The 72,089-nt window shown below is 41.0% G+C and overlaps 1 protein-coding gene across 1 annotated transcript; it reads right to left on the bottom strand.

Annotated features, from left to right (window-relative positions):
• Window positions 1-20,555: 20,555 nt before the first annotated feature.
• On the bottom strand, window positions 20,556-51,888 carry Trim36 (tripartite motif containing 36). The gene is made up of 10 exons (XM_027400854.2): window positions 51,595-51,888; window positions 48,949-49,183; window positions 42,911-43,236; window positions 40,668-40,814; window positions 32,794-32,889; window positions 29,938-30,191; window positions 29,655-29,779; window positions 26,718-27,008; window positions 23,997-24,294; window positions 20,556-22,866 (listed from the first exon to the last, which is right to left on the bottom strand). Exons 1-10 carry the CDS (start codon window positions 51,619-51,621, stop codon window positions 22,512-22,514), a joined length of 2,154 nt encoding a protein of 717 aa, XP_027256655.1. The 5' UTR covers window positions 51,622-51,888; the 3' UTR covers window positions 20,556-22,511.
• Between the last annotated feature and the right edge of the window lie 20,201 nt (window positions 51,889-72,089).

Genomic DNA, 72,089 nt, shown 5'->3' with positions numbered 1-72,089 from the left:
ATTGGGGATGTAATCCAGGAGTAAGGGAGTGAGGACTAGAGGGGGTTAAAGAAGAAAATAAAAGGCAAAGGAGAAATGGTTAGGAAACGGTTATCAGAATGGACCATGCCAACGCTATGAGTCCTTGGCTAGCACACCTTCCTTGAAGCAAATATTTGAGTTGAGACTTAGAAAATGGAACAAAGCATTCAAATAAACCAGTAACTCTATACTCACCCCAAAACCGGCTTCCCTTACACTCTGATCTTGTGTACATAAAAGAAAGGGTAGTTAACCAAAGACTGTGCTTTAATCACCCACGGCACAGGCCTTTACATTTGTCACCACTGTCACCGGAATTGGTATCTAGTTTGTTTGCTTATATTTTATTGAAATCTTTCCGACATGCCCGGTAACATCAGATATTAAATCCAAGAATATTTGATTTATGTTGCTTTTCTCAGCAACAGGCACCTATAGGTACCCGTGCCTCAGCTGGTTCAGTGAGAAGTGGTGGGGAGAGGTTTCATTACCAGAATACCCAAGAGATGCAAACAGATTCTTCAAAATGGATGAGCTTTTAATATTGAGCAATTGAGAGTTTATTGACTTTCAGGTCCAAATTTACCCTTTGTTAGACTCACAAAGAACTTTTGTTTTTCTTTTGCTCACTAGCACTATGATACACTTAGTTTTTAGGGTGCATTGGATGGACACTAGAAGAGAAAGAGGAAAGGGTTTCTTCTGGTGCACTCCTCTTCCAAATCTCCTGACTACTCAATCTCCACGACTTGTGACTTACCCCATGTGGCAGACAGCAGTGGGCAACCTGCAGTAGCTCCCTATGGGTGCTTTTCTGCCCTGAAGGCAGAACACCTCAATCTTCAGTTTCCACTGTATGGCCTCTGCACTTCCTGCATCTCTGAGTGGGCTAGGGCTGGGCACTCTCCGGGAGGTTTGAATCTCAGTGAAGAGACCCCACAGGGATTGGGACGTGTGTTGTTGTGTGTTTCTTGGAAAGTCTCTTCTTCCTTGCTCATTCTTTACAAATGCTATTGCTTATAGTTGTCTTTACCTCTTCATTTGCAGGTCCCATCTACTTCCAAATAATAGTTAATGCTTTAACTTGAACTTTCCAACTGACTGCTCTTTACTTCCTGGTTGGACCAACAACACCCCAGAGAAGCAAACTGAATACAGTTTCTTTGCCTGATAACAAAACCTTAAAGTCCTTGGATTGTCATGAAGAACAGATTCATAAATTTGCTGAATTTAAAAGCCAAGCCCAATTATTCTGACACTGTATACAGAATTTAATACTGGTGACATTTAAGATAAGAGAAATACAAAAGTATATGAAGGTTGTGGCCCAGGAAAGACAATAGGATCTACCTCCTCATGGCAGGATCCACACAGATAAAATAAGCAGCCACTTACTCCCTGAAACATCTGTGGGAAGTAGCCAGCCCCTCCCCCCGCCAAGTCACAGTCTCGAGTTCAAAGGGTGAATAGTTATTGGTAGCCATGAGTTTATCTAACATTAATAATACGGTTAGTTCTTTTCAGAACCCATAAGTCAGTCAGGGAAGTAAGCGGGGTCTCCAGGACCAATGTCAGAAAGAAACTCCATTTTACTGTTTTGACTTTGGGGTGCTCCCAGCTAGGCCACTTTTCAGCACTAGGGGGCAATAGCCTCATTCAGAACTTACTCTCCACTGACATACACAAATATTTGATCTTACATCCTTCCCAATTAGAAGATTAATCCAAGTAAAAGGAAGAAATTAAATGCCATCCGTAGAGGATTTCTCTCTGCTAATTTTCATTCTTATTTCTACCTGAGATGCTAGAGCTTTGAAGTTCCAATGAGACTGGCTCTTTAAAGAGAGCCCGTATTTCCCAGTAGTCTCTGATGTCGTTCACCTATCAAGTAGTCATCAGAAAGAAAACAAAAACTCCACTTTTTTTTTTCAAGAGCAGGTTTCAGGGTTTATGGGTACAGTGGTTGTGGATTCAATTCCCAGTACAGAAAAGGGAAATAAGAAAAAGAGGGTGGATTTTATCCCCACATTGTGAATTTCAAATCGAGGAGCCCTGTCCCTGGCATTTCTGTACATGGCTGATCCTGTTCTATAGTAAGGAGGAAGGTTGCCCTAGTTTGCCTTCCACTGCTGTGATAGTATCTTTGAAACAAAAGCCACTTAAAAGAGGAAAGGGTTTGCCTGGCTTGCAGCTTACAGTCTACCATGAAGAGAAAAGTCGGAGCAGGAACTTAAGGCAGAGCAGAAGCAAAGACCATGGAGGAAGCCTTCTTTTTCTTCTTCTTCTTCTTCTTCTTCTTATTATTATTATTATTATTATTATTATTATTATTATTATTATTATTAATTCAAGTTAGGGAACAGGCTTGTTTCACATGTAATTCCCCTCTCCCTCTCCCTCCCCTCACCCCCATTCCTTCTCCCCCACCTCCAACCTACCCCCCACCCCATCCACCCACCACTCCCCAGGCAGGGTAGGGCCCCCAACAGGGGCTCCACAAAGTCCACCAAATCTTCCTGTGCTGGGCCTAGGCCCCTCCCAGTGTGTCCAGAGACAGAGTGCATCCCTTCAAGTGGGATGGGCTCACAAAGTCCCCCACATACACCAGGGCAAAATGCTAGTCCACCTCCGGAGGCTCCCCAGAGTGCAGGGGCCTGGAGGAAGCCTTCTTAATGGCTTGCTTCATTTCATATACAGCCCAGGCCCAGCAGCCTAGGGACGGTATCACCCACAGTAGACCAGGCACATTAATTAACAATAAACCGTACCACTGACATGTCAATCTGATGCAGACAATTCTTCACTTGAGACTCCCTCAAGTTAACAACCAAGATTAGGTATCACAAAGAAAGACAGGGCTTGGTTAATTAAGCTTCGACGGGAAACAAAGTCCTGGTTTGCCAATTTTAGGTGACACATAATCTCATTTTTATCACAATGATCAGGTCAATCCAGGTCAGAGCACGTTATGTTCTTAGTTGGAAAGATCAAAGGAGTCCTCAGCTCACCCATCAGAATACCCTGCCCCATCACATCTTGTTCTGCTAATCCTGAAACATACATGCTTCACCAGGCAAGATACGTGAACCAAAGACACAGTGACAGTCCTGTTTTGAAGAAGAGGAAACTGACCTTGGAAAGGAACTGCTCAGATCCAGCTCAAAGGCCAGAAATGAAGATTCACAACTCACTGATTTAACCAATGAAGCTGTAATAAAAGCTTAATAAAAATATGAAAAGTTAGACCCCTCCAAGCAGAATGAATTGAGGCTCTATTTCCACAGGAATCCTACGCTGATTCCCAGCGTATATCCTGTCTTCTGAGTGACAGAGAATTGGGTTCTATATCATGGCAATGACATTACCCATTTGTCACTTGCCAACAGAGAAGCTGCAGAATGGCTCTGCCTAGCACTTACCACACGGCAGTCAGCTCTGTACAGTGAGGTGGAGTCCAAACCTTCTTAACCCAGAAGAGGTGGAGTCATCCTCTCCTGGTGCTGTTTAGCTGTCCAACCAGTCTCTGGCAGGAGACTTACAGTTAACACAAAAGCACCGAAGGTGAGCTCTGGCAGCAAAAATGTCATTTGTCTTACTTAGTCACTGCATCTATCTGAGGGGAGTCCTACAAGTCTCCTTCCACAGTTCTGTTTCCTGTGTTATACATATTGTAAGTGGAAAAGGAGGAAACCGTACCCACAGCTCTGTTCAGGGACACAACCAGGAGATCCTGGTACAAAGGAGCTACAACTCTGTGGTCAGTTTCCTGTTATTGTGACAAAATGTTCTGACAAAAAACAAACAAACAAACAAGGGAGAAGGGGTTTGTTTGGCTCACAATTCCAAATCACAGCCCACTAACTAGGAAGTCATGGTGGGAGGCCATCAAGAGAACCAGACACATTACATCCACAGTCAAGAGCAGAAAGCAATGAATTAATGCATTCTACTATTTTATTTTATTTATTTATTTTATTCTAGCATTTTATACAGCCCAGCAGCTCCATCCAGGGAATGGCCCCAACCACAATTAAGGTTGGCACATCAAGAATATAATAAAGGCAATCCCTCACAGACAATCTCAGATGCTAACCTCAGATAATCCCACACAGGGGTGGGTTACAGACACTTGCCTCCTGGGTGCTGATAACAACACCTACCACCTACTACCACCAGTGTCACAAAGAAGAGTTGCTGCCATGTGACTTTTCCAAAGTCCCCATGTATGCCTTTCTCTCCCTGTACTCTAAAGGAAGTGTATAAAAGGAGAGAAAAAAATTAGAAATCTGCTACATTAGCTGTTTATTATATAAAACACCACCAACATAAAATAGGTATATTGTAAAGGATAAAGTGAAGACTCTTATGAAAGACCCCTGCCCCTTAGCCCTTTCTTTCTCAAGTTTGTCTCCTCTTCCTCCTGTCGGCGGCTTCCCCGATCCCCACCCCCCGGCGGCTTCCACTTCCCCCGCCACCTGCCGCACACCCAGCCCGAGAACGAGCACCAGGTGGGCTGGCCCGAGAACGAGCACCAGGTGGGCTGGCCCGAGAACGAGCACCAGGTGGGCCGGCACGAGAACAAACACCAAGTGAGCCGGCCTGGAGCCCTGCCCCTGAGCCCCCGCCCGATGAGAAACACTCCGTCCCAAGGTCTCCGCCCCCAAGGTCAGCCATCTGGACGCGGAGGGAGGGGGAATTGAGTCTGTTGTACCAGACACCAGACCTTGAGAATATGCTGATCTGGAATGGCTCTGTGTCTCATTTGAACCATCCAATGGAAATGATTCTGTATTTCGCCTCATTTGAAAGACTCTATGTTTCACCTCATTTGAATAACTCTGTACTTTGCCTCATTTGAATAACCCTGTATAGCGCCTCATATACATTGACCAATGGGAATAGCTCTGTACAATGCCTCATTAGAATTATCCAATAGAATCCCTGCTCCTAGCTTGCGCCTTTTTCCCTATATAAGGACCCCTTTCCCTTGGCTCGGGGCGCTTGGCCTCACAGAAGCTAAGTCGCCCGGGTACCCGTATCTCCAATAAAGCCTCTTGCGGTTTTGCATCCAAGCTCGTGGTCTCGCTGATTCCTGGGTGCGGGTCTCCTTCTACGAAAGTACCTCTTCGGGGGGTCTTTCACTTATAGTCCCTACCTTGATCATGAGATTACCTGTAGGCCAGCCACAGCTTCCCCACTCCTCCAGAAGTAACCCTATTCTGACTTTCATGCTAATGGTGTTTAATAATATTTCTATTCCCACATAGATAGCCTTAAACAGTATAGTTATGGTCATTCAATTAATATTTCTTGAGCATCTAGTAAGTTCTAATAAAATGACAATCGTGAGATTCACGTTCTAGCAAGTTTTAATTTTGTCCTTTTCTTGGACCTGATTAATTAGCATAAAGACATTTAGCACTTTACTTCTTCCATTCACCATAGTGAGATTTGCATGTGTTGTTGCATGTAGTTGCAGCTCATTGCTCTCTATAAATAGCTGTTTTTCTATTCCTGATGGAGTCTCTGTTATTTCTCAGTTGAGACTATGAGCTTTCTCATGCAAGTGTTCAAAAGCATGTGAACATGACCTTTCTGACATGCACACCTATGAGTAGAATTACTAGGTCATCATTAGGTATGCATGTTACAGACTATTTTCCCAAAATGGTTGTAGTAGTCCTCAGTGCCATTAGCAAATATGAGTTTCCAGTGATCTGTGTCCTTGCAAATTCTTACAAGGTCAGAACTCAAAGTTGTCAGTGTTATTTCTTTTATCTCTCTCTAAACTTGTGTTGGTCTTTGGGGTTTTCTTTTGTGATATACCTATTCATGTCTTTTGCTCCTACTCTATAGGGCATCTTAGGTTTACAGCTTTGATACAAGCTAAACAAAATGTCTGTACCAGCCAGAAAAAACAACGCCATCTCATCAGTGACATGGCTCTTGACTGACATATTTAATATATAATTTTGTGGCATAATTACCCCACATTTTGGGTCTCATTGATGAGTTGGATGACAAGAGGCGAAGTCATTCAAGCTTAATGATACCTTGTTAAGAGACTGTTCAGTAAAATTTATTTAGAAAAAAAATGGTCCCACTATTTCTAAGCAATCAATGCTTGGGTTTTCACACACACACACACACACACACACACACACACACACACACACACACATAGTAACTGAGAAGGAAGAAGTCCATGAATCCTGGCCACTTTTGCTTGTACATCTACACTGTACAAGCATCTACACTGTAGCATCTACACTGAAGGAATGAGACTTCTTACCATTCTATTTATGGAATAATAGTTAATAATAAGAAGAAGATAAGATTATGAGGCAGCTTATTCTTGTATTTATGGTTTTAGAGATGTTTGAAACTTACCAGATAATATGAGCTTCAATCAGAAAACAGAGTATTCCAAAAACATTGATGCGTTTAAGCTCTATGTAGTCTTTAACTGTAGCTTATTTACTGCAAAGACACTCACAAAGATGTGTGAGTGTCAATTGGTTTTCAATCCAAAGAAACTCATTTTAAATCTCCTAAAACCTTTTAGGGAGGCAGATGACTAGACAGTTTAATGAGTCACCCTTTTTATAACCTGACACTGATAACTGGGTTTAGTCTTCTACTCATCCACCTAAATGTACTGGCAGAGGTCAAACCTGAAGACCAAGTGCCAGTGTGAGAAGTGGTTCTCTGGAGCTCCTCCAAGGATGTGCTGAAATGTACTGAACTGTTATGTGTTGAATTGTGTTTCCCAAAATAATGGCATCCTAACCTCCAGAGATGTGACATGCTTGGGAGGTCAAGACAAAAGGCCATTAGGGTAGGTCCTAATCACTGACTGTTGTCCCTATAAAAGAGGGTACTATGAGCACAGGGTCACACAGGGAACACAATGCACACACCTGAAGAAAATGGCCATGCTGCCACAACTACAGAACACCTGGGGCTGCCAGGGAGTGGAGGGACCAAAGAAGGGTTTTTTCTCTATAGATTTCAGAGCACGAGGACCTGCTGATGCTCTGATTTCAACAAATTTCCGTTCTAAGTCACTGAGTTTGTTACTTTATCACAACAGCCCTGGGAAGTTAAGATAGAACTTTGGGAAGATTGAGAAAGGAAGCAAGTTGCTGGCAGAGTTGGGAGGACCTTGGTATGAATACATTTCTACAGTCCCCTTCCCTGGACACAAGAGATGACAATTCTGGAGAGGCAACAAAACATAGCAAAAGTTGGAGAGAGGTACACTCTAGCTTCAGGAGCCTATGCACCACAGTGATGATGCAATCTAGAAGCATTTTTCTGAGAGCCCCCAGGTGGATGAGGAAAGTAGAGGGAGTAAGCAAGCCAGATCAAATGCTTCTGTGACCCCAGTTCAATACACAAGTTATTATAATTTGCTTCTAAATGCTGTGTCACGAAATGATCTAGGCAGGTATTTGCTGAGCACCCATACACATTAGGCAAACTACTGAGAAAATGCACCAAAAAGGCAGCCCCAGGGTCATTGTTACTAAAAGCAAGACAATAATCAAGTGATGGGGGATGTCCTTTTGTATATATGTTTCTCTTACTGGTTGATGAATAAAACATTGATTGGCCAGTAGACAGGCAGACAGTACAGGTGGGGCCACCAGACAAAGAGAATTCTGGGATGAGGACTCAGAGAAGCCACCAAGGAGATGCCATGTAGCCACTGAAGGAGTAACAGGTCTGGGCATTCTCCAGTAAGCCAAGACCACATGCAAATACTTAGATTAATAGAAATAGGTTAATAATTAAGAGAGCTAGCCAATAAGAAGCCTGAGCCATGGGCCAAACAGTTTATAGTTAATATAAGCCTATGCGTGTTTATTTGGGACTAAAGAGTGGAAGAGCCAGCTAGAACAGAAACCTCTGTCTACATCTAAGAGCAACCTTTTCTCATCTAATGTAAGAGAATGGGTATAGCTCTAAAATAACAGTTAAGAGTCAAGGGGTGTAGTTTCACATTACAAGGTGGGTTCAATCTCCTACACGAAAGCAAACATACCAAAATAAACAAATAACCTGTTCAATTACCAAGAAGCCTCCCCACTCTCCTGTTTTTGTTTTTGTTTGTTTGTTTTGCTTCAAGCATATTCTATATTAATAGGACTCAGAAAACAAAAGGGGAAATACTAATCAGAGGACATACTCTTTACAGAAGGGGACCAGGGATAAATTCTATCTGGTGAGAGAAATCAAAACTCCTGTGCTTCTAAAGAAACTGCTGCACTGGTGGTGTAACTCAGCCTATTGAGAAGCCTCAACTTCATCTCTAGCACTGTATAAATGATGTGTGATGACAGGTACCACTTGGGAAGTTGGAGCAAGAGCATTCAAAGGACCTCTTTGACTACACAGCAAGGTTGGAATACTGGAGACTCTGTCCCAAGCTGAGGCCAGGGACACTGGTAACTTTGTGAAATGTCTTCCCAATGTTTGGAGGTGGGAAAAGCTAACATTTGTTGTGTTCTCATAGTCCACTTGTAGGGGAAACTATAGCCACGCCTAGTTAGGGGCTGGCTACAGGTGTGTCTGACCACACCTGCGAGGGCGTGGTCAGGGTGATGTAGAGTGAGAGTTGCAGGTGGCTGGGTTTCACTTTTGGTTTTCCTTTTTGGCTTGCTGTACAGACTGCTGCCACACCAGCTGGCTAGTTCCCTCTGTAAGGCTTTTCCCTATTTAATACCCTGGCTCCGTATTGGTCATTTCCCACTTTAGCCACTCAGTTATTACTTTATATAATCCACAAGAACTCTGCAAGTTAATAGGTATTTTATTTCCCATTTTACAGATTGTTCTGAGGGGATTCAAAGCTTCCAGAGGTTACTTTGTAATAAATAGCAGAGCTGTAGTCTGAGCATAGATGTATCCATACAGTTCTTTCCATATACAGGAACCCACAGACTGTGGATCTCAAAGCATGCCAAATGAGATCCCAGCTGCCACCAAGACAGAATACAAATGACATGAGACCTCACCATAAAGCCATTACTCTGTAAGTCCTATCAGACTTTCAGAAGTGAGATGGCAGACTGTTGACAACTTGCTGGCACAATTCAATGAGCCGCTGAGATAGTAAATGGACCCTCCATCAATATTACCTCTGAAACCATTTATCCTGCTTGTAAGATTTTTAACAGCTCTTCTTTCTAAACAAATTGCCTGGTTAGGAAGATAGTCTGGGACACAGAAGTTTCATTTTAAGTTACTCTTAATTCACCCAAAAGTAGATGACTGTTGTCAGTAGGTTTGGGGCTCAGAAAGGACAATATTGCAGACAATATACTGTGGAACCACCAGTATATTGAATCTTACCAAAGTCATGTGAAAAGAGACCACCTAGGAGGTTAGGGTGGTGTGAGAGTTAGTACTCCAGTGTTGACAGTGTCAGCCAACTAATACCCAGAATGCTCTACACACCCTTCAAAGCAATCCTAGGTGGTCTAAAATGACTCAAACTTCTCTCCTACTATGTCATATGACAAAAAAATATAATAATCTACACTGCCTAGTCTTCCTCATCTGCCTATGAGACTTGATCATTAAATAGTTTCTTTTATTAGCAACCCAAAGTCAAGGTAAAGGACTGATGAGCCAGCTTTACTTCAGGGAATGTAAGAACCTTCACTCTAGTTTGTTGTAATGCTCCCAGCTCTTCTGCTAATGCTAATTAGATTCCTCCGGTGTCTAACCTCAAGTCAACATCAACCAAATGCCAAAGATTCCCTCGTGTCTTTATTTACAAGGAATCCAGATTGGAAAGACAGAAATGTCATTGAGGAAACATATACATAGCAGAGGCAGACAGACAGACAGACAGACAGACAGACAGACAGACAGACAGACAGACAGACAGAGACAGAGAGAATCAAATGAGAAAAAAGTTTCAATTCAACTAATAACCACAATAACTTCTTTCCCGGAATATTAGACACATTCTTCTAAGCTGGTTTCACTGATAATAGTTGATATGCAGCTTGAGAGCTAAAGAAATGATCCCAAAAGGAACTTAAATGAGACAATGCACACATTTGAAAAATTTGAGGGCCCACCACTCAAGCACGTGTTAGACACCCTCAGGCTGGTGGGTCAACAGGCCACTCCTATCATGGTGAGCAAATATGTGGTAGAGAAATGGAAGAGAAGGAGAAGCAGAACAGTTCACATGCTATGGAAAGAGGAACAGAAGAAATGAAGGCCATGAGGAGTAGGGTCAACAGTCACAGTCTGGGTTGATCCCAATGGCTGCTGTTGCCACAGAAGGTTATTTGGATACCCAGGTTTAGGTCCTGAGTCCATGTTGGTGTGTGAGGGCCATGCTGCAACCTGGGTCATACAGATCTGAGTGGCCTGCATTGCTACCCAATGCCATGGTGATATCCTGGCCAGGACTATAGCTGAGAGCCATGTCTAGGTCTGCAGCCAGGGTCTGTGTTGATGTCTATGGTTCCTGTTACCATTGAAGGCCATATGGATGCCGAGGTCTGGAGCCATGTTAGTGTCCAAGGTCCAAACTGCTGATTGGGTGATGCTGACCTGAATGGCCTGCACTGACACCCAGGACAATGGTGACATCCAAATCAGGCTGCTGCCGAAGATCATGCCTGGGTCTGTGCTGAAGTCTGAGGCCCATGTTGCCGCCAAAGGTCACATGGAAGCCAGGGATTGGGGCTACAATCTGTATCTTGTTGGTATCTGGAGGTCATGCTGCTGTCAGAGCCTTCCTAATCTCAGTGGCCAGTGCTTCCACCCAGAGTCAAGATGTCATCCAGGCCTGAATTACTACCGAAAGCCATATCTGGGTCCATGGTGCAACTGCAGCTGGGATGTGTGTTGGTGTCTGTAACCTGGGTCACCTCAGGGGGCCATAGAAACCATGGGTGATAAAAATCAGATAGTATTGCTGAGCCAGGTCCACCCTTTCCTGGCCTTACTTCTCAAGGGACACTTCAGCAAGAGAGCTGGCCCTGACCCTCATGGGAGAGTTGGCCCCTGCACTCGGGAGAGATGGCCCCACCCTTTACCACAGTCAAGGAAGAACTGACCTTGATGGCATGGGCACTGGGGAGCTGGCTCTGCCCCTCGCCTAATGTGGGTGGCCCCAGTGGCCTGCACTAACCAGCTCAGCTACCACCCAGGCCCACAGCCAGGCCTTAATTGGCCTACCCAAATATCTACCCCATTTAGGACCCGATAGAGCTAAAGGAAATGGTCCTGGGGAATGATACCATCAGGATCGCCATGACTCAGGGTTGTTTTGGGATATCACAGAGGAGTTTCAGTGAGGATCCAGTGACAATGGTGTGCCAGAAACCAGAGACTTTGAACCAGACCAATGACTCACTGCAATGAACATTTGCTAGTAAAGCTGACTGGTATACCTGGGCTCCTAATACCACCAGAATTAATGAAGAGGTCTTGGAGAGACGAGGCGGGAAAGATGGAGAAGTGAAGAGGTTTTTGTTTGGGGGTTTGTTTTGTTTTTTCTTGCTTGCTTGCTTGCTTGCTTACTTGGTTTTGTTTTGATTTTTTTAAATTTTCTTTGGGTGGGGTGCTGCAGGGATGAGGGAAGGATATGGAGGTATTAGGAGGTGAGCGGAATTGGGTGCATGAAATTCCCAAAGAACCAATAAAGAAATTATGTTAGAAAAAAAAAGAAAATTTTGAACTGGAGATGTTGCCAAGTTGTAGTGTGTTTGCCTGGCTCACACAAGTTCATGCCTTCAATGCCCAGTGCTATGGAAAAAGGACACCTTTAAGTAATTTATAATTCAGAGTTAAGGAAGACTATAACAGAATAAGCCAACAACAAATACAGCCTGCCCTGGTGACACTGCCAAAGCATATATCCATCTCCAGGAATGACTAGACAGAGTGCTACTGGGAATAATTCTGCACGTTGAAGGCAGTGGAATTCTTTGCTGGAATCTGACAATCCATTCATTTGAGAACTGCTCATCTAAATGAAACACACTGAGTAGCTGTTTTTTGGAAAAGAGAATGATTCCCCTGTAGAGAGATTAAAAAAGGAAAGTTGACAGTGTGTATTAGGCTGCAGTGAAAACTCAGCAAATGCAACTGAAGGGAGAAATATCCTTGAAGTAGACCTTGTAATGTTTACAAGGAAGGTCAAAATTAGCTCTTCAAGAAGTTTTGATTGCCTTGGGCTTTGAGCAAAGATTTGATTCTCCCAATGTATGGAAGAGAGTTGGGACTTTGCAAGTTTGGTGCAGGGATTACAAGGCACCTTGCTATTTAAAACAAAATAAAGACTTGAATGGAAAAATAAAATTAAAAAGAAAGGACATGGCTGCCCCCAGGTATAGTGGAGGAGAAAGTTTCCTGTAGATAAAGGGAGAGCATAGTGAGAGGCAGGGGCGTCTGGGAGAGTCCATAGTGGACACGACCAGGGTGAGCTGGGTCATTTAGGAGAGAGGGAGGGGAAAGAAGAGAGGAGAAAGGGGAGGAGGCACAGCAGCCAGGAGGCCAAAGGTACAAATGGGGTGGGGAAGCAAAATGTCTGGATTATATAGGGAGGAGCCTCTGGGGGAAGGGCAGCCCAGCCCCTGGGCTGGAGAGTTCAGTATAGAGGGTGGGGTATGACAGCCACACCCTGTAACAGGTAGGGACTGAGAAATGAGAACCAGGAGGCCAAGTCAGAGTTAATATGTCAAATAGGCACCTCAGCATTTGTCCTGGGTTTGAAACTTAACATAATTCAGCTCAGATCTTCTACTATGCTTGCTTGGCTCTGACTCATCTCCATGAAATAGAGTGGGCTATTTGCAAAATATATCCACAATTTGCTAAAGAATTTGCTAGGTAGGATTAGGCATGTCAAAGTTTTAATGATTGAGTGCTCATTCCTGGCTTTATGTTAAATGCTTTATGTAGATACTATTTTAACTCTGGTAGCAATCTAAAAGTTGCTTACCAGTTGTCTGTTTTAAAGGACAGGAGATTGAGAGTCATCCATACCGGCTTCCAACAAGCTCTCCAGGTGCCCCGAGTCCACTGGGAAGCACTGCTCTGCAGAACACAATACATCTCATTAACTAGGCTGCTCATGAAACAGTAGGTTTCATGAGCCACTAGACGAACTGGTCATGATCCAAGTTTACTGTAAGTCCTTTCCTTTCACACAACAGGAGCTTCTTTCCACTGTTATGTAATAACAAAGAAATGCATCAGAACCCTACTAACCTGATCTCCCAGAAAACAGATCAGGCTTTTGCTTTTTTAATTTGACAAACTGAATTCACCTCAAATTAATTATTAATGCAACTCTCCAATGGGGGAGTGGATGAGCAAGCATTATGAAAAACCTCAGTCCTCATGCATAAAAACCAGCTAAAGGTTGAGTCAGAAGACAGAGGCAGGCAGATCGTACAAGGTGTGGTTTATTAAACTTTTCAGAAGCATGTCTCAGGTGGTAGCAAGTGAGTCTCTACACACCTGGGTAGGAGGAAGTAATTTATGGTAAACAAGACAAAGGTGAGTGGAGGTTAGCCATATATACTTGGAGTTTCTTTAAAACAAACAAAGTTAAACAACAGTTAAATAGTCTAGAGTCAGCTAGATGGCTCAGAGGGTTAAAGTGTTTGCTGCCAATATAGTGATCTGACTCCCCACAGGTTGTCCTCTGACTTACACACACACACACACACACACACACACACACACACACACACACACACACACACACACACACACACTAAAAAGAAAAGTCTGGGCATCAGTTGTAGGCGAAGTTTTCCATCTAGACCACAGATCAGTTCCATCCTGCCAGCCACTCCCCAAATAACTGACATAGAGCTCTGGCTTATTACTAAATAGCTCTTACAACTTAAATCAACCCATTTCTATTGATCTATGTGCTACCTCAAGGCTCATTTACCTCATCTACAAACTTTTCATGCTGCTTCTTCTGAATTTGGTTCAAGACACCTCTGACTCTGTCCTCTTTCCCAGCATTTTCTCTGCCCCAAAGATCCTTCTTAGCCATTGACCAGCTTTTTATTAACAATGAGAGCAATACATATTTACAGTGTACAAAGATTGTTCCCCAGAAATCTGTGGCCAGTACGATACTGCTTGGCTAAGTTTTTGCCCTCTCTTGTAGAATTTGAGATAAACATCAGAGTCATCAGCAGACAATACGATGACTACAACAAAGACAGCTGCAGTCATATCAAGCTGGATCCTTAAAAATAAAGTTGTAGTTCAATTTGTTACTTAGGACATCCCCAGTATAATTTTCTATTCAAATTTATGTTCATTCTTTGTAAGAACTATCTATCCTAAGGATAAATCTTATTTTTAGAAATTATTTTTATTTAATGCTTTTATTTTTTTTGAGAATTTCATGATTTCTCTATTTAAATGATTTCCACCACCCCCTCTCCTCCCTGTGGCTCTATCAGGTTTTAAGTCCCTTTCAAAACATGACACCTTCTTTGATTACTGTTTTTGATTATTATTGTGAGACACTGGAAGTGGTTTCTCATCTCTATTAAATTCCATGAAAACAGGACACCAGATAGGTTGTCTTGTTCAATTTAGATCTAGTACAATGTCTGAAATATAGCAGGAGTCAGCAACTTTCTGTAAAATAAGTAATTATAACCCAAACTTAACTAAATTTCTAAACTAAGTTTCTTTTATTGAGTGAAAGAACCCCCTTGTCAAGATATTTTTGAAAATAATCAGATAAAATTTCTTTTTAAATGAATGCAAATTTGCTGATACAACATAATGTCTTAAGGCATTGTTGCTGTGACAGTCATCTACTTTTTCTGCATCAGAAAAACAATATATTCCCACATAAGACATGCTCACAGGGTACACCAGATTACTGGCCTGATTTTAAAAAAAGTTTTATTCAAAAAGGAAATAGTTCTAACTCCTACCATTTTCAGAAAGCAACTGTGAATGTGTGAATTATTGAGCTTCAAAGGGAGGTCTTATATCCTTTTCTTTCTTTCTTTCTTTCTTTCTTTCTTTCTTTCTTTTCTTCCTTTTTTTCTGTGGTGGTGTGACTCAAACCTGGGGCCTCTCTGCCACCACAGACATTTTATCTTAAAATTTGGAACAAGGTCTTGTTAAGATACCCAGGATGGAACTCAGTCTGTATAGCCCAGACAAGCTTTGAATTTGAGATTTCCCAGCCTCACCCACCATAGCAGCTAGGTAGGACTACAGGTCTGTACTACCAGACCTACTAAAACTCTTGTTAATTACATTTACATATTAGGACCTATCCACTGATTCTGTTAATTTAAAAAAAAATAGCAAAAAACTCTACAATCCACTCAACTGACCTGTTGTGGAATAATCTTTTTGTGCACTGTGAAGATGTATCACTCTGACTGGTTTAATAAAAAGCTGGACAGCCAATAACTAAGCAGGAGTTCTGGGCAGAGAGAATGCTGGGAAGAAGGCAGAGTCACAAGGAGATGCAGAGGAATCATGACATATGGGAGATGAGGTGACAAGCCATGAGCCATTTGGCAGTGCATAAATTAATAGAAACGGGTTAAATTAAGTTATAGGAGCTAGTTAGAAACAAATCTAGCCATCAGTCAAGCGGTATGTCTCTGAGTCATTACTGGGGAGCCAGCAGTCCTGACAAAAAAAGTCCAACACTGATTCTTCTGTTAATTTTTTAAAAGACTCATTAGCAAAAAAAAAAAAAAAAAAAAAGCTATGATCCAGTATTGATTGCACCAAACAGCATCATAACCCAAAATTATGCACATGAATTAAAGGACCACACAATTTATTAAAATGTAATCTAATCTACTGCAGACTGCAGATGAGAAAAGAAATAAGACAACATAAGCAGACAATTGAAATAAATTAACTTCATTATATTAATCTTTTCTAGTGGTACTACAACAGCAAGACCTGAACATCCCAACACAGATGAAGTAGAAGAAAATAACCTAAAAATAACTTTATAAGGATGATTGAGGCCCTTAAAGGGGAAATGAAAAATTCTCTTAAAGAAATGGAGAAAAAGACAAACAAAAAAATGGGAAAAATATTAACAAATCTCTTAAAGAAGACCAAGAAAAAGAAAAAGCAACCAAACAAGTGAAGGAAACAATTCAAGGCATGAAATCTGAAATAGAGGCAATAGTGAAAACACAAACCAAGGGAATTCTGGAAATGGAAAATCTGGGTAAATGATCAGGAACCACAAATGCAGACATAAAAAACAGAATACAAGAGATGGAAGAGAGAATTTCAGGCATTGAAGATACGATAGAGGAAATAGATTCATGGGTCAAAGAAACTTTTAAATCCAACAAATTTTTAACACAAAACATGCAGGAGCCGGGAGTTGGTGGTGCATGCCTTTAATCCCAGAACTCAGGAGGCAGAAGCAGGCGGATCTCTGTGAGTTCGAGGCCAGGCTGGTCTCCAGAGCGAGTGCCAGGATAGGCTCCAAAGCTACACAGAGAAACCCTGTCTCAAAAAACAAAACAAAAAAATGCATGAAATCTGGGACACCATGAAAAAACCAAACCTAAGAATAATAGGGATAGAAGAAAGAGAAGAAGTCCAACACAAAGGCACAGAAAATATATTAAACAAAATCATAGAAGAAAACTTCACCAACCTAAAGAAGGATATGCCCATGAAAATACAAGAGGCTTACAGAATACCAAATAGACTTGTTCCAAACAAAACAAAAAGTCCCCTCCCCTTGCCACATAATAATCAAAACAATCAACATACAGAATAAAGAAAGAATATTAAGAGCTGCAAAGGAGAAAGGTCAGGTAACATATAAAGGCAGAACTACTAGAATTATACCTGACTTCTCAAAGGACACAATGAAAACCAGAAAGTCCTGGTCAGATATTATGTAAATACTAAGGGACCACGGATGCCAGCACCTACTACTATACCCAGCAAACATTTCAATCACCATAGATGGAGAAAACAAGATATTCCATGATAAAACCAAATTTAAAAAATACATAACCACAAAATACATATCCACAAACCCCGACCTATAGAAAGTACTAGAAGGAAAACACCAACCCAAGGAAATCACCTATGTCCACAAGAACACAGGAAATAGATGAGCTTACAGCAGCAAATCCCAAAGAATGGAACTGAACACACAATGCCATCACCAACAACAAAAACAAAAATAACAGGAATTAGCAATCACTGGTCATTAATATAAATGCTCTCAATTCACCTATGAAAAGACACAGGCTAACAGATTGTATACAAAAAAACAGAATTCATCCTTCTGCTGCATACAAGAAACACACCTCAAACTCACCAACATTACCTTAGAGTAAAGGGTCGAGAAAAAAATTTCCAATCAAATGGACTTATGAAACAAGTTGGTATAGCTATCCTAATATCTAATGAAATAGACTTCAAACTAAAATGAATCAAAAAAGATAAAGAAGGTCAACTTCATATTCATCACAGAAAAATCCATCAAGAGGAAATCTCAATTCTGAACATCAATGCCCCAAACACAAGGGCTCCTGCATTTGTAAAAGAAATATTACTAAAGTTCAAATCACAAATTAAGCCCCACACACAATAGTGGAAGACCAACATCCCCTCTCACCACTGGACAGATCTGCCAGACAGAAGCTTAACAGACAGAGAAATAAGGGAACTAACAGATATTATGACTCATCAAATGAACTTAACAGACATCTATAGAACATTCCACCCAAACACAAAAGAAAATACTTTCTTCTCAGCACCTCATGAAATCTTCTCAAAAAATGGACCACATTCTTGGTAACAAAGCAACTTCAAAAGATTAAAAAAAAAAAAAAAACAATGGAATAACCCCATGTATCTTATGGGATCACCACGGCTTAAAGTTAGAACTCAACAGCAACATTAATTTCAGAAAGCATATAAACACATAGAAATTGAACAATGATCAACTGAATCAATACTTGGTCAAGGAAATAAATAAAATTTAATGGAAATAGCCTCACAACATACCCAAACTTATGGGACACAATGAAAGCAGTGCTAAGAGGAGAGTTCATAGCTTTAAATGCTTACATAAAGAAGCTGGAAATATCCCACTAATGAATTAACAGAACAATTGAAAGCACTAGAACAAAAAGAAGGAAACTCACCAAGAAGGTTAGATGTTAAGAAATAGTCAAATTGAGGGCTGAAATCAATAAAATAGAAACAAACAAAAATACAAAGAATCAATGAGACAGAGAGTTGGTTCTTTAAGGAAATCAACAAAATAGACAAACCTTTATCCAAACTAACCAAAAGATAGAGAGAAAATATCCAAATTAACAAACTCAGAAACAAAAAGGGGGACATACCAGACACTGAGCAAATCCAGAGAATCATCAGGTAATACTTCAAAAACCTATACTCCACAAAATTGGAAAACTAAGGAGACGCACAATTTTCTGGATAAGTACCATATACCAAAATTAAATCAAGAACAAATAAAGAACTTAAATACAGCTATAACCCTAAGGAAATAAAGTTATCAATAGTCTCCCAACCAAAAAAAAAATGGCAATCTTGCCAAAAGCAATCTACAGATTCAATGCAATCCCCATCAAAATCCCAGCACAATTCTTCACAGACCTTGAAAGAACAATACTCAATTTCATATGGAAAAACAAAAGGCCCATGATAGCCAATGTAACCCTGTACAATAAAGGATTATCTGGGAGAATCACCATCCCTGATTTCAGGCTCTACTACAGAGCTATACTAATGAAAACAGGTTGGTATTGGCATAAAAACAAACAGGTGGAACAATGGAATCGAATTGAAGACACTGATATGAATCCACACCCCTATGAACACCTAATTTTTCACAAAGAAACTAAAAATATAAAATGGAAAAAAAGAAAGCATATTCAAAAATGGTGCAGGCATAACTGGCTGTCAACATGAAGAAGAATGCAAATAGATCCAAATCTATAGCCATGCACAAAACTCAAGTCCAAATGGATCAAAGACCTCAAAAAATCCATCCGCACTGAAAATCATAGTAAAGAAAGTAGAAAGTGCCCTTGAACGCATAGGCAGAGGAGACTGCTAGTTCTTAAATAGAACACCAGTAGCACAGACACTGAGAGCAACAATTAATAAATGGACCTCCAGAAACTGAGAAGTTTCTGTAAAGCAAAGGACATGGTCAACAAGACAAAATGTTCCTATAGAATGGGAAAAGATATTCACCAACCCCATATCTGACAGAGGACTGATCTCCAAAATATACGAAGAACTCAAGAACTAGACATCAAACTACCAAATAATCCAATTTAAAAATGGGGTACAGATATAAACAGAGAATTCTCAACAGAACAATCTCAAATGGCAGAAAGACACAAGGAAATGTTCATCAAAACAACTCTGAGATATCATCTTACACCAATCAGAATGGCTAAGATCATTTTAACACTGGTGACAGCTTATGCTGGAGAGGATATGGAGTAAGGGGAACACCCCTCCATTGCCAGTGGGAGTGCAAACTTGTGCAGCAACTTTGGAAAACAGTATGATGGCTTCTCAGAAAATTAGGAATCAACCTACCTCAAGACCCTGCAATACCACTTAAGTGCATATACCCAAAGGAGACACACTTATACCGCAGGGACATTTTTCTCAGCTATGTTCATAGCAACATTATTCATAATAGCCAGAACTTGGAAACAATCTAAATGTCCCTCAACTGAAGAATGGATAAAGAAAATGTGGTACATTTACACAATGGGGGTACTACGCAGCATTAAGTACTGACATCCTAAAATTTGCAGGCAAATGGACAGAACTAGAAAAAAACATCCCAAGTGAGGTAATCCAGATTCAGAAAGACAAATATAGTATTATTCACTCATAAGTGGATACCAGACATAAAGTAAAAGATACCCAGCCTACAATCCACAACCCCAGAGTAGCTAGAACGCTCTTCCAGAATCAGATGTAAGCAAATGCAGAAATCCACACTAATCATTGGGCCAAGCTCCTGGAGTACAATCAAAGTGAGGGAGAAGCAATATGAATCAAGAAGTCAAGACCATGATGGGGAAACCCACAGAACCAGCAGACTCCAAACTAGTGAGAGATCACTGACTTCCAGTCTGACAACTAGGGAACCTGCATAAGACTGAACTAGACTTCCTGAATATAGGTGGCAATGGTGTGGCTGGGGCAATATATGAGGCCACTGGCAGTGGGTCCAAGACTAACTCTAATATACAAACTGACTTAGTGGAGCCCATTCTATATGGAGAGATACCTTGCTCAGCCTAGGCATGGGGTTGAGGGAAGGGCAGGGAGGGCCTTGGTCCTGCCTCATATGATGGGACAGATTTATTAGGCTTCCTAGGGGAGGCCTTACCCTCTCCGAGGAGGAGATGGGAGGTGAGGGAGGAAGTGAAGGGAGGAGGGAGGAGAACTGAGATTGGAATGTAAAAAATAATTAAAAAAAGAAAAATCTTTAAAAATTAAAAAAAAAACCTCACATGGGCCACAAAGAATCTTTTAATAAGTGTTTTGTTTCACTTTTCCAGGAAGCATAGTAAAATCAGGAAGCATAGTAAAAATTCCTGGAGTGCAGATATGAATAACCACACTTGACTTCCTTTTATTTTTTTATTAAATATGAAATTCCACCGAGCAATTTCTATACAATGATACAGTGTTTGAAACAGCTTCCTTTTCTGACTCCTGTTAAAGCTTTATATTTTCAAATGTCTACAGGGCATGTGCTTACATGAGTATTGAGTATCACACGACAACACACATGGGACTTTAGCAGCTTTATTGCACAATAATCCAGGTAACACTGCACATTCTCTTTGCTTCCTGTGTCATAAAGTGCTAGATATATGGGAAAGGAATGACAATCACTAAATGCAAGTTCTCCAGACCTATCCACATGGGGGTGGGGGAGTCAGTGGTGGGTCTGATGCAGTGTGATTAGCCTAGCAGACTTCCATTAAGAACGATAAAAAAAAAAAGTAAGATAAAGAGCTTCCAAAATTTTGGTTACTCCACTAAAATGTTAGCATTCCATAAGCGTAAGTCTTAGTGTCTGGACATTTTACCTTTTTAAAAAGGCTGTTCAAATAAAAATCATCGATTTAAAAGATGATTTTGGTGCCTAGAAGATAATTTTGCAGGAACTAACATCCAATTTAGAAAAGGTGTAATTCTTCAAACTAACTGTACACAATCCTTTTGATTTTAGTTACTATTTCTAAATAATTTTGTGTTTTACTGATTCGCTCTAAAAATGTTTATGATTACATTGAGCCACAGACAATTCGACCCAACTGGACAATAGTAACATGTAATATGTCTGGTCTTTTAATGCCATTAAGACAGACAATGAACTTCTCAAATTTGTAAACGTAAGCCAGAAAAACCTGATGTGTAACATCTGTGCCAAAACCACAAAACTCACAAGACAGTTGTTCACTATCAGTTCATCTTCACTAATATTTCTGAAAAATAATTCTTTGCTATAAATGCAAGTATTTTCTGAAGTAAGAAAATTTGAAGATAAAATTTTCTGGAAAAATTATATTGCAGTGAAAAGTTGCACAGGTTCAAGAACCTGTGTTTCCTATGACAGACCATGCTTGCTACATATGCCAATAAGGAGCCTTACAGCCCAGGCAACTCTTAGAGCTGTCCGTAACAATAAATAAAGTCTGTGGTCTACAAAAAAAAGCAGTATTCATTTGCCACGCAATATACACTCAGTAGTTACACACTTTAAAATACATAATTTTCTACTTAAATATACTACCATTTTATGGCCTTTGTCATTTTACCTATCTGTAACTTTATTTTCCTATTAACAACAAGTTCAAGATGCATGGTTTAGGACTAATTCCTATCAATAGTCATTTAAAATATCTTCTCTTTGGACATGAAAAAAATCAGCACAAAGAACCACAATAAATACTTTGTATTCCACCCTGTCCCCCAAAAATGAAAGGAATGTAAATAATAGCAACATCAGCTGACTTAAATAAATTAGAGTCCTTGTATCCAAAGAGAAGGACCAGCTGTAAAGTTGGCTACCTGGGACTAGTTGTGACAAAAATGCCTTCACTCTCACCATTTGTGAAAGGCAGAACAATGACATGAAATGGACAAGTCTGTGAAGGCCTTTTGAGTGTTAAAGACTCATACACTAGCTGCGTATGGTGGTGCCCACCTATAATCCCAGTACTCTGGAGCCTATAACAGAAGGACAGAGTTTGAGGCCACCCTGGGCTTCATAGCAAGACCCTGTGTGTCAAAGCCAAACAAGATAAAGAATCGAACACTACAAACAGGTGTGGTGACAGAAGACATAAATGATATGTAATTAGTTACGAAGACTAACACCAAGGCATGGCTGTGTTCACGGTTTTCATCCTTCACGGTTTTCATCCTCGCCACATGTGGTATACAAGCTACACATCCTCTTCATATTCCAGATACTTGGCTGTGATGGGTTCTTCAAGCTGAATTCCTCCACTGCCCATTAAGGCAAATGCTGGATACATTGTATGCGAACAGTCCACCTGGCGCTCATACAGGCATTTCATGTTATCAGTATCATAGAAGCTCACTTTGCCTTTATCACAGTCAAGGAAAATCCCTATACTAGTTGGCATGGGAAGAACTCTATTTTCGGGTTCATTAGAAGAAGTAGGTGACTTGGGTATAAAAAATTTCTTCATGCCTATAGTAACTAATGTAAAAGGTTGTGAAGAATCGAAACAGGCATCTTCGCTTCCACTGTCATGCCCACTGTCTTGCTCATATCTACAACACAATAAACACAGGACCTTACTTATCTCCAGCCACAGCCTCCCAGTATCATCAACACATTCTCCAAAAATAACATATTGTTCTAAAGTTAGCATACCCAAAATTGATCTATTAACACACATAAAAAAGCACGGACTTCAAAGTGCCATTTAGAGTTGTAATTATGTGCTTGGTACCAAATCCCCTATAGTGCCATCCATTGTTACATAAATTTATATATATAAATAGAACTTAAAATGCATTTCTACTGAAAAAAAGCAGGGGAGGGTAAAGGGCTTAATTTGAGATTTAATATTTATGGTACACAGTGGTATGTCATAAAATATAAAGACCTATGCCCTCACCCATGGGGTTAATAGATTAAAGGAAATAACTAGCCACTTAACATGAGATAAGAGCATGGCTCATTCTTCTCCTGAGAATCCTATTTCCTGACTGTGATTCCCACATCAAGAAAGAATAATGACATTGTTTTTCCTTCTGTGAAATGTGAAAAGTTAGGGAAAATTCTAGTGCCATGAAAGAGGCAGTTAAAGGCATTTCACTGTATGGGTAGATTTAACACGCCCTTTAGGAACTATGGAAAACTTTCCAACTTTAAGCTCTGAAGCTGAATCATAATGAAGAGGAATTCAAAACAGACAAACTCTCTCATAGCAGCAAAAATTAATTATTATTCTGTGAATAAATACAATACACCCAGAGTCCTTTTCTAAAGCAGCCACATGGCAGAGCCAATCACTGAATCTAAGGAATGTGTGTTCCAAATATAATGAATGAGTCCCAGTCTGTTTTCAGGGTGATCTTGTGTGACACTGATACTTTATTAATTTATTTTTTACATTCCAATCCCAGTTCCCCCTCCCTCCTTTCCTCCTGCTCCCCCCATCACCTCCTCACCCCCACCTCCCATCTGCTCCTTGGAGAGGGTAAGGCCTCCCCTAGGAAGTTTACTAAGTCTGTCCCATCATCTCATTGAGGTAGGACCAAACCTCCCCCAACCCCTGCCAGACTAAGCAAGGTATCTCTCCATATACAATGGGCGTCACTAGGTCAGTTTGTACATTAGCGTTAGATCTTGGACTCAATTTACTTTTAAAGTTGTTAACAAGCAAAGAACCTACCTTGGACTAGCCGTGTCCCGGGGAGACCGCAGCCACTCTTGCAGTTTGTCGCTGGAGGCAACCCCTACTTTGACCAGGTATGAATATGGCTCCACACGGCATGCCCAGAAGTGTTTCCCTTTCGATATTCCCACATCTCCGATGATGTAGTCTAAGCTTGTGTAGTAGCCCACTTGGATGCGTTCCGCAGCCAGGAGAACATTAAACCCAGCTCTGCTCTCCACCCGGTCTCTCTTCAGGTTCAGCAGGAGGTGCTCGTTATTATAGCCACACTTCTCATCAAACAGGAAACTGAAAACTGAGTGGAGGGTAAAGATACTCTTAAGTAACCTGAGTACCATCTACCAGGATTTCTATCATTTAAGGCTGAGTTGATGGTTTTCAAATAGAAATCATTACTGAAGAGATGTGAAGTTGCTGGTCTGTGCCAGATAGCTCCATCAATCAAAATTCCACTGCAGCTATAAATTCCAATATATCCTCTATACCTGATTTCTCCAGAAATATCCAAAAGCAGAAACAAATGTTCTAGATGCTTGCAAACATTGATGAGTTCATGCCTGGGCTCAGCAATGGTAATTACTGAACATAAAATGTACTTAATCACTCATCTTTAAAAAAATTCATTTTATTATGTTCAATTATGCTGGGGGGTACACATGAGTATAGGTTCCCATGGAGGTCAGGTGGTATATATTTATAAACATTCCAAATTTTATAACTGAGAATTTATAAGATCTTCCCCCTTATCAATCAGCCCAGCAGATATGAGAATTGTGGGTTTTAAGTTCAGAGAGGTTTGCATCCTGCTCAAACATTTAACAGAAGACGGATCTAAACTCTAAGCTTCCTCATTTACAGAATGGTGCTAACTCAACTATTGTATACATAGCATTTATTGCTACCCAATGCAGACACAACAAAATCTCCATCAACAAAGCAATGGATAGAGAAAACGTGGTAGATGTACAGTGGAATGTTAGCAAACCTTGAACAATGCGAACACAAAATAAACCAGATGCTAAAAGACAACTACTGCACAGTTCTGCTCTTCTGAGGCACCCAGATAGTCAAACCCTCAGAAAAGGAAGAATAGAGGCTACCAGTGTCTATAGGAAGAAGGGTGAAGAGCTGTGCTTAATAGATACAGATTTTCATGTAGGACTTAATTTTTTTCTAGAGACATGAATGAAGATGGCTGCATGATACTATGAATGTACTTTCTACCACTAAACTGTGTGCTTACAATGGTAAATCTTATCCTATTACATGACATTAAAAGAATGGCTGCCAGCAGGCTAAACCAGGCCCCACATAGATGCAGATCTATTTGGTGATGGCTAATGTCCTCACATAGTTATTCTTTATTCTTTTCCATCTTCCATATCTCCTACTTTGTACAGTAAATCTAAACAGCCCCAATATTTATATAGTTTCTCTTGGAGAGGAAGATAAAACACTTAGCATGCCCTTTCCTCCTCTTAATACAGCTGCTACTAAAAACAGAAGCCTTGTCCAAAATCATTCTTCTACTTTCAGAGACAAGAAATTATAAAGAACATTCAGCATTAAATGTCTACTGAATACTTGAATATTCAACTTATCTATTGTTTTTAATAAAACTCAAGAAAAACAATCTCAGCCAACCATGTATATGTATATTCTAATATTTTTAAAAGTCACAATATGTCTTGAAAGTGCATGCACACACACACACACACACACACACACACACACACACACACACACACGCACTGCTTCTTTACATTGGACAAGAGAAGAAAGGAAAGACAGAATTCAGAAAACATGGATACATAAGACACTAAGATGGGTAGAGTCCGTGGTCTAGAAAACAACTGAGCACATCCAAGTCAGTGGTGGGCCACACAAAATGTTTTCCCACTACAATGTCTGAAAAAACTTTAGTTCTAACTGCCTCTCATCTACGAAGACACTGCAGGAGACACCAACTAACCTGTCTGTCCTTCTATCCAGTAAAGCTCTTCAACATCTCAAAAAATAATATCTGTGTAACCTGGAAAGAGAGGCAGGGTAATAGGGACCAGTGTGGAGGGAAAGCTTGCCATGTGGTCACAACATATGCCTCCCATCTTCATGGGCAAAGGACAGAAACCTTGGGCAAGTGAGACTTAGATTAAAGCACACCAATGAATTTTAAAAATAACTATCAATATCCTGTATTTTAGACACTGTTATTAACTGATCTATGAAAGAGTCCCAGAATCATGCTGTTGTTTTATATTCTGGGTTTTTTGTTTTGTTTTGTTTTGTTTTGTTTGCTTTGAGACAGAGTTTTATGATTATGTCCTTGGCTGGCAGAGTACTCACTATGCAGACCAGGCTGGCCTCAAAGTCAGAGAGCTGCCTGCCCCTAAGTACTAGGATTAAAGGCATGTTCCACTAAGCACATGCAGTTATGAAATTTTAATTGTTTAAATAGCATTCATGCCATTTTTATAACAATTTAGCCCCAATCATTAAAAAGCCTTTTTGTTTGTTTGTTTCAATCTAATACAGCCTCTGAGGTGATATTTGGGAATTCAGGTTGCTTCTAAATCCCAGCCAAGTATGTAATCTACTTGTCTAGATTCTTTCAAAAGCACAAAGCTGGTTTCAATGTAGGTCTACATGAAGACACCACCCAGTTTCCTCTTCCCAGCCTCTCCCACTCTGCTTTTCTGATTCCAGTATCCCCAGTACCTGGAGCTGGAGGAGTATGCAGAACCAGCTCTCTGCTGCAGGGGCTGCAGATCGAACCTCTGTAAGCTCTCACTCGGAAAGCATAATGGCTGTTGCTTTCAAGGTTGGAGACAACTTTACTTGTGCCGTGCACTTCTAGCTCATTCCAGGACATCATTTCTTCATCTCTATTAATCTTCCGGTATTCAAGAACATAGCTGTCAGCTTTGTCCTTTTCTGGTTGGTGCCAGTTTATCAAGGCATTATTATATACTTTACTTTGCTCCTCATTGATCTCAGGAATGTCTACACCTGAGAGAATCAAGACACAGAACATGATGTTAAGATAGTAGTTCCCTCAGCAAAAATGAAGTACTGACCCTTTCTATAGTATCCAAGAAACTCCTAAATTTATAATACTATGCATAAAAAGATGGTAAATATAAATTAAGGTAAAATTGTAATTATAATTGAAATGGGAAAAAAACAAAAAATTAAGCCATGATTACAGTGTTAAGTGGTATCATCTATTCTAAAGCACTGGAAGTACTAAAAACAGACTTTTCCCATAGTGAGCTGTGACTCTGGAGTTGAAATTTTTATCTATATTTACATAAATACTTTCAGTACTTAAAAGGTTAAGTTTTGTGACTTTGGATCAAATTCTATTGAGCATTTCCTTTGATATTTTCTAAGGTAAACTTGCAAAGCCAAACAGGGTAGACATGAAGTGTAAAGCAGCTAATGGGGTGTCTCCAGCACCCACAGGAAAGCTGGATAAATGCAAGCTCTAGGGAGGCGGGCACTGGAGTTCACTGGCCAGCTAGTCTAGCCAAATCAGGGAGCTCCAGGTCAGGTGAGGGACCCTGCCTCAAAAGAATACAGATAACCAAGGAAGTCACATAGTACTAACCTTTGGCCTCTGGCCTACACACACACACACACACACACACACACACACACACACACACACACACCAAAACAAGAAAAATAACTAAGAAAAACAGAAACGACTGGGTGGTTGTGGTGAGGCAGAAATAGGCAGGTCTCTGTGAGTTCAAGGCCAGCCTGGTCTACAGAGTGAGTTCCAAGACAGGCTCCAAAGCTACAGAGAAATCCTGTCTCAAAAAACCAACAAAAAGGAAAAGAAAAGAAGCAACAAAGTAGGGAAACCCCACAAAAATTTAGGCAATTCCAAGGTAATCACTGCCCTGGTTTCATTTCCTGCCATTTTATTCTGTAATATTTCACTGTTATGGATCAATCAAGATTTATTTATTTGAGAGAATTAGGTTTCTAACATTTTGCTAGAGGTACAATGTTTCGAGCCAGTCACAGTAGCTCACAGTTGTAACCTCCTGAAGCAGGAGGATGACTATAAATACAAGGCCAGCCTGGGATCTATGAGCTGCAGATTAAACGAGGCTACAGTTTCTCAACAAAATCAGACCAAGGTCACAGCTAAATCTTTGTGCACACACACAACCTTTTCTCTACACTAAACTTGTAAGCTTGATATACAGTAAAGTCTAATAGTCTATGTATGCTGGACATGACCAACTGCACATCCTATAATCACAGTGCGGCCAGTAGAGTGAGCTCAAGGTCATCCTCTGCTACATACTAGTTTTTTGTTCAGTTTGTATAAATTATATACACGCAAGCATTCACACCCCCACACACCCCATTTACATCAAACCACAGAGGAGGAAATGAAATAAGGGAAGTGCCCCTGCTGCTTTTCACTTATCCTACAGCCTGCCAAGAGGCACATAAGGAAGTCTAAGGGTGCATTAACACACCTGAAGATTATACAGCCATGATAAGATCTGAAAACACATCCAAAGTATACTTTAAAGTTAAAAAGTTCAACAGGGCTGAATCACAGAGTGTCTTCACATGGTTACTATAAGAATGGGCATTGGGGAAAATGAAATACATCCACAGGCAGGAAATGGGGGCTTCCTCTGTTGTCTTGGTCCTTTGCTGTGGACTGAATATAACCTATGACTACCCATAGTCAGCCTTACCCTTCCAGCAGCAATGTTTGGATCCATGGGTAAAAGTTTAAGACTCAAAAGTAAGCTAACATATATCTAAAATGCAACTGATGTACACAGAACCAACAGCCTAGGATGTAAAATTAGCATTTGAAATGATACCTAACACCTATTTGGAAGAAGTCATAGTAAATAACAGATTCAGATCTAAGTTTAAAAAGAAAAGATGCCACAGAAACCCATATAGTTTTTAGCTTTTTGGAAGACAAATTTCCTTTTTTCAAAAAAGATCTTATTTTTTTATAGGTTTTAAAAATCATAGGTTTGGGGGCCAGGTACATGTGCAGATGCCCTCAGAGGCCAGAAGGCATCAGATCTCCTAGAGTTGGCACGACTGGCGGTTGTGGGTGTTGGGAATCAAACTCGGGTCCACAGTGAGAACAGCCGCTGCTCTTAACCAGTGAGCATCTCTCCAGCAGGTAGCCTGTGCTGCTTCAACTTCATAAGAAGAGAAACTTCAGCACAGCGAATGTGGTGAGACTTAAGAAGAAGTACTCCCTGTGTTTCAAGGGCATTTCCTGAAAATTTGTATGTTGAAGTCCTAACCCTGATTGTGACAGCAGTCCTCAGAAGGTTGACTGTATTTGGAGACAGTCTTCAGAAGGGATGGATATCAAAGCTGAGAACCTCACAGTGGGCCCTAATTCAATATAGCTGGAAATGCAGAATATTCCTTAAGCCAGATTTCACATACTAAAAAGTAGCATAAGCTTATAATTAAAAATAAAGTGATGCCATGTATACAACATTTTAAAAGCCAGGGTATAGGTGCAAACATAAAAGCCAGTCTAAAGGTTCCAAGATAGATGATCATGAACAACTTATGTCAAGGGAGAGGGGAATGCACTTCTGCAGCATGCACACAGGCCAGAGAGGAGGCATGGCCTTCATCACTTACCATTAGAGAAAAAGGACAGTTCTCCAAGCACCTCTGTCTGCTTGGATGTGTTAACGACATAGTCTTCAAAAGAAGCCTGCGCCGCAGGTCTAAAGCTCTTCAGAGATTCTGTAGCTTTCTGGATTCTGAGGACAGACACATTTCATGTGAAAGCCATTCTTTACGAAGACAAGTCACTCTAAACACCCACAATGTGTCAGACCGAAGAAACCGACACTGCATTCAGCACCTAGGGTACAGCAGGCCCAGACAGCTTTCAAAAGCTAAGGAGCAAAGCCAGTACCTGTGATGGAGCTGCTTCGCTGTCTGCACAAAGCAAGACTGATCAGTCTCCTTCAATACTTCCTGGGCGTATCCCACAAGCCCATTGTTCTCTAGAAGGCCTTGGTACTCTTCCACTTGCGTGTGGAACTTGTCTAGTCTTAGCTTCTTAGAGGTGTCTATGGCTTTCAGAACAGATGACTTCCTGTCTTCCAGGATTTCAAAGAGCTTTTCAAAATGTGCCAGTGCTTCTTCCTTCGCCCTCTCTCCATTGCACTAGTGTAAGACACATAAGTGTTACCCCATGTAATGAAACCAACCTCTCCACCGCACCAGTGTGGAGTACAAGCATTATCTTGTCCATAAACCCAGTCTCTCTGTCGCACTAGTGTAAAACACACAAACATTACCTCATTCATAAACCCAAAGGTCTTCCCATGATGTCCTCTATAATATCAAACTCAACAAAACAAGGCCAGACATTACAAAGAAAAATTTGGTCTGATCCTAAAATCTTCACAACGGTAGTTTGTAATCAAACACACAAAGTACAACTGTCAGATCACAGTTAGATTTGCTTTATAATTTCAGAACTCTACTTAATTTTGTTCAGTAACAGACAAATTATTCAATTAAATGAGAAACAATTTTCAGAGATAAAATAAAGGGCAGAATTGAACTGATGTAACCACAAATATAGCTAAAGCACAATTCTAGAGGGCTTGCAATTCACTCAAATTCAGGAATATTTCTAAATAAGGAAGCTATTCTAAAGTTAAATTACAGCCATAGAACTTGTAAAAACATTCTCAGCATTCTATACTAAGATATTTACAATTTATTTGCTTTACTCCTTACTCTGCCATGTACTATAGGCTAAGCTGAGGCTAAGCATGAACTCTATGTTCAGTGCCTACCCCTCCCCCTCTTCTACAAAGAGCTCATGGATAATAAATTATTCAAGAGGATTAATAAGGATCATTTGCATAAAAAGAAAACTGCAATGCCGCATGCTCTAAACATTCTTATTGTATAATTATTTTTTTTCTTTTTTCTGTCCTTGATGTGTGTTAAACATATTTGGAGCTTTGTTGTTTGAAACACAGTCTCTCTATATAGCCTAGATCTTTTATATTTAATTATAAATTTTAAAGTGATCAAGAGAAAAAGAAAAAACATAACTCTACTCTATATATTAAAGACTATGAAAGATACTTGAACTGTCAAATAACCCAGTCCTACCCATATTTACTGTATTTCAAAAATGCAATTACTTATTTTTTTAACTTTTACATTGTATTTACCATCTCTCCTCTACCTCTCTCTCTCTCTCTCTCTCTCTCTCTCTCTCTCTCTCTCTCTCTCTGTGTGTGTGTGTGTGTGTGTGTGTGTGTGTGTGTGTGTGTGTGTGTCTGTCTGTCTGTCTGTCTGTCTGTCTGTCTGTGTCTGTGTCTGTGTCTGTGTCTGTGTGTGTAGGTAAGAGGACAACTCAAGAAAGTGGATTCTATCCCTTAACCATGTGGGCTCCAGAAATTACACTCAGGTAAATAAGGATTGGCAGCAAGTATGTTTACCCAATGGGTCACTAGTCTGCCCCACCCCTTTTTAAGACACCCTTATAGAGTCCTTTAATTTTTATGTAGCCAAGACTGGCCTTGAACTTACCATCTTCCTGCTTCCATCTCCCAAGTGCTAGGAATACAGGTATGAATCACCATGTCAGCTTGCTTCCCGTTGTTTTTTTTTTTTTTTTTTTTTAATCGAAGTAAAATTTAGCGCACATGTAACTATAAAAGTGACATCCAACCAGCAGGACATTCAGATTAAGGAACATTACTGGTATACCAGAAGTCACCCTCACAACCTCTACAGCACTGATTCATGTTCCTCAAGGATAGCTTCATGAAATTTTAAAATGTAACAGTGGTTTCACTGTTCAGCCACTTAAAAAAGTATTTAACGTATATGAGTGTTTTTCCCTGCATATATGTCTGTGCACCATGTAGATGCCTAGTAAACATGAAAGTTTAAAAAGGGCATTGAATTCCCTGGAACTGCAGTTACAGATGATTGTAAACCACCATGTGGGCACTGGAAATTGAACCTGAGTCCTCTAGAAGACCAGCCAGTGCTCTCAACCACTGCTAAACCATCTCCCCAGACTGGTCTGGATACTTTCTCTTTTTTTTTTTTTGGTTTTTCGAGACAGGGTTTCTCTGTGTAGCTTTGGAGCCTATCCTGGCACTCACTCTGGAAACCAAGCTGGCCTCGAACTCACAGAGATCTTCCTGCCTCTGCCTCCCGAGTGCTGGGATTAAAGGCGTGTGCCACCAAAGTACCCAGCAGTCTGGATACTTTCTATAAATGTCATTACAACATCACCCCTTCCACAATGTATAGCAGGTATAACATGTAGCTCCAATAGGCTCTATGCTAACTGTACTCCTCTGTTGATGGACATCTGGGTCTGTTGGTGTACTCCTCTGTTGATGGACCTTGTGGATATTACAAACAAGCCAAGCAAAGCAGAATGTGCATTCAGCAGTACCTGGAATTTTAGATAACCCTGGGCCTATCAAAGGCTGTACTTTTCCAAAGACTATCTGCTCATTTGTTCACATGCAGGTCACTGTTGAAAGCCACCCTTTCCTTATGACTTCTAAGCCCTTGTTAGTGTCACAGCTCAATAACACCCGAGGACTGGTCACAAAGGAGTGTGCTGCTTATTTTAGAACTAAATATGCTGCAAGTTCTAGAAAAGCAGAGGGGTGAGGTCACACAATCTCCAGCCCAGGGAATACATTAAGGATGTTATGAACAAATATGCTAATGTCTGGACAGGTGAATGAAAAGCTATGCTGACCACTTTACAACTTACCTCTGTTTCTTTCATTAACAAGTTCAGTTCAGAAATTTGACTCTTCACTTGGCTTTCCTTACTAATAAGGAAATCAATGTCCTTTGAAAGCTTCTCCTGTGGAAACACACAGAATGCAAGTACAAAAACAAATCAACAAAGACTTTATGCAGTTTGCAAATTACACAGTACCCATCCTTCCTGATGAAGAGACAGCAAAATCAGCTATAGTAATTAACTCAAGATAAATATTTACTGGCCTGAAGTGCATAGGTTCGTGGTCATATGAAAGATTAAATGAAGGCTGGGAAAAAAGAGTAAGTGGTACTCAGTCAAAAATTCCAAATGCTCAAGTAGTACATTTTTGTTGTTTAATTATCACTCTCAGAAGCCTTGCTTCTAAGGCTTCTAAGCAAATTGAAGGTTGGCAGGTTATAGCCTTCCATTACATTTCACAATTTAGACACACACACACACAGCAGGAGAAACACCAAGGACAAGTCCAAAATAATCCCAGCTCATCCCAGCCTCGAAATTGATTCACTCACCGTATATGAGTGAAAACATGGATTTTTGAGTAATTTGTTTGTAAATTAGCTATTCTGAACACTATAATTCCCCATAGAAATTACATTGTAGGGTTTGGTAAAATCTCTAGTTTGGTCTAAAAAGCATTCTGCAATAAGTCTGAAGTACATTTTTCAAGCCACTTCGGAGCACTATGGACTACCCAGTCACAATGTATTAAGAGTCTAAATGAAAAAAGAGAACACCCAGGAAACACCTCCCAGGCAGAGGTGAAGGGATGCCCAGGATGAGAGCACTCCAGGATTTTGCTTACTGCTGAACACCTGAAATGCAAAGCATGGGCAGGAAGACAGAACAACAGCTTGGTGTTTGAGGATTCAGGAAGTAAGTCTTCCATCTATTCCATCTTCCTCTTTTTTTTTTTTTTAACCTTATACTACATGAGGCGGAAAGAGGATGTGTGCAGAAATAGACATGATTGGCTCTGCAGAAAAAAAATCTCAGTCTCAGAAGGCCCCTGGGAGGGCTCACTGGGGAAAAAAAAAAAAAAAAAGGAAGTGGCTAACAGGAAAGGAACATGATTTCTGGACGCACAAGACAGACTGGGCTGGATATCTAGCTCAGGGGTAGAGCACTTGCCAGGCATGTATGTACAAGGCCCTGGACTCAATCCCCACCACCTTCATCAATTGATGAATCAGTCCATTAAAAACAAGAGCTGGATGTGGTTATACAAGTCTGGAATCCTAGCACTTGGGAGGTAGAGGTGAGAGGGTCAGGAACAAGGCTCAGACTCCAGTAAATCCTGGAGTAATAAAGGTTAAATGTGAGAGTCAAGGCTCCAGCCTTCAAGGAGTTCACATAACAGGGCAAGAAATTTTTTTAAAAATCAGGCCTTGAGTGCTCTAGAAACTCATCAGACGCCAGCTTCTTAAAGATTCAAAAATTCTGTAGTTCCAAAACAGTGGTGTGCAGACAAATGACCTCCTCCCGGTGAACACCTTATGATAGACATTGGTGATAAGAACTCACCAATCTTGTTGACACCTATGACAGACCCTGCCGAAGATTCTTTAGATGGTTTTCTTGCCTGTTCTCTTCCTCTAAGGCCAAATTGCACCCACTGTTTCTCTAACTGTGCTCTCATTTGGAATTATAGGACTACTAATGGTCTCCCTCTTTACATGTTACAGATACAACTCATACGACAAGCTCCAAAGATACACACCGTCACCAAATGGCTGTCTTATGTACTAGATCATCATCATCTGTTCAGTTTTATCATGGCCCCTTAGATAGACCCTCCTTTGGCATGTCTGATGTCCAACTGATGTCCACCCTTCTATTTTCCACCCTTTGTCAGCTCAAAGAAGCTAGAAGTAGTTTTGCTCCCAAATCCCTAACAGCAGTTAGGGTGACATCTGAGAGGTTGGAGGAAAGACTAGGAATTAGAAAGACTTCCTAGCAGGTGGGCAGACATAGAGAAGGACCATGGCTAATTAATGAAGCTGGCAAATGTCCAAGATGACCAGCCTCTTCCTCAACCTGCTGACTTAAGACAAAAGCTTGGCAGCTTTGCTTCCCACCACTTTCGGACATGCTCAAGGAGTTCAAGACTGGATCAGTCACACACCATAGTTGCTGATCAATCCTATCTGTCTTCAAACTAACCAACCCTAAAGTCAGAAGGTAAACACTTCAGAGGCTTTTATCAAAGCCCAGCCCTTAAGAAAAGTGGACTTCCCAACTTCCCCCTCTCTGCTTTGAAGAAGGGATTTTTCTTTGTGTGCCTGCTGCATGCATGTGTTTGTTTGCTCACAATAATTGCTCTTTTTGTTGTTTGGTTTGGTTTTGGTTTTGAAGACATGGTTTCTCTATGTATGTAGCCCTGGCTGTCCTGGAACTCACTCTGTAGACAAGGCTGGCCTTAAACTTGGAGATTCACCTGCCTCTACCTCCCAAGTACTGGGATTATAAAACAGTGGTATGAATCTGAGTCTCCTAAGGGCTTGCTGGGTAACAAATTCCTCCAAATTTCAACATTCTTTGTCCATCACAAATGGGGACTCCTTAAGGCTCATGAAGTAGACCAATCTCACAAGTCCCAGAAGGTTCCTGAAACTTACAAAATTAACCAGGCCACTCTCCCCAAAGTTACATAAGCCTTAACTCTCCCACCAGCCAAGATGCCTACAATCCCAACAGGGGGTCAGGGATACAGCTGGGCTCTTCAGTGATGCAGCTGCCTGAGAGCCACTTGTGCTTCCATAAGTAACCACAATAATTTCATTAATTTGACAAGTTGGTCTCAGCTAGAACTGTGGCAAGAAGATGCTTGCTCACATCTCCCCAAGAAAAGCCACACAACTAAGTAGGACAAGGCCAGCCTCTGTACCTGTACCAAAGGTCCTGTGAGAGGCAAATACCAAGCCAAGTTTTGAGAACCATTTTCCCTCTAATATCATATCCCCAATAAAAGGTACCAAAGAAACACCAGTAAACAAAACAATGGAAAAGTCATTCAACAACAGTGCCAAAGTATCTTTCATGCAAGCAGTATAGGAGAATAATATATAACTAGCATGGCCCCTGTACTCAGTATGTACAAGTTTAAAGGTGATATCAGCTTTGCTTCTTCTCTTGAGACGTTCAGAATAAGATCTTGGAAGAACAAATATATGATACTTTCTGTGCAAGTGTGCTACTTGAAAAAGAATTCACAATGATACATATTCAAGCTACTGTCTTAATTTATTTTCGACTTGATGTGATAAAATAACAAAAAGACAACACTTAAGAGAAGAAAGATTTATTTTGCTTTAGTTTGAGAGCACACAAGTTTATCTCAGCAGACAAGGGCACAGTAGCCAGAAAAGTCAGATCCTTCAGGGGCTGTGGCAGCAGGAGCCTGACACAGCCATTGTACACTGTGTTGATGGACATTAAGTAAAGAGCTCTGCTAGAACCCACACGGGCTATAACTATTAGGCCCACACTTCCTCTTGCTCAGCCTCATCATCTCCTAAAGGTTCCACAACTTTCTAGACAGGAGAATAAATGTTCAAACACATGAGCCTGGTAGGGACATTTTACAATCAAGCCATAAACACCACCGTGTTGGGAAAGACATACACTGCCAACACTTAAAATAACAACAAGTACTAACCTACATCAGCGTTATGACAACAATGTTCACCACAAAGTACTGCCACAAAGGCATAAGCTGTATCCCCCACTCCCTAAAATACAAATGCTATCCCAAGTACTTCCCTATGCAGTGGGAAAAGCTTACAGTGATGTTTGCTTTTCCTAATTCTCTGAGTTCTCCAATTCAAACAAGACTTCCTTGGAAATCTATGGAGATGATACATGGGAAACTATCAAAAATTCCTCAGGAAACATCCTTCAGTGACATGCTTGCAAACTTCTATAGCCATGTTCGTAGAGAGAACAAGCTAAAAGAGTAAGTCACATCAAAAGCTTAGTAAGAAAACTGTACAGTGAGGCAAGAAGCTGAGAGAGCTCTAGAAAGGACTTGACTTCCCAACAATGGAGAGGCTTGCTGACTGAGGAGACAGGCAGTAAACATGTGTCTTTTCAGGACACATGAGAATCAAAAAGCCTTGTGGGCCAAAATGGTGACAGGAAACAGTGAATAGGACTTCCTGTGGACTCTCTCAGTCTGCATTCTGGAAGACTAGGAGCAGGCAGCTATAGCCTGCTGTGGGGAAGAGGGGCTCTACTTTGAGCTCATGCACATGTCTATGTCAACATTAGTGGAAGACAGCAAGTCACAGGAGGGAAAATATCCTAGCCTCAGCTAACAAAAGTGCTAAGAGTGGATCATCCTCAGAACCAGGTATTATTAACTGGTTAAGCCAGTTTCTTTAAAAGTGCAAGCTGTTTCCGGAATTTAGAACACACCTTTACAAACAACCTGATACACACTATAATGCAGATAAGAAACCTGGTGTTTACCTCAGCAGATTCAGCAAACAGTAGACGAAAGACAAGTGCAAGGTTACCCTTCTATGATGCTCATTTCTCTAATTGCAACACCCAAGTGGCCAAAAATAAGAAATGATAGTGTGTCTTTGCATCGTTGTGGCCAGTCCCCTTCAGCTTAAATCTAAAACCAAGTGTAAAGGAGATGTGTTACTTTTAGCAAATGACAAATCTAGACAATTTGTTTCTTACTAAAAAGTAAGCAAACTGGAAGTATATTATGGAATATCTTCCCAAAAGTCTGAAATATGTAAGAAAGAAATTAATATACAATGTAAAAGATTATAATATATATATATTTCATCCAGTTTCCTGACAATATCTCCCAAAACTCCTTGGTTTCTACAATGATAGGATATATACCTATACATATATATATGCTAATGAGTCAGGAGGCAGCTGGCTTCAGGGTGAGAACTGCTCACCAAGAAAGAAGGCAAAGGCCAACAGCTAAGATTCAGTCCTACCTCACAACCTCCAAGGACGTGAAGCCCCAAAGTGGAAGTGACCATCAACTGTCAATGACTTAATCAACCATGTCTATCTATGAGGCTTCCATAAAAACTCATAGAGGATAGGCTCCAAAGCTACATGGAGAAACCCTGCCTCGAAAAACCAAAAAAAAAAAAAAAAAAAAAAAAAAAAAAAAAAAAAAAAAAAAAAAAAAAACCTCATAGATGAGGGTTCAGAACTTCCATACGGAGTGCACCAGCCAAGGGCGTGGCAGCTCATGCCCTTCTCACATTCCTCACCCTGTGCAGCTCCATCAACACCTGTTGTCATATCTGATATGATAAATTGCCTGAGTTCTGTGAGTGCCTCAAACAAAATAATTAGACCCAAGAAGGGTGAGTTAAACTTTTTACAGTCATGTGATCAAAGGCAAAACAAACCAAACAAAAAACCCACATGGACTTTGCAGCTAGCATACACAGTGGGGCAGAGGCAGGGCAGTCCTGGGGACTGGCCCTTCATCTATAGGGCCTGGCAGCACATCTTACAGTATCGGAACAAAACTGAATTAGAGGATCCCCAGCCAGCATCTACTGCTACAGAATCCACTGCTTGCTTGCTGATGTCATGTGCGGCCATAGATGTCTTCTGCCCAGGTGTGGTGATGCACACCTGTAAAGGATCCCTTGGGAAACAGAGGCAGGAGTATCACGGCAAATTTAAACCCAGCCTGGTTTACATGGCAGGACCCTGTCTCAAACAAACCAACCAACAATTCTGCATTGATTGTTGTGGGTTTTGAGAGCAGAGGAGAAGTATGGATTCATGGATAGTTTTTCCAACACAGTAGTTCTACTCTAGTGTCAAAGAGAGTACAAGTAATAAAAACTGGAACGGATTGCACGAAATTAAACCAATTAGAAATCAAAACTTTTACAAATGTGATATATTATTATTGTGCCATGTGAAGCTGACCGACTGAGTACACAGGCATGATCAAGTGACAAAAACGGATTTGGCTTCCCACTTGAAGCAACGGAACACACCATCTGGAATCTCTCTTGTTATGCATCAGATCTCAAGAGACATTTCCTGGACGATGGGAAACAAGAGAAGCCTGACTATCCTAGCCTGTTGTCTGCAGTTTCTAAGACTGGAGGCAGAGAGCTCAAATGGACCCCAGTGTCTCCCATGGAACAAGTAATGGAGCTAGGAGTTAAGGAAGCCGGGGTTTCTAAAGCCTAAAACCACAGAGACAAGCAGAAAAGGAAAGGCATGCAGAGAGGTGTGCATGAACACCAGCCAACCATGCCTGAGGTCAGCAAAGTTCCATAAAAGGTTAAAGTTCACACAAGCTGGTGTTATGAGCTCCCCACCATCCAGACCGCCACCCCCCAAACCAAAAGCTTCTAAATTATCGGGGATGGAGAAGAATCATCAAAGGTTTTCACCTCTAAAGTCAGCCTGTTTAACCTAAAACAGACAAAGCTGAAAACAGGTCATAACTAATAATACTTGAGAGCCGATCAAAAATTTCCAGCTGGCTAGCTTTCTGTCAACTTGGCACAAGCTAGAGTCACCTAGGAGGAGGGAACCTCAGTTAGGAAAATGCCCACCAGCTTGGACTGTGGGGAAGTGTCTGTGGGGCATTTTCTTGATTAATGATTGATGGGGGGTGGGGCAGCACACTACTGTGGGTGGTGCCCAGCCTTGGGCAGGCGGTCCTGGTGTGCTAAGAAAACAGGCTGAGCAAGTCAGTAAGCAGTGTTCCTCCATGGCCTATGCTCCGGCTCCTGCCTCCAGGTTCCTCAGCTTCTTGAGTTCCTGACCCCTTCAGAGATGGACTGTTGATCTAGAAGTACATGGTGAAACAAACCCTTTCTTCCCCAAGTTGCTTTTGGCCATGGTGTGTTTACCACAGCAATAGAAACCCTAACTAAGACACCAGGCAAGCAAAGAAGCAGAGAAACAGAAGGTACAATGGCCAAGCCTGTCCGTGACACTATTTATGTATGCGGCCACATACATAAGATAATCTTGCACACATACTACCAAAGAAAGGGAACAATTAAAATAAAAGGGAATCGTAAGGTAATTAAGCTGAATTAACTCCTTTAAAACTACTGTTTACAGCAAGAAAGAAATGAAATAAGAAAGCACCACAGCACTGCCTACCTAGCCACTGATTATCAAATCTGAGAATTTTCTGAAGCCTTCTACCTCTGCTCCCAGAGCAATAGTGAACACTAAACTCTCTTGAGGACAATAACAGTCTCTCTCACTCCTTTCCCCCTCACACTTCAAAACTAGCTATGCAAGGCTTTAAACCCAGACTCAGGAAAAAGAGCAATTTTAAGTTAAAAATTCCAAAAATAAATTGTAATTACTTTAAATATAGGTAATTTTATAATTATTATATAATTGTATTTATTTATATAATTCATATATTTTATTATGTAATAATTTACTATGTATAACACATATATTGTATATGATAGTATATTTTATATAATGTATATTTAAATAATTTGTTTTATAAATATATATTTTATATATTTTTTAGTAATTACATATTAAGTTCTACCTCATAATTCCTTTCAGTAAAAGACATTACAAAAACTTAAGAATCATGAAATTACAGGTATCAAAACCTACTTCCAGGGCTAGAGAGATGGCTCAGCAGCTAAGAGCACTGTCTGCTCTTCCAAAAGACCTGGGTTTGATTCCCAGCACCCATAGTGAGGGTGACAAAGCTCTAACTCCAGACCTGGGGATCCAATGCCCTCTCCTGACCCTCTGCAGGCATTACACACACACATTGCACAAACATACTTTCAGGTAAAACATCCATAAATATTAGATAAAATGAAAAACAAATGTAAATCCACTTCTGAAATATTAAGTCCTACCTTTAAGCTTTTGTAGGCACTGCTCATGGTGGTCACCCGGTGATTGGAATGATTCCCACCCAACTTACAGAGGTGGCAGACAGGCCTTCTGCACAGTTCACAGTACATGTTTATTCTCTCTGTCTCATGTTCTGGGCACATTAAAACCTGTTGAATAAAAACATACAGTTAAAAATCTAGGTTTCAAGTAGCCTAGGTCCCCCAACACAAATATTTGCTATATGAAATAAAGAGCTATGTAGGTGAATAAAAGGATAAAAATAAAAATATGTCACATGAAAACTCTAGAATTACCATTTTCAAATCTGAGGGTTCAAACCATTAACACACAGACATTATTTCCCCTAAACTTGGTGAGAAAAATGTTCATTCCTACAGGCCTCAAGTAGAGAGAATGCTTAAACAAGCTAGAGAAACATACCACACACATTAGGCAACTTCTGAGTGCCTCTGTAAGCTATCAGAGAACCTCAGGAGAATCTATGGCCTGACTCTTCATTCAAGCCTGTTGCTAAGAGGGCTCTGGAGGGCTTTGTGATGTAAGTGCCCACCTGGCAGGCCAGCTCCACAAGCCATACATTCACTGCCCAGCAGCATCTCCTGAGGAAACCTCATTTGTGCTTACTCGATGAACTCATAGATGCATTTGAAATTGTACATAAAATACTGTTTCCACTCAGAAGCAAGTGTTCAGATAGTATGTTGATGAGACTGGATACTAGGCAGTGTCAAATGATCTGTCATATTAAGAAAAGAAAGACCAATGTGCAAAGTCCTTCGACCAATATTGTTACAGGGAGGGGCAAAAGTGGAAAAACTTCATTCAATGTTTCAGAATGTTCGAGTTCCTAATTCTCCTAAGAATATTTATCTTTTAAAGGAGGAAAATGTAAGCTTCCAGTAGGAAGATGTACAGTGAGTTCAGCTGCAGGTGAATATTTAGCATCTCTGAAGAGTTACACTATCTTAGCTGACATAAATAGCTTGAAGGGAGCTATTTTTCCTAATATAGCTTATTCATATTCCTTTGGTTTACTTGCCAGTATTTTATAGTTGCAAATAAAAAACTTATGGCTAATTTGCATTCCAAATTCTACAAAATACTTAACTTGTAAAAACCTAGCCCTAGTGTAGCTCATTAGCATGTGGCCTTTCATGATAGAATCATATCAATGCAATCTTCTAAACAAAACACTAAAACTTCTGAAGTCTCTCTTTTTAAAATCAATGCCCTTGAGAATTTAGGGTAACACAATCATCATAACAGGGAATTCAAAGGTTGATAGATCAGTTATGAGACTAATGGTTTTGAGAAAGGGGTCTTTCAGAATGTGGGGACAAAGAAATATCTTTGTTTTAATCTTTCAGACCTGCATTATGGAAGGAATGTTCCATATTTTGTAATGATCTTTTTAAGATTTCAATGATTATTTTAAATTACTTGTATGCCTGTGTTGGTATTAGGTATGTAAACATTAGTGTTCACATTAGGAGGACAGAAGCGAGAATTGGATTCCTTGGACCTGCAACTACAGCTGGCTGGCTATGAGCAACCCCATGTGGGTGGTGAGAACCAAACTCGGGTCATCCGTTAATAGTAGCAGGCAATCTTAACCACTGAGCCATCTCTCCAGCTCCAAAATCGTTTTGAGATTTACATATGAAATTATTACAAATTAAAGGCTTTATGATTGAAATACTATTATATTTTCATATTCATACCAGTTACTACATTATAAAGAACAGCTTTATGCCAGACAGTGGTGGTGCACACCTTTAATCCCAGCTCTTGGGAGGCAGCAGGTGAATCTCTGAGTTTGAAGGCAGCCTAGTCTATAGAGAGAGTTCCAGAACAGCCAAGACTACACAGAGAAACCCTGTCTTGAAAAACTAAAAAAAAAAAGAAAAAAAAAAAAAAGAATGGGTACAATAACAAAAACTTTAAAAGCATCCATGTTGGGAGGTAGTGGTGCAGGAATCGTTGTACTCATCAAGGATCATAGAACATGAACTTCTTGCGGGATTTATTAAACAAATAGCCCAGAACACTTAAGAAATGTAAAGTCCACCTAACAGATTACATAAGCACTCTATCCCAAACTTTAAAGTATTAGGCTGTAATTATTCTTTACTTACCATAAAGATGCAGCTAACTAAAATATCACAATGGGGTTATCCAATCAAATTTTCCTGTCTCTAGATTCCTGGCAATTTCTCCCATGATATTCGGTACCCTAACTTACCTTGGGTCTGAAATTGGTGGTGGGACCCACATACTCATGCTGGGCTTTTACAGTACCCCAAGGATGATAGATTTTGAAGCATTCATTGCAGAAGCTTGCACTACAGTCCATGCAGCTCTTGGTAGATTCCTGGGGTGGTGGTTTACAAAGGTCACACATAATGGCTGTGGCTGCCCTAGCAGCCTGTCGGTATCTCTCAACGATTGTTTCCAAAGTGAAATTTCGAAACAGACCGCTGACTCCTCGCTCTCCAAGATCCACATCATGCTCACAGCCAGGACAAGGAAACATAGTTGGTCTTGGGGTCAGTGAATTACGCTTCCAGCCTGTGTATTTAGCAAGGCTTCATTTAGTTACAGCATAAGTGATAAAAAGGAAGAGACATGTTTTAGAAAATCTCTACAACTATTTCAAGTGCCTCCATCTGCGTTCTGAAAATGCTTTTCTAAACAAATATTTTTACTTGGTGCATGAAAGACAAAGTTCAAATTATTAAAAGTTATCATCAAGAAAAACAAAAATAATCCATAATAAATTGTACATAAAACTTTATTAAGCTAAACACAGACTTGATAGAGTACTTTTACTTTATAGAATATTTTATACAATTATGACTTCTAGTTAATTTTATACATCAGACTCAGAGTCATAAAGTGGATACCATCTTAGCTGACTGGGAAGAAATGGGGTACATGAAAGAGCAAAGGCCCTTAACGAGGGCCTATGACTCAGCATGCTCATTGCAATCCCAATGACTAATTGAAACTGCAAAATTATCCACATGCACACACTTGTGTATTTCTGGTGAGTTTGTACTTTCAACACATACTCAAAGGAATAAGGTGGTCATGAGTTTTAAGAACCATCACAATAGGATCTTTCCCACTGTAGCATTGTTTTATCTGGGAAAGTTCAGTGGGAAAGGCCAGAAGGTAACTGAATGTAATCCAAAGAGTGAAGACCTCATTCATAGACCTAGAATTTAGTAACTTTAAGAGGGACCAACATGGGACCTGAAACAAAGAATCGTTAAAGTTACTTAATTCAGTACCAACATGCATTACATATGATTTTGTAATAAATGACCTTAAACATTAGGTTTTTTTGTTCAGTGTTGTCAAGAAACCAAAATGTGGCAGACCTTACCTTCTGATTCATAGAAATGCAAAGCTGTCTGCTTAACACAGGTGGATGAATACTCACTTAAACTTTTCTTAGGTATGAAATCTCAGTTGCCCACAAAATAGCTTCCATAATACACAAAGGAACTTCTTAATCTCCAGCCTTCTTTCATATTACCATATTCAATGCCAAAAATTTGATGGTTAAGTTCGGTATATTCTATTTAGCAAAGGTCTTCATGTAGCTACATTAATATTGCCCTTGAAATGACTGTCATTTAAAAGGAATACCTTAAAAGATGCTTTGTGTGACATCACATAAGGGAAACTTAACAGGTAGCCCAAAGTATCCTTTATAAACATGGCTTTATGGCATGCAATGTGTCCCTGAACTCCAAAAGCACACAATGTAACAAGCATGCACAGTATCTTTAATATTTCCATGTAATGACATGTTAGCCTTAACATTTTAAAACATGAATCACATAAAAGGAAACTTCCAACAAAGTTGAAAATCCTACTCAATATATTCCTGCTGCAGTAATTTTTAAAACATGCAATACAGTCCAGGGTGTTTCACACCACAGCAGGCATGTAATGAAATAAGCGCAAGGCTAATTAAAAAACAAAACAACAAAACAAAGCACACACATGCCAATGAAAATGTTTTTGGAAAAAAAAAAGCCAAACAATTCTGGAAGGGAAATGATGCAGTGGTCAAGTTTAAAAAAATGGAAATTCACATATAATTACATTCTTCTACATGTTAACTAGATGCCGGACATTTAAATGAATGAATAACCAGTCTCAGTGGTCCATGTGAAAAACAATGACCTATCTATCATAGGCTTTTGTGAAGGTTGTGGCCAATTAAGTAGCAATATGAAATAAAATTAATCATGAAAAAGAAATCATGCTTTAGCATGTATGCTGGTGACACCCAAATTTTGGTGGTTTTCATGTTTAGGAATGTCAAAAAAAAAAAAAAGTCCCCTTTACTGCATTCTTCTGCTATCTTAATTTTATGGTGAAAATAAAATTTTTAGGAAACATCACACTTGAGAATTTGAACTATGGCTATTACAACCAAAACAGTGAAACTTTAATTATCTTAAATTTCAACAGCCATTTGACCTGGTGGCCCTTTATATAGAATAGCTATTGAAAGTTGACTTTATTACATTTTCCTTTTAGTCTAGTGTTGAGCTTTTTTTTCCCATGAGGTTTACATTCCAGGATATATATCCTTAGGTCTGTCATTCTTTGTTTATCTGAATATAATATTTTATTAAAATAAAGCTAAAAGCACATGACAGATAAAATGAAAGTTAGCACTCAAAGATATTTGAGAGACTCATGGGATCAGTTTAAAAAAAAAAAAACAGTCAAGATACCTATTTGAAAAAGTTCCCTGAAAATTACTCAGGTCTTAAATTCAACATTTAATCTCAAGAGAATCAGCTCAAGTACATTCCAAACTGTTGAAATTGTACCCTCTCCCATATTGTGGTTGTAACAATTAAGGTACAATTAAGGCAGGTTCTTATTGCCTGCCCCATTTGTGGGATGCCACTAGTTGGACTTCACAGATAGTGAGGGGAACAAAAAAGGGTTAACATTTCTCTAACCACAGAGTATCACCAGAATTTGACCAAAAAGTAGTCAATTTTACCTAAAATGTCAACTGAAGTGGGAAAAAAAAGGTAGGCTGAAATGTTTCACGCATATTCCAAAAGCCTAAAAAGCTATATGTACATGACCCACAAATGGGTAGGAGCTCCACGTTAAAACACTGACAGGACAAAAACACGGACAACAAAGAAAAGACATTATATGCATAAAACATGCAGAGAATATAACTACAAAAATTGACAACTTTAGACAAAAATTTGAATATTTATTTAACCTTACAAATGTATCGTATTAAGTTACATTACAGTCTACATAAATGTAAAAAGATTTTTTTAGGTACCAGATACTAAAAAACAAAATTGTGTTGTGTATATATACAGGAATAATTTTGACACACATCCCTTAAAAACATCAGAACTTTCATCCTGATGACCTTGAAGTCATGTAAATACAATTTGTTTACTTTCCATATAAATTTGAAGACTTGACCACTGGTGTTAGAGAAACTCTAGATACATAAGAAAAGGTAAATCTAACACCACACTGCCTGCGGCCACAAAAGCAATCAAGCACTTTTTCTACCTCTCCACCCCAAAGATCTCCGTTGTGGTGCTGTGAAGAATGAACAGAAAGCTGGATTTAGAATTCCATTTCAAAGAGAATACTCACAACTTGTTAAGAAAAGATAAAGCACTGACTATGTCCTGCACAGAATGCAGTTATTGAATCAACAGTAAATATGTGGTTTTTCTGACACACAGGGTGTTTACAAAGCAGCAACATAAAACAATAAATCATATGGAATTCAGCTGCACCATTGTTGGCCAGCACTGGGGAGACATATACTTTGTCCTGGATTTCTGTTTTTAAACAACTTCATCTCTGGCCACCATTATAAAAACAAAGTGCATTCAAGTATCCTTTGACTTTTTACTGAAATAAAAAAACTAAGTTATCAAAAGATTATTGAAATTCAGTATCTCTGATAACAGGAAAACACAAATTGGAGGAAAAGAGTACACACATATGACTAGAAATACACAAGACAGCTTTTCTGTTTACACAACTGAATATATAATTGACATATACACAAACACCTTATTCTTTTAAAGTACCCTTTCATTAAAAAATCTATTAAATGTATAAGGCAATATTATCCCAATGAAATAAATGAGCCACAGCACAATGTATTTTTAAATTTTCTAGTAGCTACAGTAAAAGTTGAGAAACAAGTAAAATTAGTAATGATATTAACCCACTATATCTAAAATATCACCTCAAATATAATAAGTATAAAAAGCATTAAATCTAAACCTGTGCTATTCTAGTAAGCATTTCATATTTACAATACATCAATAGGAAAACTCTTATTTCAAGTGTCTATTATACTGGAGAGCCTAGGGTCTAATCCTTTAGTGAAAAACCAAAGGTAAAGAGTAATTTTTAGTGAATCAAATTTTAGTGATGACAAATTTAAGGACCACCTTCTAGATGGTCACTAGTTTTAAACACACAGGTGTCATTGTATTGCAGATATAATGATACCTTTAATTTGTGGGCAAAAATGATAAGACATACTTAAAAAGGAAGTCAGAAACCCTGCTCATAACAATGGATATGGAAGGAAAATGTGCAAACTATCTTCTAAATAGTGACTGGCATTCAAAGAAAAGTGCATAACCCGGTAGTTAAGAGTACTTCTTGTTCTTGCAGAAGACCCAGATTCGATTCCCAGCATCCACATAGCAGTTTAAAACCATCTGTAACTCTAGTCCTAGAGAATGCAACACTCTTTTCAGACCTCTTCTGACACCAGGCACACATGTGCACAGATAACATGTAGGCAAAACACATGTGGTACACATACATAACCTGCAGGAAAAATACTCTTACATATAAAATAAAGAGAGAGTACTCTTACATATATAAGAGAGAGAGAGAGAGAGAGAGAGAGAGAGAGAGAGAGAGAGAGAGAATGTGTGTGTGTGTATAAAACATATAACTCATGAAGTACTCTTATTTACTTCCATTGCATCATAAGTCAGGCCACAAAAAGATAACACTTTTAACTGCAGCTTGGAAAGATGCTTTTCTGAGAAAATCACAAGATTAAAAAGTGACCCCTGTCCTGTCAGTGGGAAAAGCTGAGGAGAATAGACAAAAGGTTTAAAGAGGAAACCTCAATGCCCAAACTGCCTAGAGTGGAAGCTCTGATGCCTGGAACTTCTGGGCACTCATACACACTTCTTAGTATAAAGGCCATTCTTAACACAAGGTTGTGGTCACCACAGATTTTAAAAGAATTTCAGCAGCTTCGGTAATTTAACTTTGATCTACATCATCCCTGCAATAACTGTTCAGAGGCAACACTATCTTGATAAGAAACAAGATAAATGTTGAGCTATGATACAGGTACAAAATACATGCTAGGTGTCATTAGATCTTCCATTCATTACTGCAGAATTCTAGCACTCATGAGAATCAAGACCCTTATATTTTGGGGGGTGGGCAGGCTCCCATGCATCCCAGAGTGTACTTGACACCATAGATCCTCCTCCCTCCAACCCCCATGGGCTGGTATACAGGCATGACCACCATGCCCTACCAAAACATTTATTTTTAAAAAAGAATTTCAAGTGGTTGAAGAAAATAAAATTCACAGGTAGAATAGTATCACATGATTTGATCTGGTCTAAAAGTTCTCTAAGGGCTAGAGAGATGGCTCAGCAGTTAAGAGCACTGACTGTTCTTCCAGAGGACCTGGGTTTGATTCCCAGCACCCACATGATGGTTCCCAACCAACTATAACTCCAGACCCAGGGGATCTGATACCATCTTCTGGCTTCAGCAGATACTGCAGCCACATGGTACACATACATACATTAAATACACACACAAAACAGTAAACTCTCAAAAATAAAAAAAAATTTTAAAAGTAAACATTATGCTGTCCCATTCTTAATTCTGCAGTATCTATTTGCACATTAACTTGATAGATGCTTCCCTAGTAATTCAATAGTTCATTATTCTGTCATTATCAAGGACATCACAGAGTTTGAATATCACCTAAAATAAAGACACAGTAAGCACTTTAGCACAAAGTTAGTATTCAATGGCCATCTAAAGAGCCTATCAAAAAAAAAAAAAAAACCCAAAAGTTCATTTTGACATTTTAAATGGCAGCTACAGTATTAATTTGTCCACTTGGAAAAAAAAAAACAATTTCCCTTCCACAGTTATAATTGAACCCCTATCTATAAGCTCACCCCAGCTTTTCCCACATACCTGGTCTGCTAATTTTGTCAATTTTATCCATGCTAGGGGAGGTGATCCGGAGTCGAGGGCTGCTCTGATTGGAGTTGTCTGATGCCACATCATTGAATGAATCGTCGAGAGACATTAAGAGTTCTTTCACACACTTATGACAGACACTGTGCTGACAGGGGAGAATCAACGGGTGTGTAAACAGCTCCTTGCATGCTGGGCAAATAAGCTCCTTTTCGATATTCTTAATAGTCACCTTAAGATGAAAACCAAAAGCCAGAGTCAAAAACTCTAAGTGGATAAATGTGTCATCATGATCATTCATCTTGTGTGAGTACCTGTGCTTGCTCCAAAGAATTAAGAAACAGACCTTAAAATCTGAACTTCCCTATGGCTTCTGTCTTAGGGTTTCTACTGCTGTGGGAAGAGATGCCATGACCACAGTAACTCTTATAAAGGAAAGGAAAACATTTAATTGGGCTGGCTTACACTCTCAGAGGTTTAGTCCGTTATCTTTATGGCAGTGTGCAGACAGATGTGGTGCTAGAGAAGGAGCTAAGAGTTCTACATCCTGATCAGCAGGCAACAGGAAAGTGAACTGTCACAATGGGCGTGGCCTGAGCATATATGAGACCTCAAAGTCCACTTCCACAGTGACATACTTCCTCCAACAAGGCCACATCTAATAGTGTGCCACTCCTTATGGGCCAAGCGTTCAAACACATGATCATGGGGGTCATATCTATCCAAATCACCACAACTATGAAATTCTATACCACCAGACTCCCTTTAATATACATGGCATGGAATTAAAAACTAATGGTACAAGACAAAAGAATGTAAAATGTAAGAGAAAAGTTAATATAAAAATATTAGAGAACCACATCCTATCAAAAACCACAGGCTGCTCTAATCATCAGGAACAAGTCCCTGATTTAGGACTCCAGTTAAATTCTGAAAGTGATAATTTTCAATTAAAAAAAGGTTTCATTATGACACTGACCATACTTATTTAATGCATTAACTCCAAGATTGCCAAATAGCAAGAGCTGACAAAAAATAAACACCCGGGCTAAGCCAGTGTGTTCAGGAAATCCTAACTAAATTCTATTTACAAGCTGGGTAGCAAAAAATTTCTACATTAAATTTAACTATTTTCTGGTGCTTTAACTGGAATGCTGCTAAAATACTTCAGGCTCTATGTTGCATATCAAAGTAGTTATCATAAAAGTACCTGTTTAAATATTATTAAATTAATAGTAAAAGGGTGGAGAGGACTAAAAGACACCATCCCAAGAGCTTCCTTCAAACCTACAGAAATTCATTATTTCACCATTTTAAGTGAGAAACACTTTGGACTCACAGATAAAAGGTTGTTGACTTCATACGGTTTTCCTATCTATCACCTCTACAGCCTGTTTTTTGTTTTTTTGGTTTTTTTTACCTGAGGGGGGCGGACTTTTCAATTTCTATAGATTACTGCTGGCATCCTGAGATTTTAATGACAAACCAACATTTAAAAAAAAACTTAATCTTATACAATCATTTCATCTATTAAAAAAACTTAATCTTATACAATCATTTCATCTATTAGAAATATACAGAAAGTTTTTGTTTAGTTGGTTGGTTTTGGTTTTTCATGACAGTTTCCCCATGTAGCCCTAACTGTCCTCAAACTCAGAGACCCACCTAGCTTTGCCTGCACAGTGCTGGGTTAAAAAGTGCTCCGTGAGAACAATTTAATTCACTTGTTTAAATGAAATAAAAGTGTATGCTAATCTATTTAATCACTGCTGACACAAAGGGCTTTAATAAACCCTGACAATGGCACCGCCCACACCTGACTTTATCACTGCCAGCAGATCTTTAATGCAGTGTTGTCTCTTGAGGCATCACAACTGTCTAAAAAGGCCCACAGCATGCTGTGATCTTAACGAACCTGAAAATAAGACGGCTACACCCACAATGTGCACCAAAGGTTACTGGATATTCACCCAGTATGACACTAATTCAAAGGAAAAGATTGTCCTGACTGCTCAAAATAGATTCTTGTCCCGTTTTACGTATAAACAATACCATCAGTAAAGCTGCACCTCCCACAGAAGTATCTAAAAATCATTTCCTTTTTTTTTCTTGCGCCTAAATCATTTGATTACACTGGATATAAAGTAATTCTTAAAAGAAAAATCCGTGTCTTTTTTCTTTTTAACGTCCTTTGAGCTAAAACCCGGAGCAATGTGACATGAGAGCTCACTCAAGCAGAGGAAACTTCAGGAGACCTGCCTACCCGACCTCTGCAAAGAAAAGGCTTGCACCGCACAGCCGCAGGGGCCCCGGCCCCGCCCAGCTAGCCTGAGACTCTGCTCCCAGCCGGCGACAGGCACCGCTGGGGCCCAGGAGGGACTCGAGCGCCCCTCGGGGATCCAAACAAAGGGTGGCACGCTGGGGACACGCGCCCTAGTCTCTAGCGCACAAGACACCCCAACACTTCTGCAGACTGAACCCCACGGAAGAACCGCCGTGGGGAGTGCACAGAGTGGCCAGGTGCACCGTGCTCCTCTCCCGCTCGTGGGACCCCAAGCCCGACCCTCCCAAGGACAGAAAAAGACGCGGGACGGTTGGACCGGCCCGGAGAGACAGCGAAGAGTCAGCGGGGCCACCGCGCACCTGAGAGTCTGAGGCATCCCCCTCCATCGCAGCCCTCCGCCAGGTGTCATCAAATGCGGAGTCCCTACAAGGCACAGCGGGCCGGGGCAGGGTCTAGTGGGCGGGTCCCCGCGGCGGCTCGGGAGCCTTAGGTCCAGCCGGAGGGCAAGCTGGTCAGCCAGATCCGGCCAGCGGCGAGGGACAGGCCGGCGCGGGCGAAAGCACGGGCGCGGGAGAGTGCGGTTGTTCCCTGCGAGGGCCCCGGGAGCCGCGAATCTCGGCCCGCTGCCGGCTGTGGCTGCGGCTCGCGCAGACTGCAGCTGGACCCGCCGCCAAGCGGAGACTGGGGCGGTGGCGTGGGCGGGGCCGGGAGGGGAGGGGCCGTCGCCCGGGCAACGGCGCGTCCGCACAAAGGAGGCGGAGTCAATTGAGGCGTGGTCGGGGGGGGGAGAGGGGAGGGATAGACTTCGTAGCCGCCCCCTCTCATGCTTTCGCTTGAGTGTCCTAGATGGCAGAAGGGCGGCTCTGGAGCTGGAAGGGACGCGTCCTGGCTCTGCGGCGCTTCTGTCCATTTAACTTTTTTCTGGGGACATTCGCAAAGCGCGCGCGAAAACCCACAAACCAGCGACGCTCCGACGCCCTGAACTGAACAGTGGGGATCAGGGCAAGTGAGTTCGGCCCCGAAGCCAGGGCGAGATCCCACCACTCTTGTCGCCACCCCTATTCGGGCAGGTATAGGGGAAGTTCCCGGGTGGGTCCCCCAGTCTCCTCGCTTCGTCTCTTCATCCTACTTTCCTTGCTAGATTTGTTTTTGTTTTTTTTCGTGACGTCACATTCCCTGGTCACTGAGCACTTAAAATATGTTCCGTTTTCGGCTCAACCAGGGCTTGGAGCTGCACGCAATGAAGGCGCCCAGGGTCAAGGGGACAGCCAGAGGGGCAGGGATTCCATCCCTGGGTGCTAGCCAAGGATTGAAGTCGAGAGACTGCGGCAAAGCCCCCCCGCCCTAGTCCAACTCACAACCACCCTGCGGTTTCTCATCTGAAGACAGAGGAGTAGGTAATTAACAACACTACTTTCCTGGTGGCTAATTTCATCTGTAGATAGTAGATTGAAAGGACCTGTGTTCTAACTCGGTCAAGGGAACACAGGGCTGCAGAACGACATCTCTATTAGGTTTTAAAACGCATCCTACTTTTAATTTTGGGCTTGGAAGAAGACTGTCTCCTGAGGCAAATTCTGCATCTTCCTACAGCCCTGACAACACTGTAGCCTCTTCTCCAACCCCAGAAGTGACCATAGCAATGTAGAATTGAGAACAAAAACAAGCGACTCTACCCTTTAATGGAGCACCCTTAATCTACAGATATTACTAAGAGGACTCACATCTTGGAGTGGAGAGGGAATGACTGAGTGTTTCTATCAAGAGAGGTGGCTGCTACTAGACACTGTAAGCTTCCTTGGATCTGGAGAGTGACCCTTAAGCAAGAGGCAGAAAAGAGCAGCAAATGTCTACACCCCACACCACATGCCTAATATATTTCTTTAAAATCTAGACCTTCAAAAAGTATTGTAAGTCTATTTTCATTTCTAATATTGACCTTTCTTTCAAAAAAATCCACATTAGCATGCCTAGATAGGCCTTTGAATCAAAATGCACTAGATGTAGAATAAAAAAAAAATCAGGTTTCATTGGCCCAAACTAAGGACAAACTTATAGACAACAGCTGTGCAAAAATAGTAAATTTTAAAGACCTTCCATTATACAAAGCAAACTTCACTGAGATATTTCACACCTGGCCAGCAAAGTCCAAAACTTCTGTTATACACTTGACAAATGTGGGCTTTTAGGCACGTTCAAACATATTTGAAAGGAAATTTATCAATTCCTATTTTTAAAATAGCAATACAAAAATTACAGTACAATAAGCTTTGTGATTCATAGCTAAGAATGACCCCACTTTAATAGTGTAATATATATACAAAACAAATAGAAAAATCTTAATTGGATTTATAGTGACTAAATATTTTTCTATAATGTACATTTATGCCACAAAATACTTTGTAGCAGATCTATGTGATGAGAAAGAATACCCAACTCAGGGAACATCGAAGAAGAGGTGAACAAGGAATATGAGAGCTGGTAGATGGGCAGGAATACTGTAAAATGCTGTCTGGGGACACGGCGTGGCTACTGCACCTATGAACTCACTGTAGCTATGGTTACCTGTGCAAGATCAAGTCACCAAGATCAGTCAGCATTTTAACTGGCAGAACTAATTGGGTTATTAACTGAGGACACAATAGGGGTAATGAGACACATTGGGGGTCCCTGGGGGAATGGGAGGGGAAGTTGAAGAAACATATGTCAAGATTCATTGTTTATATATATGAAATTATCAAAGAATACATAAAATACTTTACTTAAACGATAAAGATATCTAAAATGCGTGTTTTTTTTTTCCATTGTTAACTCTGCTGAGCACGGAGTTTTTTATTCCCAGCATTGTGTTGCAGCCACTCTGGTGTGTGTGTGTGTGTGTGTGTGTGTGTGTGTGTGTGTGTGTGTGTAGGCTTGTGTTTATATAGGTAAGCAATACAAATGATCATTTCTCTGTAACAGAGCACAACAATACAACAATAGGTGAGGAGAAATAACAGGAGGTATAATGGCAACTTTCCACTCACATTGTGTTGCTTGCAGTGTGTGTGTGTGTGTGTGTGTGTGTGTGTGTGTGTGTGTGTGTGTGTGTGTTCTAACTCTAAAACATTTTGTGGTGAATCCTATTGATCTAGAAGCTATTAAACAGAGAGGGGGTGGTGTTAACAGCAAGTATGAAGTCTGTAGCTTTAAACCACCAGCTCCCCACTTCTGTCAGCATCAGCATCCTCTTCAGCTGCTAAACTCCATCAACTTCTCATTCTTTGCATCCATTAACTCCCAGTCTCCACTTATCAGAGGTACCAAGATACTTTCTGGGTCTTCAGTTAAAATCCTTGGGTGGGTTATTGTTATTTACATTTGTGTGTTTGCTTTGAGACAGGCATGTTGCCAAGGCCAGTCTAAAAGCCACGTTTCTGCCTCAGCTCCTCGAATGCTGAGATTACAGGCATATGCTACTATGCCTGGCTTTTGTGGATTTATTATTGTGTGGGGTTTTTAAAATCTATTTTATTTCTTCTTTACCCAGACCATACTGTTCCTTTTCAGATGCTGTTCTTGCATCCCAACCTTGCATGGGCAGGCTAATGGATATTGAAGAATTTCTTGCTCAAATAGAGCACTGTTCTGGGGGCTCCATTTGCAGAGGGAGCAGAATAAGCTATGTGCTGCAACACAGCACCTTGTTCTTGGAACTTACTATTGGGGGTGGGGGCTGGAGGAAAGGGTAGATGTGCATATGTGTGCTTTTCAATGTGAGTGTTGGAAAACGTGAGTAACAGGAGGGTGGTAAACTTGCCATGACACAAGATAAGTCTGTGAAAGTACTGAGGGCTGGGAAGATGAGGATTTCTATATATCCTGGCAACTTTTTGGAGGCTTTAAATTAAAAGTAGCATGGTAGGACTGGAGAGATGGTTCAGTGTTTAAAAACAATGGTTGCTCTTCTGGGAATCAGGGTTCTATTCCCAGCACCCACATTGTAGCTCACAACCATTTCTGAGTTCCAGGAGATCTGGTGACATCTTCTCACCTCTGCAGGCATCAGGCACACACAGGGTGTACAGACATATATGCAGACATAAAAGGCATGAATTTTTAAAACTCATTTTCCCATTTTGCATTTTATAAGCTACCTTTGCTCCTCTCCAGTTCAGCATATCCTATTCTCCACCCCAAATAGTTTCTGTTAAAATGTGAGTACACCTTCCCCAACGCCTGCCACACTGACTACATCTTTAGGATCTTAAGTTTAAGTTGTAGTTGCAGATGGGGACCTGTGGCTCCCATTTTCATTTAGTATTTAATCCCCTGCACCCACTCCCTTCATAGAACCTAGTCAGAAAACACCTCTGGGGTGCAGGTTCTTGGTCCACATCCAGGGACGGCTCCTCTTAACAGGAGAGTTGAGAGGTAGTAATTAGTTTTCCTTAGTGCTGTGTTTACTAAGGCTCTGCTTTAGGAAGAGGTCAGAGAGGAACCATGCAGTGGTGAGAAGCTGCAGCCAAGTTTTGTCCCTGGCACCTGTCCTACACTTTCTGCAGTTAGCTAACTGGGGGCTGTAGTCATTCCAGTGGAAGGTGAAAGTAACTTACATGGTGATGTAAACATACTACCTTCCTCTCTGACCCTAAAGGAGCTGCTGGCCCCGGAAGGTTGGGACCAATCCTGTCAAGCCTGTGTTATATTTACTTTTACAAAAAAAAAAAAAAAGGTACATGTGTATTTATCAGCAGAAAAAAAGCCCCTTTGCTGTTTCTAGTGGTGATTGAAATAGTTCCATGTGGTCACCAGACAATAAGCCATTCCTCATACCAGATGGGATAAACTCCTTGTCCTCGAGGGGCAGGAGTGCTTCTGGCTGTGTTAGGTCACCTCTGCCTTGCTTTGCAGAGGTGCAGTGCCCCTTGATCATGTCCAGGTTTTGTCTTTCACAGAATCATGTTCCAGCTGCTTGGCCCTACCATGTGGGTCCAGAACTCGTTTGGGCATAACTACTAAATCTCTTTCCAGATCAGTATAATAAAGGAGTGATGTGCAATAAAAAAAATGTGAGTACAAATTCAGAACATGGAAACTTAGTCCATTCTTGTCATCTTCCTTAGTCCTATAGACTCCGCTCTCTTCTCTCTCTTCTCTCTCTTCTCCTCTCTCTCTCTCTCTCTCTCTCTCTCTCTCTCTCTCTCTCTCTCTCTCTCTCTCTGTGTGTGTGTATTCAGCACTCTTGGCTTTCTTCTCTCTCCTCCTCTCTCCTTTCTCCCCTGCCTCTCTCGTGAGTGTTTTCCATAGTGAAGATTAAACCCAGAGCCTGACTCAGGCTAGGAAAGTCCTCTATCAGAGTTGAATCTCCAGTCTGCCTACTTGCTCTCCTGCCACAGGGATGTGAGCTATGCCACATGTACCTACTTTATGAAGTCCAAAAGGTTAACAACCCCTTAGCACTACTTACTCATCTCACCCGGTGTCTTAGTTAGGGTTTCTATTTCTGTGAAGAGACACCATGACCACAGCCACTCTAAAAAAGGAAAACAGTTAATTGGGGGCAGGCTTACAGTTCAGAGATTTAATCCATTACCACCATGGCAGGAAGCATGGCAGCATGCAGGCAGACATGGTGCTGGAGAGGTAGCTGAGAGTTCTGTATCTGGATCCACAAGCAGCAGGAAGTGACAGTCACATACTTGTCAGGCTTGAGCACCTGAGACCTCAAAGTCCATCCCCCTAGTGACACACCTCCTCCAACAAAGCCACATCTACTTCCAGCAAGGCCACACTTCTAACAGTGTCACTCCCTATGGGCTTCTAGGAGATATTCTTATTCAAACCATCACACCTGATCTCTTCCCATGTTGACTCCTGGTCACCAGAAAGAGATTAAATTCCTGCCTGGGTTGGATCCTAGTGACCATGGTGCTTCTTTTCTTTTCTTTTTTTTTTTTTTTTTGAGTGCCCTAAAACACTAGGCTTTACCTCTGTTCTAAAGCAGATGAAGTAATTTTCAGCTACAAACTAAAGAAAAAGTAGAAGCAAAGTGGTATGACTACAAACTGCTAAACCATGCCCACTAAGGAGAATCCCCACAATCTTTCAGCATCCCTAGAAAAAAATACAGACAGCTCCTATACTTAAGGTAAATAAGTCTAAGAATAGCAGAAACCATGGAGTTTCACAGTGCATCGACACACTGCAATCCATATGGTAACGGAAGTCCCAGGTGAAAGGCAGTAAATTGCACTGTCTACCAGTTATACCCAAGCCTTGGGACAGGGCAGGTTTCTCAGTCATAAACTGTTGCTATGGGAACAAACTCAGGAGAGAGGTATCCAGAGATCCCCTTGCCAGGTCCTACTCATATTTCAAGCTGCCATTTCAGACTAATAACTGTGAGAATGAGAAAGGCCAGAAGCTGAAAGTAGGAACAGTATGGTGTGAAGGGTAACCAAGGGTAAAGAAGAAACCCAAACAATAACAACCCCACAAAAGCCAGGCATGGTAGCACATGCCTGGAATCCTAGCATTCATGAAGCCAAGGCACAAAAGACATGGGTTTGAGGCCAGCTTTGGCTACATGTTTGTCTCCAAGCAAAGAAACAAATGTGAGTAACAAAACCCCACAGAGGATTCACTAGTCTAATTTTCATTGATCATATCCCCTAACCCTGACTCCATTAGCACATAATAATGCTGTTTAACCAAATTACATACTCTCATTTCTACAACAGTGTTTGAGGTTTTGATGCCCTATTCCAAATCATTTAAGCTTTCATGTGCTTAAAATAAAATCTTGTAGGCACTTAATGCAGTAGCACCCAGCCAACAGTTCCACATTGGAAAGATGAGCAAGGTGCAGTGCTTCCTTGGCAGGTATTTCTGGTTAATGTCAGGAGTACACAGTCTACATGGTCAGTGGGCAAAGGGCTCTTGGGCAAGTTGAGGTGAATAATATTGATAATACTTAGATTGTCTAATTTTCTTTGACCACATCTTAACTATTCTCCTTAAAATTGCTAGCATTAACACACCCAGTTAAAATTGAATATTAAATATATAATATTTTAGTATATGTCTTTAATATTGCATATACTTGTATAACATTATTTTTTAAAGTCTAAAGTTCTTTTTTTGATTGATTGATTGATTGATTATGTACACAATGTTCTGCCTGCATGTATGCCTGCAGGCCGGAAGAGGGCACCAGATCTCATTATAGATGGTTGAGAGCCACCATGTGGTTGCTGGGAATTGAACTCAGGACCTCTGGAAGAGCAGTCGGTGCTCTTAACCTCTGAGCCCTCTCTCCAGCCCCCGATTAACATTATTTTTATAAGAATTTAAAATTTAATTTGTAAGTGAGTATGTTCATGATTTGTAAATGAGTATGTTCATGTATATAGATGCATGTGTGTATGCACATGTGTGGCATATAGAGGCCAGAGAACAATCTTGGGTGTCATTTCTTAGATGTCATCTACCTTTTTAAGTATTTTTAAATTGTTTACACTTATGGGGAGCACTGTACATGCTTGTGCACACACACATACACACACACACACACACACACACACACACACACACCATGGTACACGTGTAGAGGACAGAGGACAACTGGAGGAGTCAGTTCTCTCTTTACTAACGTGGATCCTGGGGGTCCAAGTTAAGCTGTCAAGTTTGGCAGCAAGTGCCTTTACCCTCTGAGCCATCTCTCAGCCCATTTTTATTTTTATTTTATTTTTTAAAATTTAATACAGGTCCTTTCACTGGCTTAGCACTCTCCTGGTCTAGGCAATGCTGGATAGCCAGTGAACCCAAGGGAACGGCCTCTCTCCACACACTCAGCACTGAGATTACAAGTGCATACCACATAACCAGCTTTCTTTTTAGCGGGGGTTCTGGAGAACCTAATACAGACCTTTTCTTGAAGGCACTTTATGAAATGAGCTATCTCTATAGTCCTATGACATGTATTTTTTAAAACATCACTTTTATTTATTTATAAGGAGGCCATGCATGCCACTGTGCACATGTCACACAAATTATAGGAGTCTCCTCTCTCCTTATACCAGGAGGGTTAGGTTTGAAAGCAAGTGCCTTTGACCCCTGAGCCACTTCAACAGCCCTATGCCGTCTATTTTATCCAAACATCTTACATCCACTTGTTAATGATCTCACAGTTATATAATAGTGGCAAGACCTAGTCCTATTATCAGAATGCCTAGATTATCTATTGAAGGTCATGGTGTATCAGTAACACTACCAAGAAGCTGAATAAAATACTCATCAATCCTTGCAGTAATCTTGTGAAATATAATTATCTTTAGAGGGGATATGGGTCAGTCTCCATTCTTCCCTACCTCCACCCTGACATTAACTAATGTGCTATTGTCCGTCAGCCAGTGCAACCCTGGATGTCTCACCACCATCCCTACTGCACTGCCCATGGGTAACGATAAAGCACTAGTTAATAATTTCATAAAGATACCCCACGTACCCATCTAAGTATCATTTAGGAGATATCTTCTTCAACAATGTAATAAAGAAATTTGGGATATTTGTGAGACTAGCTCTTTTCAAGTGATACTGAAAACCTGTTTTCTAACCCTTCTCTCCACAGCACATATATTTGACTCAACCCCAGCATACCAAAAAAAAAAAAAAAAAAAAAAAAAAACATTTGAAAGACTACTTTGCAGTGAGCCCATTGTTACCCCAGTTTGGATTTCAGTTGTGTGAACAACTCCCTTTCAATTGTCAGAAACATCCTTTGTTGGGATTTTTGTTTCCAATCCCAGGAGATGTTAGCATTTCACATTGCTCTGTTTGTGGATTTTCTGAGCCTTTTTTTTTGTCATTTCAAGGCATTTTTGCTTCAAAGTTAATTTTATATTTGTAAAAGTTTTCCAGTGTTGGAGCTGGAGAGGCAACACGGTGGTTAAGACTGTTAAGGTTGCTCTTCCAGAGCTAAGTGGGAGCTCACAACCACCCACAACTCTAGTTTCTTGGGAGTGGATGCCCTCTTCTGGTCTCTTCAGACACCAGGTACCCACAGGGTGCACAGACGTATGCAGGTAAAAAAAATACACATAAATAAAATTTAAAAATTAAACTTTTCTTTTTAATGTTCTTGAGTGTTATGTACCTTGCAGATGGTCAAAGTTCCAATAATGGTCAAATTTATGAAAATGAAATGTTAATCTCTCCCAATTGCCTTTTGTTTTGCTCAAATTACTGTTCTCCTAGGATGTACCTGAGTGGCAACTGTTAAACAAGAATCCCTGTCTGGGCATTGATTATTAGGTATGATTCTGTCAAATGCAGGATGTAATAAACATAAAGATTCTACACCCCACTACAGCTTCCTTCTACCATTCCAGAAAAGTGCATGATGATCTAAAGGGAAGGCGTGTATAAAGATGATAAAAAATTAACGAGGAAAAGCTTTCAAGAGACCAAAACCATTTGAGAACATTGCTTACAGGATCTCTAGATATTGACCACAGATTTGAAAAAGTCCCTTTTAGTCCAAAGATACATTGCAAAAAGAAACAAAAAGCTTTCAGGAATGACAAAGGTTTTACTGACAGTAAAATAAAAGGGGAGATATCTATCGATTCTTTGAGAGCGCTTGGGAATTCGCCTATGTATTAACAACTGTGTGCTTCCAGGGTACTGTTTGATGAGCAGAAAGATCACAGGGGCTGAGGATCACTATGTACTTTAAATATTAAAGCAAGCTCCACGAGAGAGTATTATAAGCTGCTCATGTTAGGTATGTGGGTTTTAGGTTACCCTAAGACTAAAGGCTCACTCACCTCTCCAGGCAGAGAATACTGGTTTAATTGAAGTAGGCACATAGCCTGGTTTTGCTGGGCAGTGGCAGGGAGGGAAGAATGAGGTCCCATAGTGTTTCTTCTGTGAAATCTCAAAAGTTTCAGTATTTTGAAACAAGCATGTATTCATGTATTCCGTAAGACTTTAAAACCATGCATTTTATTCTATTTTTGTGGTGCTGGCAACTGACTCCCTGGCCTAGTATATGTTAGCCAAATGTTGTAATACTGAACTACATCTACAGCCCCAAAAGCCATGTATTTAAAATGAACATTTTTGTTTTAGCAGTTCTAGAGATCAAACCTTGTGCATGTTGCCCCAGAAGACTTAGTAATGTATTCTTATCTGGCAACACCCCTAGCATTGAAATTAACTCATGCACAGAGTTGGAGAAGTGTTGCAAGGATGAAACTTTCAGCTAGAGGGAAAGTGAAAGCAATCAAGATGATAGCCAACTCATTTAGGCCAACTTTGAAGAAGCAGGGAGAAGGCTGGCTGACTACAGGCCTCCCCTTGGCGTTACTCTTATGATGAGATCAGTTTCCCATCATTTATTATGCTGTAAACCCAACCTGCCAAGTGAACCCCAAAATCCTCAGGGAAAAGGGAAGAAAAATCAGTCTCAAAGATCTGCTTTCTGCGGCTAACATTAAGTGCTTAAAGCACTTACAATCACAAAGGAAGTGGGGATTTTACATGGGGTTGGAAAATCACAAGAGTGGATAAGAAACACATGAGTCAAAATAAATGGTTAAGCTATTCCTGCCACTCCCACCCTCCAAAAGATAGGGAGGAACTATCTACTTTCCAACCTCAAAGATTTGCAAGGACTTTTGGTCTGTCTGGCTGTGGAGGTCTGGGGGGAGACACACCTGGCAGCCACAGGCCCACTAGTGGAGCCCAGAGAAGGAGCTCTGACTAGTCAAAAGGGAGAGGCAGAGGAATCCAGGGCAGGATACCAGGTGCATCTGTTTGAAGTTTCTGTTACAGTGAGCAAATTATAATGGACACATCACGGTTCTGAGAGATTCCTGGGCTCATGTTCCTGAGTTTATTCTAAGAAATCTCAACAATTCACCAAGGTTTGCCTTCTCCATTTAGTGTTCATCTGTTCACTTCATAGTCACCTGAGAGTTGGCAACATGTCCATCCTTGGCCTGACCCCACAACTAGTTTCTCAGTTGGAGAAAAGCATAGCCAACTAACAGTTTTGGCTTCTGATGAAGAACATCTAAGCATAAACCTCGGCTTTCCAGTTGAACATCCTGTTTCCTAGCCCATTGAGACTGGTCCATTTATACTGAATTTCACAAAAGACATCTTCTCCCCAACCTACTCCCAGCTCATAAACTAATGCCCTCTTTTAAAGCACTGACCGTGCTCTCCAGAGTCCCACCTCTGGGCCCAGGGCCCTCTCCCTGGCACCCAGCCTTTGCTTCTGGACTTCTCTCCGGGAGGTCCATTTGGAGGAAGGGATGGCCTTGGTACACATTGTAAGAACCATGAAGTGCCTGAATGTTCTGGCCAGGGTGACTCCATGCATGCTCAGAGGAAACTGAGGTACAGGATGAAGTCCAAGGAAGCAGAAAGGCGAAACGAGGGCCCACCAGTTGTGCTTCTGGTCCAGACTATGAATGATGGGGATGGTTCTAGCTTTCGAAATGCTACTGGATATGTATTTTGGATTAATGTATTCAGCGGCTATAGGATAGGAGAATCTAGAGAGGACTAGTCGCCCTGATAGTCACAGGTCAAGAGTCACAGGAGTGTCTGTCTGGTCTGAAGCTAAATTACTCCACGCTGATTGCCAGCTATGCGGATTGTGGTGGGGCATGGGATCGAAGTTTCAGGGGCTTACATCAGGGCTGCACAATCTTCCTTTCTGATAAACACGCAGACAGGCAGGTTCTTTTTTCTCTAAACCCAGGTGCAAAAAGCAAGCATAGCCGCCGTTTCTCCCAAGCCAGCCCTAGAGAGCTGCGCTCAGTATTTCCCCAACATGTCCCGTCAGGGCCATAAGTCACTTAGGGGTATCTCTGGGCAGTTTCTCAGCAGCTTCCCAAGGTCCAGCTTCTAGCAACTCTCAGACCAGGAGAAGCCACCCCGCCAACGTCCCAAGGCACCCCCAGCTTGTGTCCCAAAGATTTCAAGACAGGTGTGAGTCTGGCATCTGGCTAGTCCAGAACTCCGCCCCCCCCCCACTCCCACCCCACTCCCATCACCAAAGGAAGGCTGCTCTGCATGTTCCCGCCCAGGGTAGCCACTAGGAAGCAGGGCGGAGGGCTGCCCCTGTCTGTCCCACACAGCGACAGGCTGTGAGAAGACCGGGAACCGCCTCGGGGCCTCTGAGCTGAGAGATCGGTGGACCCTCCCTCTACACCCCACCACCCTGTCACCACTCCAAGTCTCCCTGCTGTGGGGCGGCCCTGAAGTCCCCATTCTCTCCTGCCGGGATCCCGCACCGCTGCATCCAACTAGCTCAAAGAGTCCCCTTTCTTCCACATAAAGAAAAGGCGGCCACAGTGCATTGTGTACATCTGGGATGTGCCGGTGCGGAGTGCAGACCTGGCTTCCAGCTCATGTCCCCCAGCACGGACCCCTCGGATGTCGAAGCTAACCCTCATGCCTTGAGTGCCCAGCCGGGATCCCAGACCCAAACGCCCTCCCCCTAGCCCCCCGGCAGAGGCGCTTACCTTGCCTTTGGCTAGCAATTCCATAATGTAGCCAAATTCACTCATCTCCCCCGACTCCGACATGGTCAAGACCCTTTAGGAACTCTAGACCAGCCAGATGGGCTCATCGAATGTGGTCCTTTCTCCGCCTTTCTCTCTGCTCGGTTCAGTTTGAGTTTGCCCAGCTCTCCACCAGTGGTTCAGTTAAAAGTGGAGAGGGGAAAGCCAGGGGGCGGGGCTGGGTGAGATGCAGGCAGACTGTCTAGCCTCCTGGGTCCAGGCAGCATCAGGCTGGCCAGCGCCAGCTAACGGAACAAATAAGGGCGGCGGCGAGCTTGTGTCCAGCCCTCCCGGGTGGTGCTGGGACAAGACCACGCCTCCTCGGGGGTCGCGGCCCCCAGCGGTCCGGACTCGGAGACAAACAGACTAGCATACAAAGCCGGGCTCCTGGCAGGCGAGCACACAGCACCAGGGACTTGATCTGATGCAGAGTAGCCTGGCACTCCGAGCTCTAAGCTCCAGGACAAGAAAAGGAAAAAAAAAAAAAAAAAAAAATCCCCATCGTGTTGTGGGGAGGTGTGAGGGCAGAGGAAAATGAATACAGAGGAGACACAACAAAGAGTCTGGCTTCCGGGGGGAGGGAGGGTAAAAAAGTGAAGGCCCAGGAAATGGCAACGCCGCATCTCAAGTCAGCCTTCCTGAAACCCAATAGGTAACAAAGACCAAGGCCAGGGCTCCTGAGATGAGAATAGACACAGGGATTGTATTGTAAACACTGCAAGTGTGTAGGGTTCGATAAGATCTCAATATCCTCCTGATACTCAACTTTCCCTTAACAAAAGAAAAGGAGAGGGAAAAAAAAGCATTTGCGCCAGCAAGGTTCCTGGACTCTCACCTTTAGTTACAACACACTCTTCTAATTGTTCAGGGCAGCGTCTCAGTTTATATACTTAATTTTTATAGCTGTTTCTCTGAGAGGTTGGAGCTGGGATGGCCACACCTACTACACTCTGCTTCGCAGTCTGTTTCTTTGCACTAGGCGTTCTCTAAGTCATAGGGCTTGTATTTAATATATTTTTATTTTATTTTTTTTTACAGTTGAGATTGATAATTAGATTGGACATGAGCATGATTTGCTCATGCCTGAAAATCACTTTTCTGAAGAAGGTAGTAGTGTTTGCTGTGGGCTGGCCATCACATGCAGAGAGGTGTGTGGAAATGGGCTGGTTTGCACCTATTTAGGAGATTCCCTGTCTCAATAAGCCATAGGAGTTTTTCTTCTTTGGGGAGTATTTTGTAATTTCTCATCTGTGGCAGCAAAATCCGAAAGTATACACCTGTCCTTAGCTCTCTTTGATGCACCTATAATTGCTGAGTATTCTTTATTCTGGCAGATGCTTGCTGCTCCTTTGAGTGTTTATTGTCTGACTACCGAAAGCCTCACAATCAGCAGCCAGGAGTATGTGCTGGATGTTCAGTCAGAGCTCTGCTGAGGCAAATCAGGATGGCAGGGCTTCTAGAGTGCAGCCCAGCAGCTTGAACCTGCCTGTGTGTTATCTAGGATCTAGTAGTCTCTCTTTGCTTCCATGAGGGAACCAAGTGGATGGCAAAGAAAGCCGGCAGTACCCGTGAATGGATTCCTTTTCAATGTTAGCAATACCTGATGGGTTGAGATTTCACTCTAGAAATTAAAGCTTTTTATACCCAAAGTGAAATCTGACACATTAAAAACAAAAACAAACAAACAAACAGAAAAACTGTGTGAAAGGTGAACAGTGTAGGGGTGGGGTAAAAAGCACACAAGCCAAATGTTGGGGCTTCGGAAACTTTCCCCACAACTCCACACAAAGTCTCCACTCACATCCCCTCTGGAAGAACTGGTCCTGTGTCTACCCCTCCCCAGAGAGAAGGCAGGGGATATGGTTATTTTACTCTAGGAACATCGTTGTTCTAAACAAAAGCAAAGATTTGTTAGTGAGGAGGAGGAGATGGGTACTGGGAGGAAACTCTTTCTACTACCCCTAGGGTTTTAAGTCCATTCAACTTCCTGAGTTTCAGTTTTCACTTCTGTAAAAATGACTGATTCTAAGTAAACTCCTTGCTGTTCTTAGTTCTGGGATCTCTGATCTGAGGATCCCTTTGCCACCTGACCACAATGGCTGCCAGTCTCCTCCCTGAAGAAGCTGCTGTGACAAGTCTTGTTCACCTGCTCCCTTGCGCCCAGGGAATTCTTCAGCAAGGAATCCTTACCAGTTCCCTGGACTCCCACAGAGGCCAAGGAAGTAGAAGAAGAGGACTGAGGCTTTTACAACTATGCCAGTGTCCAGGAGTTAAGTGAGGGTTTGGTCTCAATGCTTGGTGGTACTTGTCCCTCGTCATCAACATGTGAGCATTAAAAACCCTTCAAAGATGATAGACAAGATGAAGAGCATGTTAGGACTCCTGAAGCCCTCTGCATTGACATCAAAACAGATGGTAAGACTGTCACTAGGCACCAAATAAAAGTTGCTTCATTTTCTTTCTACTAAAAACAAATGCAAATCAAAACCATATAGATTGATATCAAACTGCATTTTCTCAAAAGTCAATCTATATTCCCCCCCAAAAGAAAGTGGAATTAATGTGATAAATGCTATTCTCAGGAAACTTTGCCACCAAAGAAAATATTTAAGACTAGCAATGTTAAAGGATCTTTTGCAGAAAATATGCTCCTTGCCACCTTCCATCAAATGAAGAAACATTTTCAATAGAAACTGCTCTCCTGCGGCTCAACATTGGCTAGTTTTTCTTAGAGGATTCAAGTTCAATTCTTAGTTCCTACGTGATGGCTCACAATAGTCTGTAACTCTTGTCCCAAAGGATCTGACAATCACTCCTGGCCTCCATGGGCACCAGACAAATATGTGGTGCACAAACAGACACATAGACAAATGTTCATATCCATAAGATTTAAAATAACCTGCTCCACTGACATACTAGTTATTGAAACAATTGCAGCTTAAAGAGCTGTACAATTTTTTATTTCTATTTGTAACATATATATTTCAGCTGGGCAGTGGCGGCGCATGTCTTTAATCCCAGCACTTGGGAGGCAGAAGCAGGTGGATTTCCCGGAGTTTGAGGCCAGCCTGGTCTACAGAGCAAGTGCCAGGAGAGCCTCCAAAGCTACACAGAGAAACCCTGACTCCAACCCCTCCCCCCAAAAATGGCAATGAATAAACAAATCGGTGTAGCCTGTTCCAACAACATACAAAATTAGGCATGAGGGGTAACCTTAATTTCAATTTAGCTGGATTTTAGTATCACTAAGGAAGCAAAATTCCTTCTCTCCATATTGTATCCATGAATCTCATTCTGTCTGCAGGGTCCCTGGCACAATTATGACTTCTTCAAAGAACTTTGGTTCACATAGGAAAGTAGGCACACTTAGTATTTTCTTCTCTTTCAATACTGCCGATTTTTAGTTTTAATAGCATAAAACGCTTCCTATTTGGAAGGAAAGCAGTGCATTAGCCAAAGATCTGAAACTCGGGTCTCTCTGCCTTTCTTACATGGCTTTGCAAACATTTACTATAAATTCCTAGTGTGTCCTCTGATCAAACCAGCTTGATCAGCTACCTTTCCTGTCTCCATCAGACCGGTAATGCCCTAGACCACCCATGCAAATGAAGTGAGCCAAGAACAAAGTTTTCTTTGCACACTCTTTTTCCCTTGAAGTAAAAAGCACACCACTCCTTTCACAGTTACTTGCCTTTCAGAGTTTATAATGCACAATCTTTGGCCCAAAGATGGTAGCAAATGCCTTGAGATTCTTTGTGGAAGGGCAAAGGACTGATCCTTATCTTAGATTTTCCCCAATGATAGAGTTGGAGCAGTGTGCCCATATTCTAAATTTACCCCCAGCTTCAATGAAGGAAAAGCTATTCCTATGACAAGCAAGATTTTGCCTAGAAGGAAGTTTAGTACCATAAGACCAGGCTGTCTTGGGAGCTGGTGACCTCCCAAGACATGTGAGCTATGACCTCCAGGGCCTGGATCCCAGGATGACACTATTCATCATGAACTTATCCACTAAACATAAACAACTACCTACTGTGTGCTATGCAGTGTTCTGACAGGGGAGATTTCAAAGTGAATAAGCTTTCTCAAAATAGAAATGTCCCTTTAGTGTCATGCTTATGTTTTGAAAGTTGTAGCTCTACACTGGGCCTTTTGATACTTAGGTAATATGATCTTGGCAGGTAGGGCAGAACCTTTTCTCCTTTGGGCCACAGGGTGAAATGATCCACCGTTTCTTTCCTGGGAGATGAGCTATACAAAGACATCATCAGTTGTCATTAGATACAGCAAGACTGTATCGGATAACTGTGGTCCTGGCTAGCTCTTCACCCCACCCCCCACATTGGGGCAGGTTTCTTTGGGAGATGACAGCTTCTGGAGGTATCAGAAAGGTGGGACTAAGTGAGGGAACAAATTCTGATCAATACCGCTTGCAACAGCAGCATAAATAATTTAACTGCCAGCTCCGTTTTTAGTTTATTTGATCTGCTTCACTCATCAGGCCTGGATGTGTTACTGCCACAAAAGTTTGCTTCTTCCAAGGCTGAGGAACTTTCTATTAGTACCTCAGTCATTTTTCTGGGGCAAAGGTCCACTTTGCCCTACTCTGTCTGCTGTGTACTTAAGTGTGGGTGTCTGCGTCCTTCTAAGGTAGCTTGGTATTGCTACTTTGAGAATTCCTTCCTTCTGGCGCTGACAATAAACTAGATGGTCTGCTATACTAGACCCCGCGCCTTTGTTCCTCCTTTACTTGGGAGGTTGCTTGTTTGGTATGTGTTCACTAAGAGAATCTAGAAAGAGGATTGGAGGAGGGTTAATCCACAGACTCTAAATCTAGATCCATATTGCTTTTAGTGGGCAGTGAGTGACAAGAAAAGACATTTTGGGAGGTTTGAATTAGTGAAAGATTAATTCCCGATTATTGAATATGGAAAATGGTGAATCATGATTATTACTCTATTTTTCTGCTGAGATTCACTTTTAAGATTTCCTTCTTATTGCATCAGGGATCTCTAATAAAGCGCACAACTCATCTCTCCATTAAATGGAAATTCAGAATATTAGTAACACCAACATGGGCTATTCATTTATTGATTAAACTGAGTACTGCATAGAGGAGGGAAATGTCTGGGACAAAATCCACTTAGTGCTAAAAAAGAGCTGCTGTACTCATCACACTATAAAAATTGCATTAACTTTGAAGAGCAAGAAGGGCAACCTATGCCCAGATACATTCTCACTCATTCCTAAGTTATAACTTGTTAGGTACAGCAAGGTCAGGAGCTGTGGTGTAGTGGTGGTAATGTGTGTGTGTGTGTGTGTGTGTGTGTGTGTGTGTGTGTGTGTGTGTGTGTGTGTGTTCATGCATGTGTGTATGTGCATATGTGTGTGCATGTGCAGGGATGAGTTTAAATTTTTAAGATTACCTAACATATATCATTACTTAGTGTACGTTTGTGTGTTTGTGGGGGTCACATATATGCTACAGTACATGTGTGGAGGTCAGTGCAGTCAGTTGTCTCCTTCACCTGTGTAAGGAAAAAGGGCCAACCAAAGAAACACACCCTGAGCAGAGCTAAAGAAACACACTTTGGCCCTGAAACCAGAGCCAAATCTGACCCCAAGCCTGTACAGAAAACTAACCAATCCCCGATCAGGAGATCTAGCCATTCTGAGCTCAGGGATTGAAATCTGGCCAATCCCCATCCTGGAAATCTCCCTGAAAAAACTCTGCCCCCTAAGAATTCCTATAAAAACCCTGTGTCTGTTCAGCTTCAGACTATTCGGGCTGCCTGGCTGTCCTCTGCCACCCTAGTAGAGGGCAGCCACTCTCCTGGATTCTTCCCTCCCAATAAATCTCTTGACCAGAGTGGATACACTGGGGAAGCCTTTCCCTAAAGCAGGGCTGTAAGCTGCTATGCTTACTGTGACCTGTGGTATTCCCTGGCTCCCAATTGCCAGAATACATTTCCATCTGAGCTGTAACACTCAGTATTCTTTGGCTCCCCCAGTGCCAGAATCCCATCCATCCCATCAGAGCCATCAAAATGCTTACAACCTGTGGGTTCCAAGAAACAAGCTTGGGTAGTGAAGGGAACAATTCAAACAGTTCGCGGTTTGAAAGCACAATTAAAAACAATAAAGAAAACACAGAATGAGGGGATGCTGGAAATAGAACAGCTGGGTAAATGATCAGGAACCTCTGATGTAAGCATAACCAATAGAATACAAGAGATGGGAAGAGAGAATCTGAGGTGTTGAAGACTCATTAGAGGATATACAGTCATCGACCAAAGAAAATCTCAAGTCCAACAAATCCCTAACACAAAATATCCAAGAAATATGGGACACTGTGAAAAGACCAAAACAAAGAATAATAGGTATAGAAGAAGGTGAAGAAATTCAACTAAAAGGTACAGAAAACATATTCAACAAAATCATAGAAGAAAACTTCCCCAACCTAAAGAAGGATACGCCTATGAAAGTACAAGAAGCTTCCAGGACACCAAATAGATTGGATCAAAAAAAGAAGTCCCCTTGCCACATAATAATCAAAACACCAAAGTTACAGAATAAATAAAAATATTAAGAGCAGCAAAAGAAAAAGGCCAAGTAACATATAAACACAGACCTATCGGAATTACACCTGATTTCTCAATGGAAACTTTAAAGCCAGAAGATCTTGGATAGATGTTCTACAAATGCTAAGGGAATGGGGATGCCAGCCCACACTACTGTATCCAGCAAAGCTTTCAATCACTATAGATGGAGAAAACAAGATATTCCATGACAAAATCAGATTTAAGCAATACATATCCACAAACCCAGCCCTACAGAAATTACTGGAAGGAAAACTCCAATGCAACAAAGATAACTATGCTCAAAAAAACATAGGCAATAGATAATCCCACTTTACCAAACACCAAAAAAGTGGGGAAATCCACACACAATAACACCACCACCAACAATCCAAAACAAACAAGAATCAACAATCAATGGTCATTAATATTCCTCAATGTCAATGGTCTTAACTTACCTATAAAAAGATACAGTCTAACAGAATGGATATGGAGACAGAATCCATCCTTCTGCTCATACAAGAGACACATCTCAATGTCAAAGACAGACTTTCCCTCAGAGTAAAGGGTTGGGAAAAGACTTTCCAATCAAATGGACCCAAGAAACAAGCTGGTATAGCAATCCTAATATCTAACAAATTAGACTTAAAACTGAAATCAATCAAAAGAGATGAAGAAGGGCATTTCATACTTACAACAGGAAAAGTGCATCAAGATGAAATCTCAATCCTGAACATCTATGCCCCAAATACAAAGGCATCCACATTCATAAAAGAAGCATTACTAAAGCTCAAAACACACATAAAACCTCACACACTTATAGTAGGAGACTTCAACACCCCACTCTCACCTCGAGATAGGACCACCAGGCAGAAACTTAACAAAGAAACAAAAGAAACAGATGTTATGACCCAATTGGATTTAACATATTTCTATACAACATTCCATCGGAACACAAAAGAATATACCTTCTCAGCACCACAGGGAACCTTCTCTAAAATTGACCACATACTGAGCAACATAGCAAACCTAAACAGATACAAAAAAATTGGAATAACCCCTGTATCTTATCAGACCACCAGGCTTTAAAGTTAGAATTCAACAACAACATAAATTGCAGAAACCCTACAAACTCATGAAAATTGAATAATGTACAATTGCACCATTCCTGGGTCAAGGAAGAAATAAAAAAGAAATTACAAACTTCCTAGAATTTAATGAGAATGAAGACACAACATACCCAAACCTATGGGACACTTTGAAAGCAGTGTTAAGAGGAAAATTCATAGCACTAAGTGCCCACATAAAAAAAACAGAGAATAGTCACACTAGAGAATTAACAGTGAAACTGAAAGCTCTCGAACAAAAGGAAACATCTCCTCCCTGGAGGAGTAGATGACAGGAAATAATCAAACTGAAGGTTGAAATAAATAAAGTAGAAACTAGGAAAACACTACAAAGACTCAATGAAATAAAGAGTTGGTTCTTCAAGAAAGTCAACAAGATAGAAAAACCTTTATCCAAACTAACCAAAAGGCAAAGAGAGAGTATGCTAATTGATAAAATCAGAAATGAAAAGGGGGACATAACAACGGACACTGAGGAAATCCAGAGAATCATGAGGTCATACTTTGACAACCTGTACTCCACAAAATTTGAAAATCTAAGGGAAATGGACAATTTTTCTGGATAGATATCACTTACCAAAATTAAATC

Source organism: Cricetulus griseus, chromosome 2 (genome assembly GCF_003668045.3).
Source record: "Cricetulus griseus strain 17A/GY chromosome 2, alternate assembly CriGri-PICRH-1.0, whole genome shotgun sequence".
Classification (NCBI taxonomy): domain Eukaryota; kingdom Metazoa; phylum Chordata; class Mammalia; order Rodentia; family Cricetidae; genus Cricetulus; species Cricetulus griseus.
The sequence above is the reverse complement of the archived record's forward strand: the minus strand, read 5'-3'. Positions and strand labels throughout refer to the sequence as shown.

Coding starts and splice junctions, on each gene's coding strand:
- Trim36 (XM_027400854.2), bottom strand. CDS start 51,621: ATGGAGGGGGATGCCTCAGACTCTCAG. Junction 49,184..51,594: donor GGGATGCCTCAGACTCTCAG/GTGCGCGGTGGC, acceptor TTTCATCTTAAG/GTGACTATTAAGAATATCGA. Junction 32,890..40,667: donor GTGCCTACAAAAGCTTAAAG/GTAGGACTTAAT, acceptor GTGTTTCCACAG/GAGAAGCTTTCAAAGGACAT.